Below are 51332 nucleotides of genomic sequence, written 5' to 3'. Positions count from 1 at the left end.
TCACCAACAAATGCTCTGTAGAGAGCATTATATAACACACAGTTGTATTAAGAACTCCTTAAGATCAATGCGGGCAGGGTTGGCGGACTTAGAAAATAAAGATGCAAAAATTCCTGTTAAATTTGAATTTCAGATTAACAACAGATACTTTTTGGTATAAGTATGTTGCATGTAATATTTGGAATATACTTATATTAAATAAAATAGATACCTGAATTTCAAATTTAATTGGGTATCCTGAATTTTATATGAAAAAATTAATCACACACCTATAAAATTCCACAAGGTATTTCATTATGCTTCTACTGACCTGGTAGTCACAGTCTCTTTACTCAGCATGTAGAAAGCACAGACCATACTCTTCCACAGCTCACTATTCCTCAGTGCCATCATATGAACTCTTACGTCTGTTTCTTTCCTGACACTTTCCTCACATTATTCCCTTTCCCTCCCTCAGCTTCTCTGAAAGATTTCTCAACCTCTTTCTTCTGTCTTGTCATTGTTTTGCCATTGAGATCCTTTAAAGGAACCCTTTACATGGGGAAATATAAATGTTGGGAACATGTAACGACACCACACGTATTCACATTCAGGACCCATAGTAAATCTGAGTGCCAACTTGTCTTCCTTTACCTGGTGAGCCTCACCTACTCACTCTCCAGCAATGCTCGCAGCCTCACTAACCACCTCCAACTCCTGTCTCCCACAAATAATCCCCCTCCCATATCCCTGATTACTTTGATTCTACCACTTCTTTAATTTCCTACTTTTCTTCAGCCCCGGAGTCTACACTCACTCTAACATTCATTTTGGATGCTTGTTCAAAAATAATCCTTTAGTTCCAAGCTTTAGCATTTGCTCTCTGACTGACCTCACACCACCGCTCAGGAGGAATGACATGCTCCCAACTGGTCCTGCTCCGCCTGTGCAAGTAGCTAGCTACAGCAGGGGAGAAAATTAGGATTCTGCTCTTTAAATTGATATACAGTTTCACTGCTGTACTTATGCCAGGTTTCCAGCAGCATGGAAGAGCCAGGCCTCATTTCCTAACACTTCTCACTTGCTTACAGGACACCATACTTTACTGATTGTCTCTTAGCTCACTGCTGCTTAAAAAGTACAAGCCCTCATGACCTGTCTCTGTCTAGCCTCCAATTGCTTTGCATCTCATACTTCCCTTCTTTCACTGTTGTTGGTTGTTGCGGTTGTTTTCTAGTCCCAGGACCACACCAGTGCCTTTTCTGCATCTAGGGCTTTGTAGCTAATACTCCATGTTCCTGAAATATGCTTTCTCCAACTATGTGCATGGTTTTAGGTCTCAGTTCAAGAGAGATGTCTCTAATAATCCAATCTAAAGTAAACTCTCCTGTTGTTCTCTTTCACTGAGCCTTACTCTTTGGGTACATAAGGCCAATAACATGCACATATTGATAGTTTATTTACTTATTTAATGTCCCTATATTACCATAAATTCCTTGGGATTAAGACATCTAATTTACTAATAATTTTGTATCTAGCCCATAGAACAGTACATAATTCTTTAGAGGCACTCAAAGAATTAAGAAATAAAAATTGAACTGTATTAATAATAAATTTTATTTTTTAGGAGATGTTGGTACTTCTTTACTTATTTAACTACAATAAAGTCTTAAATTAGGAGCTTATTGTTCTAATCCATCAAATTCTACACAACAAAAGTCAATAAAAGATAAGGTACTTTCCTTATGTTATTGACCAAATTTTTAATTGTTTCCTACAACAAAACTTATTCATTTTTTGTTATCACACCCAAATATGTCATAGACTAAAACTTCAGTGTCTCTACATGCCTTGGTTATTGTATTACTTTCAAATTTCCACTTTATGTTACCAAATTTACTCCATTTTTTCAGTGGAAATCATAAATACAATAATTAATATGCTAGATAAATAATATAACAAAATTATAATTCCCAAATGGTTTAAAATTACCTGAAGTTCTTAGTCCAAGGACAGCCATTTCCAACATTGGGACTTTCACAGTTATAAAATCTCTCTTACACTTTTCAACATCTCCATCATTTAAAATCATGTCCACAATTTCACTTAGCCAAGTGGTACCTGTGGCAGAAAGCAACATGTTTTTATAACCATCACCCAAATCTGAGGGATAAAGTACCTGTTGGAATCCTAACACTTTCTATTAAAAACTTAATTCTGTGGAGTTTTCTATGCCTCAAATTTCCATTTTAATATACTTGAAGTAGATAGCTAGACTAAGTGATAGGAATATTAATTTTACTTAGGATGATAATGATTTTATAGAGAAGTTGATTTTCAGAAAACAAAGGTTGAAGTCAGACCTCTATTTGTCAGGCCACAAAACTCACCTGATTTGGGGTAAGTGGCTATCACAATGTCATCTGGCCTGCTGTGGAACTGCTCAATCCTTTCCCAGTTGTCCACAAAAGCATAGATCATGGGATAGCCATGCACCATCTCCAAATTCTTTCTCAGGATATCTTTGGGGATACTCATTTTTTGTACCAGATTGTGCAAATTCTTAATAAAATATTTTCTGACAATCAAATCCTGGAGAAATGAAAGCATAAAAGTCAGAAGCTGAGTAACTAATGTTAATCTTAAGATACTGCAACATGACGCAAAGTAAAATTGGCCTCTAACACACTGAGCACACAGAGATCTAAATACAAAGGGCATTTTTGAGTGTATAAAGCTCCTGGCTCAGTGACAAGCAGAACAAAGGTCTTCAGTAGAAGCTTTGGAAAGAAATGGAACTGCATATTTTATTTTGAATTTAAAAATTACATTTCACACATCAGTGTTAAAAAGTATATGGGCTTAATGCAAAATAAGTCCATCACTCATAATTACGCTTTAGTTGACCTCATTTTTCCTTATAGAAATCTGTTTTCTTTCTTACCTTTTTTTTTCTGTACTTAATGCATCTGTTTTATCTTCCTGCTTGTAAGATTACTTTTTCTTTATCACTGACTTTGAGTAATGGAATTATGATGTGCTTTGGTGTGGTTATTTTCACGGGTGTGTGTGTGTGCACGCATCGTGCTTCAGGTTTATCAAGCTTCTTAGACATGTGGGTTTACACTCATTATTTCTTTTTTTCCTGTCTTTCCCTCTTCCTTCCGGGACTCCAGGCCACATGAAATTGTTCACAGCTCACTGATGTCCAATTCAGTTTTAAATAATCCTTTTCTTGTGGTTTTAATTTGGTTAACATCTATTGCTTTGCCTTTGTGTTTGCTAACCTTTTCTTCTACAATGTGCAATCTGATGTCAATCCCATCCAATGCATTTTTTTCAGCCATTGTGTTTTTTATCTTTAGAAGGTCATCTTGGGAATGATTATATGTTTCCTGTCTCAACTTTTCAAACATAATGAATACAATTATAGTGACTGTAAGCAGAGTCTGCTTAAAGACACGAAACAAGTTAGTGGCAACCCAGAAATAGACTTCAGTTTTCCCAGCTCTGCTCACTTTGTCATAGTGCAAATGTACCATGGGTGGTCTCTACCCAGAGTCAACAAATGTTCTTGATTTATCTTAGTCAAATAAGAAGTTCACAATCTATAAGGAAATTTTTCTTTGACAAAATAAACTTTCCCCTGACATAAAGCACAAGCTCTCCACACTGCAAAAATGTCAGAGAAGAATGGTATGAGTAACAAGATGAAAATAAGGTAGCTGATTTGAATACACACTGGTCACATCTGGGATGGGGTGTAACCAATTCAGAAACCTGGGAGGATTAGTCCTGAATTAGCATTGCTTCATTGTGACTAGTGGATGAAGATGATTTCAGAATTATATGGGGAGACAGGTCCAGGAAGTAGGACTACAAAACATAAAATGACTAATCTCATTGAACCAGGTACATTGGAAGATGCTCCATGAATGATACTTACTTTCAAATATAAAGTTAGTTCATAAAAAGTCTTTTAAACCCTATCATCAAGTAACAATTTTATGTGGTTCTATAGTATAGCCTACATGACACAGGAAGTCTTCCTATTAAAGTTAAGCCACAGGTTGAAAATGAAAATGTCTAAAATTTGGTTTTTAAAAAGATTAATGAAAAAAAGAAAAGTGAAACACAATACACCTCTTAGGATAAACTAAGTCATCTGACTTCCAAACTGAATGGCTCTTTCACTGAGAAAAGAATATTGCTTCCATTTGTCCCATCCTATACAAAGTCCAGCTTTACTTTGTCCACATCGAGTCCAGGATACTGAAATAAATAAACAACATATTCAACATACTGGAAAGTACGTGTGTGTGCACACACGTGTGTGGGGGTAGAGGGGAAATGGGAGGGGAGAAGTAAGGACTGAGAGGATTCCTTTTTCCCTTCTGAAGCTCCGTGATTCACCAGAAGACAATCCTGGCGTGTTTCGGAAGAGTCCCACCGGACCCAGAAAAATGAAAGTGACCATTGGAGGCCCGAGAAATCCTGCACAGCATAAACAAGAGCTGAGTTTCCTGTGGAAAAAATGAAACGTGGCAAAAACATTCTAATCATAAGCATGTTCAAAACAGAAATCATTCAGAGAGCACAGTTCTCTGTGGCTGAAAGAGAAAAACTTAAAGAAGACAGATTTACAAAGCAAGCTTTACCTCACAGTGTGGTCCCTGTTTTGGTGGTCATTGTCTGCCAGTGCTGCTGCTGAAGGGAACCCTGGGAGCTGGAATAATTCACCAGGGCAGGGCTGGGGGCCAGGAGGGGAAAGATAAGTTTAGGAAATAAGCTGAATGTGGTCGGCGACGTTACAGGCAGTTACCATCCAAAGGTTTGAGCTGCAGAGGCAAAGCACACAGAGCAGGGCCTGCTGCTTCTCCAGCGGGCAAAGCTGGGAGGCGCCGAGAAGGAGCTGGGCCAGAGGGGCCAGGGGGAGTGCAGGGGTGCTCCGGGGCCCGAGAGGGGTGCCCAGCCAGGAACCAGAAGGGTCCTCGGGGACAGGCTTGCTCCTCCACCCCAGGCAAGGATGGCTTCCAGTCAGCCTCGTTATGATAAAAAGTCCTGGGGGGTGTGTGTGTGTGTGTGTTTTCATCTGAAAGAACCGTGAATTGCCAATATCTTGGACAGAGCAAACATTTGCTGAAGAAGTAACAATTTTGGCAGCAGAAACAGCCAGGCTAGAACTAATGGTTTCAGAATGTACTTGCTTTCTGTTGCTCTGATCATTTCTACAAGGTCTTAGCATTTATTTTTTTATTTTTTGTATTTTGAGTGACAGATACACAGAGATGGAGTGAACAAGAAGTTTGTAGAGTTCCATATGTTTATTTTTTCTTTTGTTTCTCTTGCTCTAGGAGATGTATCAGAAAATTCCACTATGTGGGATGTCTGTGACTTCACTGCCTATGTTTTCTCCCAGGATTTTTATGGTTTCGTGACTTACATTTAAGTCTTTTATCCATTTATCCATTTTGAGTTTACTTTTGTGTATGGTGAAAGTTCGTGGTCTAGTTTCATTCTTTTCCATGTATCTGTCCAATTTTCCCAGCACCACTTATTGAAGAGACTGTCTTTACTCCATTGGATACTCTCGCCTCCTTTGTCAAATATTAACTGACCATAATTGCGTGGGTCTATTTCTGGGGTCTCTGTTCTGTTCCATTGATCTATATGCCTGTTGTTGTACCAATATCAAGCAGTTTTGATTACTGTGGCTTTGTAATACAGTTTGAAGTCCGGTAATGTGATCCCTCCCATATGGGACTACATCAAACTAAAAAGCTTCTGCACAGCAAAAGAAAACAGCCTCAAAATACAAAGGAACCCCACGGTCTGAGAAAACATATTTGCCAAGGATGTATCTGATAAGGGGCTAATTTCTAAAGTGTACAAAGAACTCATATTACTCAGCAAGAGGAAGACAAACAATCCAATTAAGAAATGGGCAAAAGACCTGAATAGACACTTCTCCAAAGAGGACATACGGATGGCCAAGAGACACGAGAAAATGCTCGACGTCGCTAATCATCAGAGATGCAAATTAAAACCACAATGAGGTATCACTTCACACCTGTGAGAATGGCTCCATCAACAAATCAACAAACGACACGTGGTAGCGAGGGTGTGGGGAAAGGGGACCCTAGTGCACTGCTGGTGGGGATGCAGACTGGGGCAGCCACTATGGAACACAGTGTGGAGGTTCCTCAAAAAATTAAAAATGGAGCTGCCTTTTGACCCAGTGATTCCACTCCTAGGAATGTATCCTAAGAATCCTGAAACACTAATCAGAAAGAATATATGCACCCCAATGTTCATAGGAGCACAGTTTACAATAGCTAAGATCTGGAAACAGCCCAAGTGCCCATCAGTAGATGAGTGGATAAAAAGCTATGGGACATTTACACCATGGAATACTACGCAGCTGTAAAGAAGAAGGATCTCGTACCCTTTGGGACAGTGTGGATGGACCTGGAGAATATTATGCTGAGTGAAATAAGCCAGGCAGAGAAAGACAAACATCACATGATCTCCCTTATACGTGGAATCTAAAGAACTTAATAAACTGATGAACAGAATAGATTCAATGACATGGAAGCATGGGTGAGACTGACGAATGTCAGAGGGACGGAGGAGGGCGGGTGGGTGGAGGGGGAGAGAGTAACCAAAGAATTTACATGCATATATGCACAACCCAAGGACACGGACAATGATGGGGAGAGGGACGGGGGAGTGGGAGGGGACTTGGTGGAAGGGGTCATTGGGGAGAAAAAGGGACATCTGTAATATTTTAAACAAAAATAAAATTTAAAAATTTAAAATAAATAAATAAATAAATAAATAAATAAATAAATAAGAAAGAAGTTTGTGGAGGGTTAGAAATATGCTCCTGCCCTTCACCTCCGCTACCTCAACCACCCTATAAGATTCTCTCTCTCCCTTTTTTTTTTTTAAATCTATCTTTATTGATTCCAGAGAGAGGAAGGGAGAGGGAGAGGGAAAGATAGAAACATCAATGATGAGAGAGTCATTGATCGGCTGCCTCCTGCACCCCCCCTGACTGGGGGTGGAGCTGGCAACCCAGGCACTGGCCCTGACTAGGAATCGAACCTCGATCTCCTGGACCCTAGGTTGATGCTCAACCGCTGAGCCACGCCCGGCAGGGCCCCGATAAGATTCTCTTATGGTCTAGTTATAACCACCAACTCCTTGCCCTGGCAGTTATACTGATATAGGCTTAGGGTAGTCAAAAAGCACAGAAAGAAACTAGCACATTCTTTTAATATCTTCCATTTACTTACATATTTTTAAAGAAAATTTAAAGACATATTTGAGTTTCTAAAAGACCTTGCTGTTACCAATGGATTTCTAATTTTTTTCAGTGAGTGTTTAATTTTTAATTCATGGGGGGGGGGGTGTAGAAGTATGTGTGAGAGAAAGAACACAAAAAAAAGTATTTATGTGCACCTGGGTTAGTTGTATTTTGTTGCAATTATGGGAACCATAATCCTCAGCCTATCTGCTATAAGAATCTGGAGAGCATTGAGACCCATCACATTAACGCCAATCTCGCTCTCCTTGAGGATCTGGAACATAGGATTTTTCTGAGATATTCTCTAAGCTAGTTTGTTCATTTTTTGTATAATTTTGTGACTCTGTAAACTAGGAAATTTTTTTTTCTTTTGATGGCACATAAAGATATTGGCTCCCACAAATCGCCTCCCCTTCTTGCTAACCATGAAATCAAATGACACGTTCCAAAGACACAGTCAATACAGTTCTATTATCACCAAAAACAAAAGTTGGGGAAATTATATTTTCAATTGGATATACAAATCTGTTACTAAGAATTAATATTTTCATTGTTTGTTGAAAAATCAATTGAAATAGGCAAGATGATAATGGACATCTAGACAACGTGAGATCAGGCAGAGTTTGGAGACCTGTACAATTCTACCTCAGGATCTCTTAAATAAATTTATCAGTAAAATAGACGAGTGCACTATCCCAACCACAATTAGTGAAGCTATTTGAAACAGCAGCAGGAACGCTGAAACAGTGGGAGGAGCCTAATGGGCAAGGGGGCAGACTTCAGAGCCAGACCCTCCAGAGCTTTCAGTCTCAAACTCAAGTTTAACTTCTCTGTGCCTCCACAAGAAAAAAAAAAATTCTAACAAAAAAATGTAAAACTCACTTATCTTAGTTGAAGTCAACTTTAAAATCACAGTGTAATATGAGTTTATGCACCACAGGACAATAAGGGGAAAAATGTGAAGCCCATGCTGTAGATTTAGGGCAGGCTGTCGGGGCAGCAAAGAGAAAGGTGTGTCAACCAGGTCAGTTTGTTGTGTTAAATATATGAAGGGTAAGGAAGCACTAATAAAGAAATTTTCCACACAAGAAATAAACTTTGGTTATTCTTGTTTGCTCGGTTGTGCTCATAAAAATGTTCACAATGACAAATATTTGTGTACACGTGCACTGACCTAATGAAAAGAATGTGTACAGAAAGCAACACTGTGACTGAGAATTTTCATCAAAACATCATGGGTACTGCACCAATATCCATTGCATGGACTGCTTCTAAATGTGACTCTTAGTGTGATTAACAGATTCGTTGAAAAGAAATACATTGTAAAAAAGATTCTAATTTTTTTACAGTAAGAACAGCCTTGAATGGTTGCAATAGGAAGTGGAAGAGAGGAGGGGATATGACAGCTCCCTATTCCTGGGTAAGCTCCACAGACTAGCTAAATCCTGTTTTTTAATGAGAAAAACATTGCATACTACACTGATGTTAATTTGGTAAGATTTCTTTATGTGGGTTGAATTTTGAGGTTTTTTTCTTCATGAAGAAAAATAATGTTCTTACAAAAAACAAATCTCTGAAATAATAAAGCAGCCTTTAGAAAATATGCTTACTGACTTTTTCTTTTATTTATTTATTTATTTATTTATTTATTTATTTATTTATTTATTTTTAAAATATATCTTTATTGATTTCAGAGAGGAAAGGAGAGGGAGAGAGAAAGATAGAAACATCCATGATGAGAGTCACTGATCGAGCCCACAACCCGGGCATGTGCCCTGACCGGGAATCGAACCCCGATCGCCTGGACCCTAGGTGGATGCTCAACCCCTGAGCCATGCCCAGCCTGGCTGACTTTTTATTTTTAAATAAAATCTCAAGCAACTGCTGCAATGCAAACCTAATTTTTTTCATGGAAAAATTTCTGCAAAACAAATTATTGGTTTGAAAGAAAATTAATTATGGAAGCTATGAGAAGTTTAAGATTAAATTTACGGTGCATGTAAAATAAAATAAATGTTATCATCAACAATATCCCTCACTAAAAAAATTCTTACAAAATTTCTAAAGAAACTAAAAATGGACCCAGGGGAAAATTTTGGTAACGTCACTAGTTTGTGCCTGGAAGGCCTCCATGTGGTGCCTATGCACCAACTTTGGCAAAATACTGGACATTTACATATAGGCCTTATCATGATCACCAACAGGGAAAACATTTTAATTTTTATACATATGTTTATATATTTATAAGAGCCAGTATTCTCAAAATACTGTAATGCCAAAACTTGGAAGTTAGATTGGTTGGAAGCTTTAATCTTATGTGTAGTGTTTTCAAGTTCCATTTATCCAAACTTCTGAAATAGACTCAATGCAATGAGTCGCACCCTAGTTCAGTGACATTTCTCCAACTGGTTGAAATGGATCGAAGACACTTTTCTCCTCATATTTGTCATTTCTTTTCATTTTAAAATATATATTATGCAGAATAAAATTTTACATAGATTTTTTTTAGGCAGAATATACTATTTTAAAGAAATTTTATTACAGCAGAGGAAATATAGTCAATAATAATGTAATAAATATCTATGGTACTAGTTGGATACTGGAAATATCAGGGGGAACACTTTGTAAAGCTTATGCTTGTCTAGTCACTATGTTGTAAGCCTGAAACTAATACAAAATGATATTGAATGTAAACTGTTATTGAAAATTTTGTTTTAAATTTTGTTATCAGAAAAGTCCATTTGGGCTCTTAAACGTGCACATTTTTCTCTCCCCATACCTATAAGGTCTCACTTACTTTCGTCTCTTATTAAAGGATCTTCAATATTAACTTTGAGAAGGGTTGATGTGAGCCTAGAGTTGCAAAAGCAAATGCCTATGAACAGGGTGACATAATTTATCATCTAAACCTGCGATTTTCAACCTTTTTATCTCATGACACACATAAACTAATTACTAAAATTCTGTGGCACACCAAAAACTATATTATATTTTTGCCGATCTGACAAAAAAAAGGCATAATTATTTTTCTTAACTTTATTGGGGATAATAGAAACTTGCAGGTTTCAAGTGTACATTTCTATGATATAAGATCTGTACATCGCACTGTGTGCCCACCACCCAAAGCCACATCATCTTCCATCACCATATATCAGGTCCCCTTCACTCCTCACCTACCAACCCCTTCCCTCTTAATGATCAGCACACTGCTGCTCTCACTACCTGAAAGTTATATAAAGAGGATTTTTGCTTTTGAGAAAAAAAGGTGAAAATAAAAAATAGCATTAACGCCTGTCTTGCACCTTTGAGAGGCAGTGAGCACCCTGAGCAGGAAGAGTGGCCCTGCTAAGCTGGGAAGTGCACTCAGCCATGTCAGCATCAGTCGGTCAAAGCTCTGAGCTGTGTCTACGAGCATCTGTGCTGTATCTAAATTTATTTTGTGCATTCGTTAGCAAATTGCTTCCTTGCTTTACACCATTTAAGCTTATGGAAGCTTTCACAGGAGGGCTCTACGTTTGGATAGTGAGGGAAACCTCTATTCCTGACCTCATCTTGTCCCTGCAGAAGGAAATAATAACGAAGTTTGTCCAGTCTCCATTTATACACACCTCACCCACCTCCAACACACACACACACACACACACACACACACACACACACACACACACACACACACACTTTCTAGGAAGAAATAGAGGACAAGAGTTGCTTTCCTGGGAACCAGACCAACACTTGTACTTTGACTCAACAAATACGGGAAGGGTAACCCCACTCTCATTCACATAAAGTTAAAGGGCTGGCTTGAAGACCTTCCCTTCCCTTCCCTTCCCTTCTCTTTTCCAGGGTGAGCCTCGGGAAAAGTGAGTAGCTGCCTTTACCACCCCATACTTTTGCCGGTGGTTTCCATTTCCGGAAACAACCCCACAAGTTTTCTTAAGGAGAGCTTCTTTGGCCTGAGACCTCGTAAGCTGCCTCAGCAAAACCTTAAAATGATATATTCTTTTAACAACTTTAACAAAGTTGCACTTTAACAGCTCAAGTTTTGCCTCATCATTCCTCCCCCCCGACCTGCCCAGCTTTGAAGATGCCCCACCCCATAGCTGGACCTCACCCACCCTCAGCCTGATAAAGTTTATGGCTGGGCAAGAGTCCCTGTTGACTACGTTGCTTGGTTTAAGTTTTAAAAATGGAACATTTAATGGTTTGTATTTCAGATTGAGAGGTAGCTCTTTGTAAATATATCAACAATGGAGTCAAATACTCTATAACCAATTTAAGGAACACAGTGTCCCCCAAAAAGTACACACTCTTTAACAGCACATAGATCAATTTCAAAAAAAAAATGTGTTTTAATAAACACTGCCTTTATAATTATTCAAAGAGTGTGTATACATTTAAGGGGGACAACTGTATATGTTTAGATTTCATAGCTTAATTTGTCCTTAGGAGAATTTTCTGTTGTCTTTAAGCTGTCTACCTTCTAAATTTTTATCCAAATTGCTTTTTGCAGACAATTGTTCCATTTACTGCTTTAGAAGAAATGTTGCTTTTAATACTTTTGAGAATTTTGACTTTCAGAGCTGGATGAGGTGAATGTGTGTCAAGGAGTAGCTAGTCTAAAAGTTTGACCTATGACTATGTGAAATACAAAATTTTTTAAATTTTACTTGCATGAAATAAAGTGGATCTTTTTTCTTTCAAAGGGAATAATAATATTTTCATTTTGGTTTTAGTAAAATTAAGGTGGTATACATTACAGCTGTTAAACTTTCCAGAGCTTATGTTAACTTGAGAACTGTGAGAGCCTTTAAGGTTTTGTATATTTTTAAAGAAATAAAGAGCTGAGTTTAGGGTTTAATTTCATGCCACCTGGCTATACAATATTTTAGTTGACATTGTTGGGTAAATCACAGCTTATAATTATCTCAACGTACTCAAAAACAATAAAGGAACATTTAAAAAGGTATTTGTGAAGCGCTCGGCACAATGCTCCACTGGTAGTCAGCGCAATGCGAGTGTGAACTTTTATCACTGTTATCCCTGCATTCACTTTCTAATTCAATAGCAGAAAAGGCTACAACAATGGGTGTAGCTTATTAGCACTGACTAGGCAGAAATGAGCTGTTCAGTTGAATTCTTTAAAAAAAAAATTTTTTTTTATTGATTTTAGAGAGAGAAAGGGGGAGGAAGAGAGTGAGAGAAACAGCAATGATGAGAATCATCCATCGGCTGCCTCCTGCACACCCCTCAATGGGAATTCAACCCCTAATCCAGACATGTACCCTGATAGGGAACTGAACCATGACCACCTGGTTCATAGGTCACACTCAACCACTGAGCCATGCTGGCCAGGCTAGTTGAATTCTTAATGAGCCAGAAGCAGTTATGCTTACAGAGAGTTCTGTAAGCACAACAGTCGTGGCTTTATCCCCCAGGAATTGCTATTGAGAGCTGGCTTCCCCCCAGCTATGCTAACTCTACTTCTCTTTAGAGGGCATCCCTAGAAATTATATTGAATTATCTCGGAAAGCTCCATGAGGATGCCCACTGCAGCCACTGTGCACCTATCTATAGGTGAATGTGAAACTTCAATGCACGCCTGCATTCCTTCCTCCCCTTCTCCAGTTGCCTTATAACAACACCTCGACCTCCAGAGCTCCCACACCATAAGCATCCACAGGCTCCAATGTTCACTATGCTGTTTACATTTGCTTTCACCAAACTTGTTCTCAGGAATTTTGAAGGCATTATAGTGCCTTGCCAAAGCTCTTACTGCAGACGCAGCTGAAGGAATTGTAACTTCTGTGTTATTGAGAATTATTTGTTTCCCCCCCAAAAGCATACCATGGATTGCTGAGTTAAAATCTAGTTTTGATTTATTAGGCCTCATGTTATAATCTTTAACAGATATCTAGCAAGGGATGTAAGTAGGACACACATATCACTGCAAATCGCTTGACTGTCAGAACCATATAAGCACAGATGTTATTCTTTTCTGAAACTGTCTTAATTGAGGAGTGTTGGTGGTCTGACAGTGAAGCAGAACATATGGCTTCAGAATTATTTTATTAGAGCTTGCTTAATGTAAAACTGTTTCTTTTTTTCTTTTCCTAGTTTTGTTCCAGCTGAACACTAATTGAGTCTGGTTTCATGGGCAACATTTTGGGGAATGTTGCTTGCGGTAGAAACCAGCCACAATTCATCAGAAAGCTCCACGATGTTGAAGGCAGTGCCATTCCGTATTTCATTTCTAAACTTTGTATGGCTTCCGCTTTTTAATTTTTTGGTAAAATATACATAAAATCTTTTAGTTTGTGCCATAATGTAGTAATTTCACTAGCAGTTCCTAGAAGGCAGAAAGAAAAAGTGAAAACACAAAACAAGATTTTTAAGTGTGACAAACAAAATGTTAAGAAATTCTTTTCATGATGAAATAGAATTTATTACAGCACGTATTGCAGAGCTAATAAAGTCAAGGAACCCCTAGAATGAAAGCCAACCCTCCCTGATAAGACTCTGAGTTGACAATATTAATAATAACACTGCATTTGAATTTGTAACCATAAGCCTGCAGCATGTGGGGCTGTGATTAAATGTGTACTCTCTACGTAGGTTTGAAAATAGGAACCCAGATATTGAAGCTGCAACAAAATTATTCCAGGTTGGTAAGGGCACTGATATCTGAGGGATACAAATGCAAATATGTACTAAAGAAACTTCTTTTAAATATGGGACTTTAAAAATTCCAACCTGTAAGGTTTATACAATTATTACATCCCAATAAAAGTACATGACACACAAGGAAAAAGCCCACTATAAAACAGAGGTTGTAGAAAAAAAGATAACGAATATACATCTTCCAGTATGTCAGGTATCGGATGTAGCAGACAATTTAAATTAATTATGCATAAAATATTTTTAACCTACCAAATTGACTGTCTATGTAGCTGTAAGGAAACACTAAAATAAAATTTTAAAAATAAAAGTATTGAAATAAAAAATTCAATAAACAAGCCAACAGCAAAATAGTAAAATTAAACAGCACTAAAAAATTGAAGTTTTGAAAAAAGGACTATAGCCAGAGACATAAATAGAGTCTTTCTTCAAATCCCAGGTTGAAATTTTTTTAAATGTCAAATATATTTCCATTTTTTTTCAGCATAGTAGTCTTAGGTTTTTCACTCTGAAAAATAAAAACACAGACCATGCTAATGAGTAGAATTCAGAAAGTTAATTTTTGTTTTAAACTGTTCAAAGAATCACATATAATTCTATACTTGTTAGAAAGAGTTTGATTTTGATTTCTAGTATTTATTTTATCATCTTAATTCTGATAACAAATAGAAAGCAATGGAAGATATTCATCTTCCCACTTCTCAGGTAGTAGTCTTGCAGGACACTGACCACATACATAAAATGGAATTCTCTCTCTCTCTGCCCCTGTCTTTTCCTCCCTCGTCTCTCTCTTACTAATTCTTTAAAATCCTCTTAAAAATATTTCTTTATTTTTGCTATTTAACATTTAATATAGAAATTTTGACCTATATCTAGCTATTGTTTTGATTCTAACAATTTTCCTTACATCTTCTCAGTCCCTATTTTTTGACTTATAGAGCAATTAAAGCTTAATTGTTTAAAAAATTAATTGATAAAACCCTAAAGAAAAATGTCCACCTCTTTTCTTCTAGAGATAAAGGACGATGTCAACAGGCAATATCTACTCTGTTTCTTCCCCCTGAAATCAATAACAGATCAGAATTCCAGAGGCCTTTAATGTCTGAGGAAGACAATTTAGCACACAAGATGCAGCGCTGCACTTCTCTTTTATTTATTCATTTGTAAGTTCCCCAGAGACAGGCAGAAGCCATATGCTCTGCTTTTTAAAATTTTTTATTTGTTTCTAACTTTGGCTAGTATAGTGATAGAAACATAGACCCACATGTTCATTAACCGGTTGATGGGAACAAGAGAACCAACTATAGAAAAGTATGGTTTAGAAAAACAGTCTCTTTTGATGATTCTTTAAGAATTCTATTTATTTATATGTTTTATAGGCTTTAATTTCCTAAATGTTGCCATTCTAAATAGAATATATATGAATGTAAATCATAGATATTTTTATTTATATTCTTCTTCCCTGTGAAAAACTGTAATTTTTGCCTTTCTTTCTTTGAGTTCTTTATAAGCGATAATATCCCAAGATATTTCACCTAGAGTTGGTTTACTTGTGTGTGTACAAATTATATAATATATATATGTACTTTATTTTTTAAAAAAACCACTATTGTATGGCTACTGAATTTATTAAACATATTGTACACTTTAAAAACTTTTTTAATCAACTAGAAATGGGTCATTTAAAATGATGTATCAGTAGAGCATTGGTTTACTAAATTAATTACTATCGTAAGAAAAGTGACTACACATTAGTTGCTGTAACATAAGACAGTTACTTTGAGCAACCACTTACAGTCTTAATCTTGAATACCTATTCCTTATTTCTCCATTTTAGTTTTAAAAGTGTCATGTGGCTGTATATAGGATGACATCTGAGCAACTGTCTTATAATATGTTTTAGGTGACTGTGAGATACTCAAAGTAAAACTACCACATTTACTAACAAAGACTGAGAACATGCCAAACTCAATTATTCAACTGCTAATTTCAATAAACTGAGATTTCCTAACCTCAAATCAGAGCTTTTGATGGCTATCACAAAAGCACAGGACCTGGTTGTCGAAATCACATGAGATTATAGTATTTATCAATATCTTTCACATCATTTGTATGTCAAGTATTTTACATGAAATGTACATTTTAGATAGGTCCATTTGAACTCTTTCATGGCAACTGTGTGCTATAGATAGACCCAGGTGTTACTTTATGCTGATTAAGCTCCAGGTGTTATTTTTACATGGATTAAGTCAAGAATTACAAGTGCAGTGCCAATGTTTTCTGAATCAAAACACTGATAACATGATCTGAAATTTACATATATATATAAGAAAAGAATAAAACATGTTAATTCACTCATTAATTTGTTGTGAAATTTCCTTGTTGCTGAAAAACATAGAATAGCTTTTTCATTTCAAAATATTGGTGTTCTTTTTTTCTATTCTGGAAGAATTAATTTCTTATTTGCATAATTCATTTGAGTAGCTAAACAGAATTGAACAAATAAAAAACAATAAAAAATTACAATGGAAGTAATTATACTAAGGTAGAAAACTAGGTTAAATTATTTTTGGAATTTTATACTTAAAATATTGCATTCTAAAATTTTAGAATTTGATGCACAAGCAGCACTTTTAAAATAGGTAGAATATTTTATTTCACTTTGGAGAATGCCTTGAGAACCTGAGAAGCATTTATCTAATGTATGGTAAAGGTGTAAGTCATTGAGAAGAACAAATAAACAGTGAACTTACCCCAGGAAAAAAGGAAAAGATTTACTTCCCCTGGATTAAAAGACTCAGCCTCAATTCTACAGCATGGATATATTTCTATTCTTTTTGGAGTAATCTGATTGTAGATTTATTGTTCTTCCTGGAAACTCAATCTCTTTAATCAGCTTGCATTAAGCTGCTTTTTTGTTAAGAGATTAACAGATAAATCATGCAATCACTACTTCACATATAATTGAATAATGTGAGGCCATTATTAGACCACCACCAGAATGCTAATGGGTATTATCTCCTATATTTACTATTTTACAAACAATAATTGAAAACTCGTACTATTGAGTAAAATATTTTCTCCAATCTTCCTTCAGTCAAGGTCACCATAGCAGTTTAAACAAATTTCTGTTTATTTTTTTTTAATATTTGCCTATTATATCACAAGACTATTAATCTTTTAATACAAAGACATATTCACCTCTGTATCCCCAGGGCTCAGAGCTAAATGAGACCTATGAATAGTTAGCCAAGTGCCCAGTAACTAAAGGTGCCTTTCCCTTTGGAGTTTCCCTTTATCGCACCCTTTAATTAACTTTTAGAGCCCTCTTAAACTGCACCATAATTGATTTTCTTTAGCTAGGTTTTATTTCAGGCTGTAATTACGTGTCTTTCTCAAAACTGTTCTTTTCTTAATTATTATATTTAAATTTTAAGATACTTATAGATTCTCATGAAGTTATAAGAAATAATATAAAGACCCTAAGTGCCCTTTACCTAGTTTTCCCCAGGGGCAACATCTTGCAAAACTGTGGTATAATATTAACACCAGAATATTAATAGTTAGGACACAGAATATTTCTATCACCACAAGTTCCTTCGGGTTGTCATTTTATAGCTTCACCTACTTCACTGCAGTCCCTTCCTTAAAATAGAAATTCTAAAGAATGTCCATAATCATTTGTCCTTGTGGTCAGGATGTCTGCTTTTTCCTGTTAGCTTTACAGTTGTTTATAAGATAATGCTGGTTTAGACCAACCCAAAGATTATTTTGCCCCAGTTAAACATTCCAAAGGGTTCAAGGAGTAAGACGTGCAAAGCATTTCCTCTGGACTGGCGCCTCTGACTCCATTTGAAATGGCTCTGTTTATTTATTTTTTTATAATATAAATGAAATAATACAGTCTTTGACTTTGGAGATTAGCTGTTTTTACTCCACATAAATCTCTGGAGATTTTTCCAAACTGTTTGCTGTATCAATAGCTTGTTTGTTTTTGTTGCTCAGTAGTGAATCTTTGGTAAAAGGGTTTTTTGCAAAACTAAGAATGGTCGATGCCAGAGGGAGAAATGCTATAGTGAATACTTTGATGTAGGCCAGAAGCCAGGTAAAGAGAAGAGGACTGACTGAAAGGTGATTTATTGTACATAAAAATCCTGACAGAAGCCACCCAAACGTAACTAAATATTAGGACAAAAGGTTGGTCATTGCTGGGAATATTTTGAACAAATATCACCAGCTACAGCAGCAGAATTTTACAATAGCTTCAATATGTGATAAAAAAATAAAAGTAATTGGGTCATTGTAACCGTCTTTGTTTTAGATAACACAAAATTAGTGCTGTTGACCCATTCTTTTGAAATGTAATGTATCTAAAATAAGGTATTCTGACATCATGACCAATAAAATTGTCTATGTCAAAGTCACGATGCCTAAGATGTAAAATAACTTCAGAGTAAGTCAATGAGTTGATTATAATCTCAGATGGGGACCTATGTGCTGGAGTCAAATTGCACCCTTCAGAAACTTGGGTTCTAAGAGCATGAGATACTAAGTAGAGAGATGGGAAATCCTCAGTCAATGAAAGGTAGTGGAGCTTTTGAAAATAATACATTGGTGGTAAAAAAAAAAAAAAAATGTGGAAACAACTAGTTAACTCTTCTTCTGTGGCAGAGAACAAGGATTATTATCTGTGATTTATAAGATTGGTCTCCAGTAGCATGCATGCACTCCACAGAGCACCAAAGTCAATAAAATGTGACTCAAGAAAAAAAAATTATTCATATTTCTCTGTCTCTCTGGGTGGGTGTCTCTTTCCATTTATATATACATGGGGGCAATTATGTATAATTATATATTAGGACAAAAAAATTGAAGTTTACTCCAGTATAATTTTTAGATTCACACTGGCATCCTTACTTTGTCTTTATGTCAGATCACCATGAGTCAGGTATGATAGCACCACAAATATTCTGAGGAAACAGAGGAATTCTAAGGAAGACAAAGGAGTTGACAGTGGCACTCTCAATTGTTTTTATTGTTTTAATTGAAACATAATTGACATATAACATTATATTAGCTTCAGGTGTACAAAAAATGATTCAATGTTGTATATATTGTGAAATGATCACAATAAGTTCCTAGTCAGCATCCATCACCACACGCAGTTATCATTCTAAGCATACAAAAAAGAGAAATTAAGGCCTTTTAAGGGGATATTTTGGTTCTAACTAATCTATCTTGAAAACTGCCCTAAATATCTTCTTTGCAAGTTCAAAGACCCAGAAGTTGAATTTAAAAAAATAAATCAGATAAATTTATGAATTTTAAACTTTATTTTATTGTTTAGGCTTTAAGAGTAGTGAAATCATTGTGGAAGACAGTTAAAAGTCATAGAGATAGTGCTGATTTTTCATATGTAGACTGAAATTCTTTTAATATTCTATTACAAACCACTGATATTAGTAAATAAAGAAATATCACATACAGGGTTTTCTTTTACTAAATGTTTAAAGAGACTTTTTTCTATTAAGTGCCAGCTAAAGGAGTTGGACAAATGGCAGGTATTTCTTAGACTTCTGAACGAAACTTCAGTGTAGACCCTCTCATTTTCTTTTCATAATCTTCTTCAAATTTCTCATATTGGGCTACAGTAAACTTATTCTTCCAGTCTCCTGAAATACCTGAGAAGAAAGATAAATGTTAAGATCGAGATTACTGTCAAATTTCCTTCTAATATGAGTTCTGATTTGAATTATCACACTTATATTTTTAAGTCTTTAACTTTAGGATGTCATATGTACTCCATACCTCCTGCTACAATTCCCAGACTCTTAGACCTTCTTAGTTTTCTAAAAATTCTATGCATTTTCCCTGTATCTTATATAAAGAAAAAAATCTTTTAAGTAGCTTCAAGAAATGTCTTAGGGAGAATATCCAATATATCAAAATATTTACTCTTTGGCTTCAAGAGATTTGTTAACAAAAGATACAGAGAATGTTTCAGTCCTTTTAAACCCCTATTTTCCAATATCAAATGATAATTTATTTTAAAAGTTCTATGATCAAGTAAGACTGGGAAATCACTGGGTTAAATGTAATTAAACATATATCTTTATTATATGTTGTTCAATCTTCAAAATACTAAGCAATTTAAAACCTCAAAGGAAGGATACAGGACACAGCATTTGCAATAAATACACGATAAAAAACAATGCCATTTTCATAGAATGTCTCTCAGTGTAATCCAGAAGACACATCTGGAAGCCGAGTTTTAGAGAGAAAAAAAAAGGAAGAAAATATGCCAAAGTAACTTTGTCAGTCTGGCCCAGGATTTCTGAACTTTGTCACTTTATTTACATCTCCATCTTTGACATTTGAAGACAAACAGTTCTTTGCTGGGGAGGATGTGGGTTGCCCTGTACATTGCAGAGCATTTGTCAGCATCCTTGGCCTCTACATATTAGACGTCAGTTGCATACCCTTATCATGACCATAAGAAATACCTCCATTAAGTTTCCAAATGTCTCCTGGGAGGCAAAAGCATGTGTGTTTGAGATTCAGATATCCCCAACAAGACTTATCCATGGCATACTTCCTAGATTTTTAAAAGAAAAATCTCTAGAATACATGAAGATATATTATAATTAAAATTACCCTTACCAAGTCCCCTTATAGGCTCTCACCAAAATGTCTGTTTCTCCAAGACTGTCTCAGTTTGTACTATTCACTCCCTCCTTCACTGTAAGGAGGTTTTATATCTCTAACAATTGTCATGTGTTGTGTGACTCCTACTTGCCTCACTAACTTTGGGCTTGAATTTTGGATATGCTTTGGCCAATGAAATTTGAATATGCGCAATATATACCACATCTGAACAGAAGCTTTTAAAAGGCATTGCAAGGTTCCACTACTTCTCTTGCTCTTCATCTAAACCATGATATTGGCCATGCCCCACAGATGGCAGCTCTTTCAGCCTGTGTTTCAGAAAGAGAAGACACAGGAGGCTAAGCCCATGACAGACCATAAACAATGATCAGACTGAAAAAGAGCTGAGCAGAACTGCAGCTGCCACAGCTGAACAACATCCACCAACATTAATGAAAATTAAATCTTATGGTTTTAAGTCACTGAGATTCTCTGAGTTGTCTGTTTTATAACAAAGCTGACTAATACATATACAACTAACAAAATTAGTCTCTCTCACTCTCACACACACATGTAATTCAATTTAATTCATATTTATTATTTATTAAGGAACTATTCTGTGCAAGATGCTAGCTATATACTGAGTTCAATGCTGAGGATTCAATAACTTACCATAATCATAACAACACTTCAAGGATTTGATAGTTTCCTTCATAACTTAGTATGCCTAACATGTAAACTTGTTACCTACCACAGCAAAATTTCTAAAGAATGAAGGATAGATATTTAGATAATTCAGAAAAATCAAGGACATTCTTCTGACGTAGCAATGGATGCCGAGCCTCATGCTTATCGATACATAGGCTCTTGAGTAAACATTTCTCATTAAAGACTTGTCTTACATGTTAGTTTTACAGCAATAACAGAGTTTCTTCATCACAAATTATTTTCTCTAAAGTTTTTAGTTTTTCTAAATTTTTCTCTCAATCTCTTTCCATTTCTTATAAATTTCTTTTATTAATCCACCTATATTCCCTTTAATGTGACTAACAAGCTCTATAGAAACTAGTATATGATGTTCTCACCTTTTCTCATGAAGGGAGATACAGAATGATCCATATCAAATGATGGTACAGTAGTATAATTTGCACAAGGATTCTGCTTCATCACATCAAAAGAAGTATGATAGATGATTTTATTCACAGTTTCTTCTGGCAGGTTTTTATCTAGAAATTTTAACAACTTCTGAATTTCACGCTTTGGATTCTAAAAAAATATAAAGACAAGAAATTATTTCAGGTAGATTTAGTCATGAAGGAGGCAAATATATTCAATTAGGTTCTACATGTTAATGTGGTGGAGGAAATTATTTTATATTTTATCCACACTTTTAATTTTGCTTTCCCAAGTGCATAACCTACTCTTGGTTGTAACAGGCAATCATCTACTAGAAGAAATTTGATTCCAAAAGTTACAAAGAAAAAGACTGAATTAATATTTGACCTTTCATGTTCAAAAACAGAATTAACCTATAGAATAAGAGATGGTGATAAAGGAAGTTACTATTATCATAAGATATAATTTTTAAAATTCCCTAGTCTGTTTTTTCATAGCTAACATCAAGAATAGATTACCTACCAAAAATTTTAGTAAGAATTAATACAAATCCTTCTCAAATTCTTAAAAAATATATAGAAGAGGAGGAAACACTCCTAAACTTATTTTATGAGGCTAGCATTACCTTGATACCAGAGCAGACAAGAACAGTACAAGAAAAGAAAATTAGAGGCTAACATCCCTGATGAACATAGATGCAAAATATTAGCCAAAAAAATAAATAAATTCAATAGCACTTTTAAAGGAACATACACCAGGATCAAGTGGGACTTATTCCAGTGGTGTAAGGATGGTTCAACATCTGTAAATCAATCACAGTGGTACACCACATTAATAAGTGAAGGGTAAAAATCATATTATCATCTCAATAGATGTAAAAAAAAGCATTTGACAAAATTCCACACCTATTTTTTTTAAAGATTTATCTTAATTGTTGAAAATATTACAGAAGTCCCCTTTTTTTTCCCTTGACCCCTCTACGCTGCATCTGCCCCCCTGTCCCAGGCCTTCATCACACTATTGTCTGTGTCCATGGGTTATGCATATATGCACATAAGTTCTTTAAAAACTCTCAACAAAATGGGTATAGAGGGGACATATCTCAGCCCAATAAAGGCCATATATGACCAGCCCATACCTAACATACTCAGTGGTGAAAAGCTGAAAGAGTTTCCTCTAAGATCAGGAAAAATTGTTAACTACAGTTAATAATACTGTATTGTATATTTGAAAGTTGCTAAGATAGTAGATCTTAAAAGTTCTGATCACAAAAAAATTTGTAATTATGTGTGGTGATGGATGAAAACTAGACTTAACATGATAATTTCACAATATATACATATATTGAATCATTATGTTGTACACCTAAAACTAATATTATGTTATATGTCAATTATATCTCAATAAAAAAAGAACAGATTACTTATCTGAGAGAGTTCCCTTATAGTGGAAAAAAGATACTCTTTATACCTTTCACATCCACATAGATTTTTTTGATAGTATAAATACATTAGGAGAAAGTAAAATAAAATTCTGTCCATTTTCCAGCCTAAGGAATGATTGGGAAGGGAAAGAGAGAACAATGAAGAAGGGAGACCCATTTGATGTATTTCTTATGATTTCTCTTTTTGTGCTTCAGACAGTACAGAGGACAGCATGTTAGATAAAATGAAAGAATGGTGCTGAAACCCAAGAGTTTTACCCTGCTACCCATTGGTGAGATGTTCTTGATGGTACAAACCAAAGAGAGGCAGAGAGGCATAATTTTAGTGACCTGGCGAGATCAGGCAGAAGGGCAATCCGAGGTTTAGCTTTCCTGAGCTACCCATCTCAATTCATGGAAACAGAACCAGAGAGTTTCTGTAGTGGCTCTAAAAGAATCTATTTCTTACAGCTACAGAACTAAATTTGCTGGAAATTAGACACACATCTTAATTATTCTACTAGAGGAATTACAATGAAAGTTTAAGTCCCAGTTGTGCCAAGTCCATCATGTGAAAGTTAAATAGAAGAGTGATAGGGAAAGGGTGAACTGATCAAGATGTAATGAGAATTTGAGGTGGATCTGATGACATAAAGACCCTGGAACCCTTGAGTAATTTTGAGCCTTTTTTGCCAGCAGATATAGTTTCCTCCCATATTTGAAGAGATTTTACTTCTTTTACTGGAAAACCTTATTAAGGCCTCATTTGGGAAGTTTTCTTCCAAGATAATACCTATCCTTTTCAAGATGCACCCCAACCACTGCTTATTGCTTCTAGACCCACAACTAGGGTAATATATCACCATAAATCAGAGTCACAGATACAAAAGGGCTTAAACAAGATGCAGAAACGACTGAGAATTTAACTAAGGAATCTACCGGGGGGGGGTCACCTTAGCTGGGTAAGGGGGTTTCCCAAGAGACTGTAGAAGAGAATTCCCAAATAAGATGAATGGTAGTCATAATCATTTAAAAGAATTCAGAGACATCTAAGGGACTAAGATGATGCTGAGTCAAGGTATGGACTCCTCTGAGCAATTGAGGCAGATAAACCAGATACTCTTTGGGGAGGGAGAGATCAGTAGATGTTGTTTCCAGGGATCCCATCTCATCCTCATACTTATGATGTCTTAAGTAATTTACCCTTTGCCCTACACACATAGACACCAAGTTAAAGAGAAAAAAGAGATGAGAAGTGTAGACAAGCTATCTGAGAAACATTCAATTTAAGAGGTGTGCAACACTTCTTAAATGGATTGTTTAAATAATCAGATCAGAATAAGTTTTTGATCAAATTAGGGAGTGAATTATTTTCCATTCTAGAAATCAGATAGAAGATGAGAAAAAAATTGATTAACAAGGAAATTATATTGTTTTCCCACTGTGCTTCCCACTTAGGGAAACAACCATGGACAAAATAATTTTAGTTTCTACATTCAAGGAGCTTACATTATAATAGAGGAGACCAACAAAACATAAGTAAAGAAACACATACTTAAAATAATTAGAGGCAGTGTTAGAGACCATGAAAAGAACAATAGCAGCAAAACAGACTTAAATAGATAATAAAGAGGCAGATTATTTGACACTGTGGACATAAAAGATCTTTGTGGAGATGTAACATTTAACTGAAGACATGAAATATGAGAACTTAATCTGAAAATAGGGAGAAAAAATATTTCAGGTAGGCTCACTTACAGAGAAAAGAAATGATGGCACCAGAAGAGGTTGGAGAGGTAAACAGGAACTAAACAATGCTGAACTTCATAAATCATCTTAATGACTTTATATTTCACATAGGGATAGAAGCCATTGAGAGATTTGAAACCTCTTTCAAAGTTGACATATTTTGATTTAGGTTTCAAGATCATTCACTGAGTGGATAACACAGCAAAATGAGATAGTCCAAACAAATCAGGACAGTTGCCTGAACTAGAGTAGGAAGCAGTAGTGGTAGAAAGAAGTGGATTGCATGAAACATGAATTTTCAAGGCAGAGTTAATAAGATAGCGGATTAGTCATATTTATAGATCAAGAGGAAAAGAAAGTGTGATATGAAGAAGATGAAGCTTAGATTTCCTTAAAAAATAAAGAAGAAATCATGGTTGTCTCTTACCTCTTTCATGTCTTCATAGAATAGATAGAGGATACGATAATCTTTCCTTTTCTCCCACCAGCCCTTCACATGCTCATACCAAGAACCAAAAGCCACTACATTGAAAGATAAAATGTTTGTAAAATTAAAACTATTAACATGAAGTCAAGAATTGTTAAATTGTAAAGTGTTATTCTAAGTCATCATTATTAATACATTCATACTTTTTACTTATTAGTTCAAGAATAAGAGATGATAGAAAAAGAAAAATATATCAAATCATCCCTGATCTCACTGAATTTACAGACTTCTTAGAAAATAAAATACTTCTGTTATGGGATGAATTGTGCCCCCCTCACCCCAATTCTTAGATTGAAGTCCTAAACCCCAGCCAGTACTTCAGAATATGACTGAATTTAGACACGGGACCTTTAAAGAGGTAATTAAGTTAAAATTATGTCATTAGGGTGGACTCTAATCCAGATGACTATTCTCAAGCATTAAAATCTAATGCAATTTGTCTTGCTAGGTTTCAGGCATTTTCTTTCTGATTTCTCTTTTTTTTTCATGTGGGAATGTCTATCTTAATGGCTGTCTCACCATTGTATTTTGGAAGCAGATTATCTGGTTTCACAAATTGACAGCTAAAGAGGAATTTTTGTCTTAGAATGAATCATACCCTAACTCTTTCCTCTACATAATTTATATGACATTTGGATGAGATTTTAGATTCAGCATTGATGCTGGAATAGTTTAAGATTTTGGGGATTTGGGAAATGGAGTGAATGCATTTTGCATCTGAGGACATGAATTTTGGGAGCCCATAAGGCAGGGTATTATGGTTGAATTGTGTCTACCCCAAAATTCATGTGTAGAGGTCCCCGGCCCAGTACCTCAGAATGTGACTATTTTTGAAGATAGTGTCTTTACAGAGGTAATTAAGTTAAAATGAAGTCATTAAGATGAATCTGTGGGGGTTCAGAATCAGTCTCCCCAAGATGTGCCACTCTGGCATGCAGATTATTTCAAGCTAAAAATAATCAAGGCTCAGAGGCACAAGAAGAAACTTTGGCCTTCCCCTTTACCGACTAAAAGAATTTAAGATAGTTGGGCATGCTCCAGGAAGGGAGATATCATCATAGAATACTCTAGTTTAATTTGAACTAGGTATCATAGACAGGGAGGAATTTATCAAAGCCCATTTGATCAAAGTCCTTCATGTGTTGCATTGTTTCAAGATGATCCATAAACATTTTCTTATTAAAAATCTCCTTGTACATTTGCCTTATTTCCCAGTTTCTCCTACTTGGTCCAGAATGACATAAATATATCATTTTGCCTTTCAGTTCTTTAATTTTCATGCTTATGTGAATTCACCATGTGCATGCATTAAAGTTTGTTAATCTGCCTTATGTTCATTCTACCAGCCAGAAAAACTAAGAGAGAAAGGAGAAAGTTTCCACATCTCTGATAGGTCTTAATCCAATATGACTAGGTGTTATAAGAAGAGGTCATTACAACTCAGACATAAAGAGAAAAGACCATGTGAAGACACAGAGAGAAAATGGCCATCTAAAAGACAAGGGAAAAGGCCTCAGGAGAAATCGATCATGAGGATACTTTGATCTTGGATGTTCAGCTTCCAAAACTGTGGGAAAATAAAATTTTGTTGTTTAAGCCGCTCAGTCTGTGGTATTTGGTTGTAGCCGCCTTCACAAATGAATACAACCTTTGTTAAATAAAACTAAAACTAGAAGAGCAAGATGGGAGATAATAATACAGACAATAAGTGGTACAGATGTTCATATGAGAGGAAAAGAGGGAGAGAAAAGCATAAGGAGGGAGAGGTGAAGAAAGGGCTGTGCAGGAAGTAGAGTGTACCTGGTCCTAAGAAGGGTTGGACATTGATAATAATAAGAATGAGTAGATATTCTATGGATAGAGAACAGTCCAAACAATGGCAGGAGTAAAAAGTTTGCAAGATACCATTGGAATGTATTTCCCTTGAAAACAGACTTTTTATTGGAAAATGTTTAAATGAGAATTAAAGTAGAGTAACTACCTGGGTATGAGTATGTTTCCTGAAAGAGAGGATACACCAATAGAAAAACAAAATCTTGAGGATGAAATCTTCACTCAGCAATTTTTAGGCTATAGAATTAAAATGAAGAAATGCTTAAGAGTACCCAAGAAATATGTATAAAATCAAAACAATGCTATAATACAATGACATATAGCAAGAGAAAAAGCACCTGGCAGTAGTCTCCAGGTACTAATGAAACAGTGAGACTAAGGGCTGAAATATCTGTGTGTAACATATTCCCCAAGGCCTTAAAGGGAAGAGATGACAATGTATTCTTCTACTGTTTTCCTAACACATTAGTAGAGTGCTGGGTATATATTAGAAGTTTATAATAAATACAAAATTTATATCTGAACTTTATATATCCTTGCAAAAAAGTCTTTTCATTACAGAATGCCATGATTCAAGTAAGAGTTGGACTCACCATTCCCAGTCATGAATTTTCCCAGAAACTCCTCCCAGGTACCAGGCTCTGGGTGCAGTTTTGCCATTTGGTAGAAATAATAGTAAGACACAGCCACATCTTTAGCATTCCTTGCCACATAGATCATCTGTGGGGATATATTAGAAATCATAATTTTGTTTCTAATCTTTAATAGTTTGTAAACTCTTGCTTACAGAATGCCTATTTTGGCCCTATTTCTTGATCTGGGTGTGTGTATCTATATCCTCACACGGCATATTCACAACTACTTAATTGTTTTAACACAAAGACATCTTATCTCTGACACCCCTGTACTCTCTTTAGCCTTTGAAAAGACATCTTTTGAAATGTGGAAAACCAAGTATAATAAGAATTACAGTAAATATTAACTTAACAAAAATTAATATTGTTCTAAAATTTAGACTATTTTTCTGTGTCATCACTTATTAAAACTAAAAAAACCAGCAAGTTTTAGACTTAAAAAATACCCTATTTTTCATTAAAATTAAATTATTAATTGGGTAAATTTAATCAATAATTATTAAGCATTCTTCGTTCTGTCCGTGTTTACAATGATTAGTATGAGATTAAAATTTATTTTATGTTGAAAGCCTCCATTTTACTTAAAGGTAGAAATTTTGAACATATTTCCCAATAGAAATAACATTGTTATGCCTCATTGCAATGAGGTTTAGGTCAAGTCTGCTGAATTCTATTGTCTAATTCTCCCTTGAAACACAGTTAATAGTACTGAGGCTCCAGCCACCCAAGAAGTATATATATTTCTTAGGGAAAATGCATTGAGAAAGAAATCTCCTTTTATTTAAGTATATCCAGAGCTTCCGTCTTTTCTTCCAACTGATAGGAAAAAGAAATGAGAACTTTTATATTCCCAAGTCACTAGTAGTAGTTCTCACATTCTGGGACAAGAATGAGAGAATGAAAGGAATGCCTACAAAGGTATTTTTCAAAACAAACTAGAAGTGCTGGTGAGGGTGTGGAGAAATGAGAACCCTAGTACACTGTTGGTGGGAATGCAGACTGGTGCAGTCACTGTGGAAAGCAGTATGGAGTTTCCTCAAAAGATTAAATATTGACCTGTTATTTGACCAAGTGATCCCACTTCTAGGAATATATCCTAAGAAACCCCAAACACCAATCACAAAGGACTTATGCACCCCTATGTTAATAGTAGCACAATTTACAATAGCTAAGATTTGGAAACAGCCCAAGTGCCCACCAATGGATGAGCGGATAAAAAAAGCTGTGGCACATTTACACTGGAGTACTATGCAGCTGTAAAGAGGAAAGACCTTTTAGCCTTTGGCACAGCATGGAGGGAACTAGAGAGTATTATGCTAAGTGAAATAAGCCAGTCAGAAAAAGACAAATACCACATGATCTCACTTATATGTGGAATATAATAAAATAAACTGATGAACAAAGTGGATCCAAAGACATAGAAGCTTGGAACAAATTGAGGGATCTCAGAGGGAAGGTGGGGAGGGAGGTGTGAGTGGGGAGAGATTAATCAGGGAACTTGTGTGTTTATGGGCATGGCTCATAGATGAGAACATTGGTGTGGGGAGGGCCTGGGGGTGGGGTGAATGTGGGGTGGAGGGGATCAGTGGGGCTAAAAGGGGGACATCTGTAATGGTCTCAAAGATAAAGATAAAAAAACATTTAAAAAAAGATTGAGTACAGACATTTAAGAATTGAGACTCTGCTGCAGTTGTAATTCTTGAGAAAACACTAAACCTTGTAAACACTACCAATCATTTCCTATTTCAATACCAAGAGATTATTGTAATAAATAAACTGTTTTCTTTTCTTATCATCATAATTCTTAAAATCCTTAGTAAAGTCTGTTTCCACTTGCCTCAGTGTGGACAGAAGGCTATCTAGAAGATATCCCCCAGTTCTCTTCATGGCAAGGCCATGTGATTCTGGGGACTTCTATGGATTTTTATTTCTGGAATAAAAATAACAAACTTTATTTCTATTTTCTTGTCTTTTTTCTTTTTAAAACGACTTTGAGTGAGAAAGGAAGTCACACATAAGCACATGTACAAAGACATTTGTATAACAAAATTGAAAGTATAATCAAATTTTCAAAAGGAAAACAACTGTTTTAGTCATTCTGTTACTTTCTCAGATCTAAGATTGACTGCCTACCTTCCCAGGTTCATTTTTTAACCACACTGAACCACTTGTAAAATTTGACACATGCCTTGCTGTTTCACATCTGTTAGCCTATGTACATGGAGTTTTCCGTAAAATGACTTTGTGCACCTGAAAAAAAACATTCCTACTCTTTTTTTAAGGATTCTGCTCTAATTTTTCTTCATCTGTAAGATGTTGTTCCATAGTGTCTCTTTTACTTCATATATTAGCACTTACCTTACTAATATGTAATTATTTTTCATATATATGTATTTTTCTCACTACTTGAGGTATTCTTCAGGACTGGAAATACAGCTAAAATATAGAACAATCAATCTGGAAAACCAACAGAAGACTAACTGAGCAGAAGTCTTATAACAAAGGATTTACAGAAGAAGCCACAGAAAGACTGGTAGGAAAGGCAGAAATGCAGAAAGGGCTGGCCTACAACCAAGATTACTTTACCCAGCAAAGGTGTCATAAAATTGATAGAAAAATAAACAGCTTCCCAGACAAGAAAAAGCTAAAGGAGTTCATATACTACTACCAAGCCAGTATTACAAGAAATGTTAAAGGGTCTTCTTAAAGAAAAAGAAGAGGAAGTAGAAGACAGAGAAGAGAAGAATCTAATGAACAAAATAAACAAACAAAATAGAAACAAAGTCATAAATTCAGAGAACAGACTGAGAGCTGTCAGAGGGGAGGGGGCTGGGGGCTGGGGGCTGGAAGTGAAAAGTGAAGTGATTAAGAAAAAATAACCTCATAGACACAGACAGTAGTGTGGTGATTAAAAGAGGGATAAATGGTGTTGGAAGGAGATTTCACTTTGGATGGTGAACATACAATACAATATACATGTATTATATATATATTGATGTATTATAAAATTGTACACTTGAAACCTATGTAATTTTATTAACCAATGTCACCCCAGTAAATTCATTAAAAATTTTTAAATAAAAGATAAGAAATTTAATTATCTAATCAAAGGACTTGTATTCAGAGCATATGGGAATTTTCTACCTTAATAATAAAAGAAAGAAGCCTCTATAGGAAAAAAAAGGAAAAACCTTGATAGACACTTCAGAAAAAAAAAAAAATCTATCAGTAGATAAAACATTTGTGGTACATTTACACAATGGAATATTGAATACTACTCAGCCATAAAAAAAAAAAAGAAAAAGAAAAGAAAAGAAAATTTTAGCCTTTGCAATAGCAGAGATGAGCCTGGAGAACATTATGCTAAGTGAAAGAAGCCAGTCTGAGAAAGACAAGTACCGCATGATTTAACTCATATATAAAATCTAATGAACAAACTGAACTGAAAATCAAAATAGAGATAGATTCATGGATAGAAAGCAGGCTGACAGCTGTCAGGTGCAGGGGGCTGCTGGGGGAGGGACTTGGAGGGATTTAACAAAAAGAGAAAAAAAGGGAGAAAGGACTCAATGTGTTGATTGCTGGGGGGAGGAGGGGTTGGGGACGAAGGAGGAGGGTATGGGGGAGATAAATTAAATGGTGATGGATGGAGACTCAACTTGGGGTGGTGAACACACAGTACAATGTACAGATGATGTGTTGTAGAATTGTGTGCCTGAAACCTGTATAATTTTGTTAACCAGTGTCACCTCAATAAATTTAATAAAAAGGAAAAATATCAAAGTTCAAATTGGTGCATATGATTTGAAAAGATGTTTCAAAATATCTACTAAAGGTGAACCAATGCATACCCTAAGATCCAGAAATTTCACCCCAAGATATCTAACCAAGAAATATGTGTACATATCAATGAAAGGCTTGTATAAAAATGTGCATTGCTGCACTACTTTAATTATTGACAACTAACAGCAACCCAACTGTCCACTAATAGTACCATGGATAAGTAAGCTGTGAAATAGTCACATACACATAATGAAATGCCTTACATTAGTGGTTCTCAAACATTAGCATAAATCAAATTCACCCAAAAGTATTATTAAAACTCAGATGGCTGCACCCACCCCCATTGTTTCTGATTTGGTAAGTCTGAATTGGGCCTGAGAATTTTTGTCTCTAAAAAGCTACTTTTGTTCAGGGCACCATATTTTGTGATCCAGAAGGCTACATTAAACAAAACAAGCATAATAAGAATTGATCGCACAAACATTATGTTAAATGAAATAAGCTAAATATTCAAGATTTTATATTTTATGATTACAGACAAAACAAGCAAATTAGTTCATGGTGAAAATCTTCTGGATAGTGTTTATTTATGGAGACAGGGGTTATTGCCTGGAAATGTATAAGAACAGAACTTTTGGGGTGTTGGTTGTGTTTAATTTCTTGATCTGAGTGCTGGTTTCATGGGTACACTCACTTTGTGAAAATTCTTCAAGCTATAGATTATGATATATACACTCTTCTCCCTAATTGTTATGCTTGAATTAAAATGATTATAAAAAAGAAGTCTAAAATGAATCCATAAATATATAATTTATAGGTTATAAATTAGATATAATTGTATATTTATAAATTGCAATTACACTGAATTCATGAATAAGAAGTTCTGGGCTTATTTAAATATATAATGTTTATAAGTAGACAGTGAAGGTACTTTAACAGAAAGGCATTTTGTTTATTTATTTATTTAAAAATATATCTTTATTAATTTCAGAGAGAGGAAGGGAGAGGGAGAGAGAGAAATAGAAACATCATTGATGAGAGTCGTCATTGATTGGCTGCCTTTTGCACTCCCCGGGACGAAGATGGAACCTGCAACCCAGGCATGTGCGCTGAGTGGGAATCAAACCGTGATCCCCTGGATCCTAGGTCAGTGCTCAGCTGCTGAGCCATGCCCGGTGGGGCAAGACAGGTATTTTAGAGAATTGAAAACCTGAGAGAATCTCAGGGCCTGGGCATTGAGTATCAGTAATCCCTTAGCTACAGTGTTAACATCCATTGGTATTATTTTGATCTTTAGAATATATGAATCACATTATTATTTTTAAAATGATGTAGCCAGGAGCTGAAATCTGTCATCTTGATTTCTGCATAATTAGTAAAAGAAATTACAACACAAATAAGAATTTTTTCTTTAAAATTTGCTACCTTGCAGTTATTCTTCCAAAATGAAGAAGGAAGAAGTTGAACTGGTAAGTGTGTTTTCACTAATCGAGGAGGCTGCATTTTTTTCAAATCCTCAATGCCTGCAAGCATAAAAGTTAAATTACATTATAAATATGGAATCATAAAGGTCAATTGCAATATAATCTAAGACTCTGTAAACTTTAACCCCACTATATGGCTTGAAATGATTATATGGCTAACTGGCCTCATATGTTTCTAAAACTTACAATGAGATTTTAAAATATGGTAAGTTCTGGTTAGTTAGGCTGTTTTATTGCATATGAATAGTAGAGTTTATTGTCTTTGTAGGTGCCCATACAATCTTCAGATATAGCAACAAAATGAAGCAGAAACAGCAGTAGGTGAAGTGTCAAGACTTCCAAATTTTCCCTTCATTTATCATCCTCTTGGTCTTATTTTCAATGTGGGGAAATTGAACTAGAAGATTTCAAAATCCCTTTCTAGCTTTCTTTTTTGACACTTTAAAATATATTTTTAAAATTTACTTTTAATTACAGTTGACATATAATATATATTTTTTTAGGTGTACAACACAGTGATTAGACATTATAATGTCTTATGAAGTGATCACCCTGATTTAAGTCCAGTACCCTTTACATCCTCATGACTATTTTTATAACTGGCAATTTGTACTTCTTAATCCCTTTCCAGCTTTCTTAAATTAAAATTTTGAGATCAAACTAGGCTGTGAGGTTCATGACTAATGAAATTTTAAAAAAAATTTAACAACATAAGTATGCCCATAATTCTTTTTCCTGAGTCTGTGAACATTAGCTAACTAGGGGTAGATATGATTCTATATTGTTTTATGTATGATAACCCAATATTCAAATGTTAAACACTTCCACCTACCCTATTAATAAAAAATATACTCCTCAAAATTTCTTCTTATGCAGATATTATGTTTGGGTGGAAGTGGAGTATAAAATGGCGATTGCAATAAGCAAATACTCTTCTATTATAGACACTTAGGATTCAACTGTTGAAGCTCTGTATGTATCATTTTTCATCATGACTCCTCTAGACACCACAAGGAGATAGGGGAATTTACTTCTATGGTGAAAAGGAACATTAAGAGAAAATACCATTTTCTAGTCCAGGAATTATAAGCTCCATGAATGGCACTCGGTTGTATATTGCAGCCCTTTTACATTTCTCCACATCCCCATCGTTATAGATCATATCCACTATTTCACTGACCCAGGTTGTTCCTGAAAAAAAAGAAGAAATAGAAGGAACTCTAAACTTTTTTTTCAAAAAGAATATGAGAAGGTCACAAGAAGCTCTGTAACATCAAAAACAAAAATGTGCTCTCTGAATTCATTCCTCTTCTCTATTCTCCCTTTTCCTAGTAGACACCCTTATCTATCTTGAACATTTGAACGTATACATATGTACTGTACCTGTGTGTAAAATCCAATAAAAAACTCAAAAAAGTAAAATCTGGAAAGGAAGTAAAAATGTCAGGTACAAAAGACACATTGTGGGCCCTGGCTGGGTAGCTCAGTTGGTTAGAGCATCCTCCAGATATGCCAAAGTTGCCAGTTACAGTTGGTTGAACCTGGGAATATGGACGGCCAACTATATATTTTTAAAAAATCTGTAAATAAGCAGACCTGTGCAGTTCAAACCCATGTTGTTCAAGGGTCAACTATACAAGTACATGAAAAAATCTTACCAGATTTGGGATAGGTGGCGATCAAAAGGTCATCTGGTTGACTCTCAAATGACTCCACCTGAGACCACTCCTCAGCAATGCTCCAGAAGAGAGGGACACCCTGCACATCCACTAACTCCCTTCTGTAGAAGTCTAGCTTGTCCTCCATGTTCAAGGCACTAGATTTTATACAAAGAGGCCCATGTTAAAAGAGTCTTTGTTTTAAAAGCATCAATAAAATAAAAAAATAAATTTTATTAAATAAAGTAATATTTTATTCCTTTGGATCTAGCAGCATCAGATCACAGTACTGTGCATTATGAATCAGCAGAAGGGGAAAAAGTATTGTAAAAACCAATGAGTTCTTGCACAATTTATTTTATATGTGCTGTTTATATGATAATATAATCAATGCTTTTCATGGGTATACTGAATTATGTACAGCTTTTCCTCAGGCAAAATTTTCTGGGATATGTAATAAAGTTACTGGACTTTAGAGTTAGAAGAAAGTGTCTTTCTTAACCACAGAGCTGCCAATTCATTGCAGTGGGAATCTGAATAAGCCCCATGACTGCACTGAACTGTCTTAACTATAAAATCAGGAGTGGTCTAACTTAGGACATCCCTCCCTTAAATTACTGGCTGAACCAGTAAAGGTAAATTATTCTATGTTATCTACAACAGACCACAAGAATAAAAGGGGTGGGGGTGATTGAGAAGAAAAAAACCTGAGGTAAGTGTAGAAGTGGGAATACATAGTTTTGATAAACTTTTAGCACTAGTGACATCACATGTCATTTTATATTCTGGGCTAAGCTCTACTGAAGGTACTTATTCCTCCTTAGCTGTCAAATGTCAAAAGTGGAAAAGCTTGAAATATATCCTAAATATACTCCAAAACATGTTGTTTCTCAATTTAACATTAGCTGAGTGGTTATTTTTTTTCTCTAAATTTCTAGAAAAATGAGACAATCTAACAATTTCAGATTTAAAAGTTTTCCTGAGGCCCTCTAGCAGCTGCTGAATCTTTTTTCAATAATTAAAATCAGAAGTCTCTGAAGTCAATAGACATTTCTTAACTTGTATCTCTTCCAAAGTCCCATTTCTTATCTTCTTTTTTTTTTCAAGTCCTTCCCACTTCACTCTTATTCTACCTACCTCATCCAAATACCTTTTACTTTAAAAAGGTTATAAGGTTATGAAATTGCAAGATACCAAAGAAATATGCAAAATCTGTTTCATATCTATAAACTAATGAAAAACTATCACAAAGATAAATTAATAAAATAATCCCATTTGCAATTGCATCAAAAATAAAATACCTAGGAATAAATTTAACCAAAGAGGTAAAAGACCTATACACTGAAAACTATAGGACATTAAGAAACTGAAGAAAACACAAATAAATGAAAATACATTCAGGGGTTGGAAGAATTAACATTGTTAAAATGTCCATACCACCCAAGGAAATCTACAGATTCAATGCAATCCTTGTCAAAATTTCAAAGACGTCTTTCACAGAAACAGAACAAACAACCCTAAAATTTATATGGAACCACAAAAGACCCAAAATATCCAAAACAATCTTGAGAAAGAAATTCAAAGCTAGAGAAGCATCACACTCTATGATTTCAAACTATATTACAAAGCTATTGTAATCAAAACAGTATGGTAGTAGCAAAAAGAAAAACAGGTATGTAGATTATTAGAATAAAGAGCAAGAGTTAATTAGGAGATGAGTAGAACTTTCCAGCCAGGAAAAAGCATGTGTAAGGACCCTATGCTGGGAGAGGAAATAAGATCTATGCGCCTAGAGTGCAAAAAGTAAAGAGGAATGATGACTACATTGACAAATTATGTGGTAAGAAACTAAAGAGTTCAGGGCTAGGTAATTGTGTCTGGGATATTCTGGATTTCTGACTAGTCTCTACTAGAATGGGAGGGTCCACTGCCCTGTCATTATGCATACTTTCAACAGTCCTAATATGAGAGAATGGTGATATAAACCTGAATCTGGGATGTTCCTGAGTGTCACTGGGGGAGGATTATATAATTAGATATTATTTGCATTTGTTTTTTGCTTTTACCAAAAATCTTGGGATTAATAAACACCATAAAGTTTCAATTCCAGTAGGTAATAATAAGTTGATTCTAGTGTTTGTTATACCTCAAGAGTAAATCTAAGACATCATTGGGCTATAATTTGTGTTAGCACTGTACTATTTCCTATTAATATATTAATTTCATGGATATCTGCCTGTGAAAAAGAAAGCGTAAGAATTCAAAAAGTTCACAGATGTTGTTTTTTTCCCTTCCTCTTTCTAAATAACAAATTCTGACATATTTATTTAATAGTATTTGCTGGGAACTACTGGGTACCAAACAGTATACGGGGCACTGGTGTTAGAGCAGGACCTGGGGAAGAGAAAATGTTGTGCATTTACAACGCATTTACAACATCTTTACCTCTTTCTGGGCACAAAGACTGTATTTTTGACTCTGTTGTAATTAATGGGAGCATGTGACTGAATTCTGGCTGGTGGGCTATGGGTGATGCAAAACCTTTTCCCCACCCTTCAGTCCTCTCTCCAATGCCATGGAGCTTTGGAGTTTATGTGTTCAGTTGACTAGTCACAAGATAGAGGTGATCCCTCACCCTTCTTCAGAATGTGAGAGTGAGAAATAATTCATTATTTTGTTATTCCATTGATATGTTGGTGGGGTTTTTTTTGTTCGTTCGTTTGTTTGTTTTTTACTGCAGTATAGCCAAACATATTATAAATAGCACTGGAAGATTCTCAGACAAAATATCTACTCTTATAAAGCTTATGGTCAATGTGGAGTTAGATAAACAAAGGATAGATATTATATTACACAGAGATAAATACCATGAAGAAAAATAAAACATGGTAAAATGTAAAAGATGAAAAATTAAGTGGTAAGGAAAAAATGATAACTAAAATGCATATATAAAGGACAAATTAATGAGTGTCCAAAAAATGATGACTCATATATAGCTTCAGAATTCTTATGTATTCTGATTTTCTTCATTGATTTCACCCAATTCAAAGTTTTAAACACCCTCCAATGTGCTGATCTACACATCTAAGTGTCAATATCACTAGCCTGACAAACACTATACATCAGCTACCTTCCGGACATTTTCATCAATGTCTCAACTCTTTTGCAAATTGAAAATGTTTAAATCTGAGGTCATCCTTTTGCAACCAAATCTGTTTTTCCCACTCTATTATCTAGGCCCTAACTTAACTGTAAATCTCGAAACACACTAGCAACAACATAAAACTATTCCTGCTGAATTTTAACATATCCTCTGCTAATTTATAGTAAATTAAATGATGAGAAATGAAAAGTAATTTTCTGAAATGAGATCTGCTCTTCTGAATGGTAGACACAGCTTCTGTCTCAATTATATCAAATAGATATATTTTGTTACATACTTGATATCTCCACTGGATAGATCATCTCAAAGGTATGGTAGAAGAGGAGCCTTTTTGGCCTGTAGAGTTGAAACTGTCTTCACTTCAACTCCCTCCCATATGGACAAAATTTTCTTATATGATGCTAAGTATTTCAGTTCACCTCTATGACCTCTCATTTTTCATCTATACAATGAGAAGATTGAAATATATTACATCTGAGAGCCCTTCCAAATTTATCCTTCTATGAATTTGCATTTTTGGACACTGAGTTATGGATTGGCTAGCATGGGAATCCTAGTCTGGCTACATTATAACACTGAAAAACCTAAACCCAACAGATGGAATATACTCAAATGTATCAGATGATTTTTCGCAGTACATTTACACTGAAGTGATATATTACAATGTGCATATATATATATATATATATGTATATATGTGAGACAAGCTGGTGAATACACTTACTTTATTACAAGTTTTAAAATATATTTTATATGCATTATAGTCAATAGTTCTTGAGGTACCTATTATGTGGAATGCACTAATATATACACAGATATTACTTATTTTTGTAAATTCTCATATTAATAAATTCTTTTTAAAAAAATCATTATACATATTTCAACACATTATTAAAGTTATTGGGGTGACAATGGTTAATATGAACATATAGGTTTCAGGTATGTGTTCCTATGTTACTAGATCTGTATATTGCTCTGTGTGCCTACCGCCCATAGTCATAATTTCTCCTGTCACCATATATAAGACCCTCTTCACCTCCCACCCTCCCCACCCTCTTCCCTCTGGCAACCACCACACTGCTGTCTGTGTTCACAAGTTTCAGTTTTATATCCCACATATGAGTGACATCATATGGTTCTTAGCTTTTTCTGATTGACTTATTTCACTCAGCATAATGTTCTCAAGATCCATCCATGTTGTTATGAATGGCAGTAATTCATCCTTTCTTATGGCTGAGTAGTTTTCCACTGTGTACATGTACCACATTTTCTTTATCCAGTTGTCTATTGCAGGACACTGGTTGTCTCCATGTCTTGACCACTGTGAATAATGCTGCAATGAACATAGGGGTGAATATATCTTTGCGAATACATGTTTTGGGGTCTTTTGGGTATATACTCGGGAGAAGAATTGCTGGGTCATATGGTAGCTCTAATAAACTCTTGAAGATAAAAATGTTTATATACCAAAGCTGAATTAACATAAGTATCCTAAAATAGAATCTTTGATCAAGATTCAAAGAAGGAAGACATCCAATTGAGGGTTTTAGCCAAAACCTGTAGAATTATAATAGCATTTGAGATCAGGTGTAAGAGCTTGATAGCAGTTTAACAACAATAGACATCATGATTATTCATGAGTGTGTGCAATGCATAAACATAAGTAAAGGAGAAGAAATGTATGAGAGATTTAAGAGAGGGTGAGTGGATTGCACTGACTGAAAGTTTCTTGATTTTCAAGAGAATATCTCATTCATTCATTAATTCCTTCAACAACATCAGTTGTGTCAACTATGTGCCAACATTGGCCAGACAAAAGACAGAAAAGCCTTTTGCCTACATATAACTTGCTGTCTAGTGGGTAATAAAAGACATGGCTGGAAAATTGTTCCTATTGTGTACAGTTGCGAATGTTGCTCTCCAAAGTTTGTATTTAATTAATGAGGAAATAGAGGGTCACTTGAGATTTTGAAGAGAGGAATGACGATTGAACTAGTATGGAAATGAGAGAAAGGATTAAGAAGGGATGAGTGTAAATAAAGCAATGTATATAATTCCCATAACTTCTCAATGTTCTCTCAATGTTAAAATATGATGAAAATATTAAATCCACATTTTATTTCACTTATATATGGTATTCAATATTTTTTAAAGAGAGGAAGAGAGAGGGAGAGAAACACTGATGTGAGGAAGGAACATCATTTGGCTCCCTCTTGTACCCCTACTTACAGGAGATAGAGCTTGCAAGCCAGGCATGTGCCCTGACTGGGAATAGAACCAGCAACCTTTCAGTGCATGGGATGACACCCAACCAACTAACCCACATCGGCCAGGGCTGGTATTTGATATTTTTGACCATATATTCTTCTGAAACTCTCCTCTCTTTATTTTTATGTTACCACATTCTGATTAACTTTTTATGTTTTTTTTTTTTTAATATTTGTATTTATTTCAGAGAGAGAGGAAGGGCGAGAGAGATAGAAACATCAGTGATGAGAGAGAGTCATTCATCGACTGGTTCCCCCTGTTGGGGATTGAGCCTGAAACCTGGGCATGTGCCTTGACTGGGAATCAAACCGGGATCTCCTGGATCATAGGTTTGATATCCTGGATGCTCAACTGCTGAGCAACACCAGCCAGGCAATCTTTTATCTCTTTAATTCTTGATTTCCCAAAGGAATATTTATGACATCATTGTTGTTGTTTTCATGGAGTCCCATATTTCATAGTTAGCTCTTTTATTTTATACATTTTTCCTTGATTTTAACAACCACCTGTAAGCTGATCCTCCAGAAGGCAGATTTATCCTTTGCTTGTTCTGTGCTCCAGACCTATAAATCCAACTGCTATTGCCCATCTTTTCACAGATGTTCCTTAGACATCTTATACTTAATAATCACAAATTTAACTTGTGAGCCTTGCTCTTCAGCGAATAGTTCTTGTCCTGGAGTCTCTATGTGCCGTACAATTTGGTGAAACCACATTCACCTCACCACTCAGATCAGGAACCTCTCGGAGACACTGCCTTCTCTTTGACTTTTCCAAATCCAGTTGACTCTCAAATCTGATTATTTCTTTTTTCCTTTCAGTGTCCCTGGGAAAATCAGCTTCTTTTAATGAGCTAGCTTAGTAGTTAAGGCCGTAAGGTCTTTAGATTCATAATTAATATGTGGGATCTGTCATCCACTACCAATGTGACTCCGGACAATCAAAATTCTAAGTTCAATTTTCTAATCTTAAAATGGAGGTAATGATTTACTAACTTTACACACCTATTGTGGTGGAGAAATAAGACGATGGGTGTAACATGTATGTTAATAAAACACGGTGAATATTTAGTAAAGGGTAGTCATTATTAATATTATCGTTATTATTATTACCCAGAAAAGTGCAAGTAAGCCTTAATTTATGTCCTTATCATAAACCCTGTACTATGACAATGGCCTTAAAATTAGTCCCCTTATCTCTAAGCGCAGTTCCTCCCTTCACCCTGCCAACGCTCAGTAAGATATCTCTAAAACTAGCACACAACCACATAACTGAAAAGGTAAAGTTTAAAGAGCTTCACCTTGGTGTTTTACGTATAAACTTCTCTGACCCTCCTTCTGTTTACCTCCACTGCACTTAGACTTTAGCCTCTAACAACAGCCAATTAAAAAGCATCCGCCCCCTCGCATCTAGCTGTTGCAATTGCATGTTTGTGTCTTCGAGCTGTTACTCTTTTCTTGTTTACCTGGAAAACTGTTCATTTCTCAAAATCTTGTACAAATTACACATCCTCTGAAAAGCCTTCCTCATGATTTAAAAACAAAAGTAGCTACTCTCTCTTCTCCATTTCCATATCTTGAATATACTGATATTGTTTTATTCATTTTTAGTATGTTATTATCAGTTTACAGTGTCTGTTTCTTTGATTAGAACTTAGGTTCCTTTTCTCAGGAGGCCTTGACTTTACTGAGGTTAATGAATGTGTACCAAAACGAAATGAATCTTCCCAGTACTCTATGTGGAATAGTCAGGGATTGAATTATTTTATGTTACTACTATAATTTTGATTAGCAACCTAACACTTTGGGATATACTGGGAAGTATCAGTAGGTCATAGAACCAATCAATAAGGAGTTTACATTCTAAATCATTATTCAAAATACACACATACACTCTCACACACATACCTCCATGCACACACACACACAAAACCCTGTTTCCAGGGCATATATTATTATTTAATTCTCATAAAAAGTCTTCTAATTTAAATCCTATTATCCTCATTTTACCAAGGGGGAAATTAACATAGAGGTAGCTTAAGTAACTTGCCCAGGTAAACTGTCAGTAAGTGGCAGGACTTGGTTTGAATCCAGATGGTTTGAGAACAGAATCAGCAATATCAATTACTTTTCTATACTCCTTTCTAAATATAAACACTGAAGAGATAAACTTCAATACAGACAACAATAAGAAAGGTGCCAAATTATGATAAGATGGTCATCAGATCCGTATAGTGCAGGTGCTGTGATTTAATTTTAACCATGATTTTTGGTTAATTGGAGATACAAAAGAATATTATAGGTGGAAAAGATAAAGAAACAGTATTCCTTTTTGGTCATTATTGCACACATTAAGGTGCTTTGTAAATATATGGAGATTTAATCTACTATAGTGCATATGAAATGACTTTTAGAAAACCTAATTCACACTAATGATTTGTTTTAATAATATTTTTCCTTCAATATTCAGATATTTTAAGTGATAATATAATATTTTATTTGGAATTATTTCTAAAGGGACAAATTGTACAGTTTTAACCCTGTTTTATGTGTGAAACTTGTATAATAAAATATTTTAATTTATGTACAATTTTTTGTAACTTTTTGGAATATCTGCGTTTTTGCCAATATCTGGTTATTTTGGGTCATCCATTGAAGAGGAACTAATCACATCAGTGTATTCAAATTTTGCATGGGTTCTATATTTTAAATTAGCATTATGATTCCTAAAACACCCAAAAGTATTTGTGGAAGAAATGCAATCAAATTTGACTTACCTTTAAACTCCTGAGAGCTTTAAATGAATATCTTCAAGTTAAGAATCAGAGCCAAAAAAGTCATTAAAAGGATAATACCCTTGAGTGGCATATAACACTATGTGAGAGAAACTGAGTTGGTAAAAACTCAGGAAATGTTGCAGAAGCTGGTTGTGTCCCTTAACTATCTTTTGTTTACTTCTCTGAAGATGTCCCTTGAAATATAACTTCCTCTAGAGGATAACTGTAAGACCTTGGACACAATTTAATATCCTTCATACTGTTAAAGTCAATGTCAGTCCATGTTTACCTGAATGAAACTATTGACCCTTAAGCCCATCGGTGAGTTAAAATAATGAAATGTTGTACCTAACGTTATGATATGCCTTAATCATTAAGAAAAATTCAATATTAAACTGATACTACATTATTCTCCTAGAAAGTGATATTTTAATATTTATAGATTCTTGACCTAAACAGAGCAGATCTCATTAGCTTACTTTTAATTATGTAAAGGCTCAAATATTTTAATGATAAGAATGCAGTATTTCTGGGGTTCTTCTAAGCACAGCATTGGGAACTGAAGAGAGGTATTTGTGTCCAGCTCTTCCACAGACCAGCACTACGACCTATTTCTGAGTCATATTTTACCTGTCTTCAAAACATTGGAAATGTACAAAATGGTCACCCCAGTTTGTTTCATCTCTAACATTATACAATATTAAGTGAAATTAATATTCTTTGATTAGCAAACTATATCCTTCAAGTTACAACAGAAAAAAAAAAAAACAAGAAAAGAATAAGCAGTTGAACAGAACACCCCTTTATAGCTAAAAAACCCCATTACAATACTACTTCACTTTTATAAAAACTTAAAGTGGACAGTTACAAAGCTTCTCACTTATAAAAATTCAAAAGTTATAAAACGCCAGTCTGTATTTTTCACATTACCTGTGGCAGTTTATCTCTAAAATAATTGATTCAATTACTTGGCTTTTGATTGTTGCATTTTGTTTGTTCTCCGCACACCTAGAAATGAGGCCATGTTCTTTTCCCACATACTGTATCTTACAAACAATTGTAACTTATATTTCATAATTAAATTTAGTTGGCTAAAACAACTTGAAGTAATATTAAGGCTTACGCTATGAAGAAGATTAATACTTATTGAACATTTATGGGCGTTATAATTTCCATATTATATATTTCCACTTCTACCTATAATGATAGACTCTAGATTCGTATTATCATTAGAGATTTTCAGAGTTTATGCACCTTGTCCAACTACAAAAAAACTTATAAATGGTAAAACCAGGTTTCGAATCCTAGGACATAACACATCTAATGGTGAAAGTATTTAGCTTTGTTGCTGGAAAAGTCCACTGCTAGAAAATCTAGAACTTACCAACTATGTAGTTTTGGGGCAAGTGAACTTTTTTTTTAAGCACAGAATTCTTCATTTTAGCAGATAGTATTCAATTCACAGAATCACTGTCGCTGTGTCACTGTCATTGTTATAATCTCATAAATGAAATAATTTAATGTGTATAAAAATGCAGCATGCTGCCTGGCATGTAAAATTTGCTCAATATACTTAAGTATTACTAAAAGTATATTATCTACATTTATACCTTCTTAATATAAAAGTTCATGCTCTTTTTAAAATTTCAACCCTGCCTCAAATCAGAAGAAAAATGCATTCTCTTTCACCTAGAGAATTATTCACTATCCTTCACTCAGTCCCACACAAAAAGAGATTAATGGGTCTAAGTTTTTATATTTAATCCCTGCCTTATAATTAGTCTTGAGCAAGTCATTAATCATACAAGTGCTTGGGAACTTGAGCCTTTATGAGGAGATAATTGCACTTACCTGTTTCCTCCATCTCACACAGAAATTCTAATGTTAAATACACCCTGTTTGATATCTTCAGACACTTAAATGTACATAGTCAGGAAATACTGGATGCCATTTACTATTAGGCAATATTTTATTGTTAGGGCCTTTTAACATAAGTACTTATTGGTAAAGAATTAATTTGAAATCCCAAGAGCCTAATACAGCTTTCCAGTACCATAGCAATGGAAGACATTGGTGAGATCATCATCTCAGTTCCTACAAGCATAAACAACTCTGCTTTAAAATGGGCCTTGCTTGTTTGTCAGCCTAAATGAAATATATGTGAGAAATAAGGTAATAAACATGTACCAACATTAAAAACACAACTGTGTATGTGTGTGTTTGTATAGGTGTGTTTTTGAACTTTATTTTGTCTTTGGTGTTTTTTTAATGGTTTGGTTTCCTATCACCATAGTGCTGTTTGATTTTACCTGAATATTTTAAGTAGGAGACTGAGAAATAGACAATATCCTTCAGAGTTGGTTGCAAGACAGGTTGAGTCAAAGTATCTTGTTTTACTAAGTCAAAAGTAGGCAAGGGTAGATAGGTGGAGAAATTAACATTTATGGAACATCGACTGTGGATTGGGCTACATTTTCAAAAGAACCTTTCAAGTGTGATTTCAAATAATGTACGTAAATTTTCTTTACCACAATGCCCTCATGTATAAAATGGGAATTATGTTATGTCCCATTATATTGGATAGTTGTGAGAATTAAATGAGTGTAATACTGTACTTGGAACAATGCTTGACACAAAGTAAAGATCAATGAAATACTAACAACAAAAATAACTATAATAATAATTTAGCCTTATAGCAATTTTTGCGATAGATACTATTAATCTTTATCCTACAGGGAAAGAAACTGAAGCTTGGAGAAGTTATGAGCATTTCCAAAAGTAAAAAATTATACATAATAAAGTAAAAAATCATAACCAGTTTTATGGACCCTGAGACCATCTTGTCCCCTTTTTTTTCTTCAATTAAATAATTAATTCATTTTCTTTCTTTTAAACTTAATATGCAAGTATTTAAGGTTTTGAATTTGCCACTGATCACAGCTTTGGCCAAATCCCAGAGATTTTAATATTTCTAGTTTTTATTATTTACTACATAATTTATGTTTAATTATGTAATGATTGCTGATCCAATATATTTTAAAGAAAATATACTGGGTTTTATTTTAGTTTTCTAATCAATTGCATTTTACAACAATTTTTAATTAGACTCTCAATGTTAATTGGTTGGTCTAGAGAAGGCAAACATTATAAATTCTACATTTTATTTAATTAATTAATTAATTTTTAATAGTTTTTTTCCATAACCATTTATCCCCCATATACCTTCCTCCACTTTACCCACCCCCTCTTACCCCACAATCACCACATTGTTGTCTGTGTCCATGATAAATCCTACATTTTCGATTTGATGGTGATTTTTTGGTAACAATATATGATCATTTTTTTGCAAGTTGTATTATCTATTAGTAGTATAAGCATAAATCTAGTATTTATACATACACATACAAATGCATTTAATTTAATATCAATATATTTTTATATTTTTTATTGAATTTATTGGAGGTGACACTGGTTAATAAAGTTATATGGGTTTCAGGTTACAATTCTACAATACATCATCTGTACATTCTATTGTGTGTTCACCACCCAAAGTCAAATCTCCTGTCACCATTTTCTCCCTTTTACCTTCTCCTACCTCCCCCTAACCCCCTTTCCCTCTACTATTGTCTGTGTCTAAGATTTTTTTCTTTTTTGCTTAATACTTTCAGCTTTTTCACCCAGTCTCCCTTCTCCACTCCTCTCTAATAGCTGTCAGCCTGTTCTCTGTATCAATGAGTCTGCTTCTATTTTGTTTGTTAGTTTATTTTGTTTACTAGATTCCACATATACATGAAATAACATAGTATTTCTATTTCTCTGACTAATATTCTCCAGGTTGATCCATGCTGTCACAAAGGGTAAGATTTCCTTCCTTTTTATGACTGAGTAGTATTCCATTGTGTAAATGTACCACAACTTTTTTATTCACTCATCTACTGATGGGCAGTTGGGCTGCTTCCAAATCTTGGCTCTTGTAAATAGGGCTACAATGAATATAGGGGTGCAGATATTCTTTCAAATTACTGTTTTGGGTATCTTTAAATATATTCCTAGAAGTGGAATTGCTGGGTCATAAGGTAGTTAATTCCATTTTTAATTTTTTGAGAAAACTCCATACTGTTTTCCACAGTGGCTACACCAACCTGCATTCCTGCCAAGAGTCCACCAGAGTTCTCTTTTCTCCAAATTCTTGCCAACACTTGTTTGTTGATTTATTGATGATAACCATACTGACAGGTTTGAGGTGCTATCTCATTGCTGTTTTAAGTTGCATTTGTCTGATGATTAGTGACATTGAGCATCTTTTTACATGTCTATTGTTCATCTGTATGTCCTCTTTAGAGAAGTGTCTATTCAGGCCCTTTGCTCATTTTTAATTGGATTATTTGTATTCTTGGTGTTGAGTTGTATAAGTTCTTTATAAATTTTGAATATTAACCCTTTATCAGATGTATCATTGGGGAATATGTTCTCCCATTCAGTGGGCTGTGTTTTTTTTTTTTCTCTCATTTTGTTGATGGTTTCTTTTGCTGTGCAAAAACTTTTTAGTTTGATGTAATCCCACTTATTTATTTTTTTTGTTTCCCTTGCCTGAGGAGATATATCAGAAAAAATATAGCTACAAGAAATGTTTGAGATTTTACTGCCTATGTTTTCTTCTGGAGTTTTTATGGTTTCAAGTCTTACATTAAAGTATTTAATCCATATTGGGTTTATTCTTGTGCGTGGTATAAGAATGTTGTCTATTTTTTTTTTTTTTGGTATGTATCTGTGCAATTTTTTCAACACTACTTATAGGATAAACTGTCTTTACTCCACTGTCAGTTCTTGCCCCTTTCCTGGATTAATAATTGACCATAAATGTGTGGGCTTATTTCTGGGTACTCTATTCTGTTCCATTGTTTTATGACAGTACCGTGATGTTTTGATTACTATGGCCTTGTAATATAGTTTGATAGCAGGTAGTGTGATTCTTCCAACTTTGTTCTTCTTTCTCAAGATTGTTGTGGTTTGTCAGGGGTTTTTGTGGTTCCATATAAATTTTTGGAATATTTGTTCTAGTTCTGTGAAATATGACATTGGTAATTTGATAGAAATTACATTGAATTTATAGATTGCTTTGGGTAGTATGGGCATTTTAATGATGTTAATTCTTCCTGCCCATGAACACTGTATGTGCTTCCACTTATTTAGATCTTCTTTAATTTCTTTCTTTCAGCATTGTACAATTTTCCAAGTACAGGTCTTTTACATCCGTGTGTAAATTTATCCAAAGTATTTTCTGATGCAATTGTAAATGGAATTGTTTTCTTAGTTTCCCTTTCTGATAGTTCATTATTGGTATACAAAAATACAACTGATTTCTGGATATTTATTTTGAATCCTGTTACTTTACTGAATTCATTTATCAGTTCTAGTAGTGTTTTGTTTGTTTGTTTGTTTTTTAATCTTTAGAGTTCTCTATATACAGTATCATGTCATCTGAAAATAATGATGGTTTTACTTCTTCCTTTCCAAATTGGATGTTTTTATTTTTTCTTCTTGCCTGATTGCTGTGGCTAGGACTTCCAGTACTATGTTGAATAAGAGTAAAAGAAGCAGATATCCTTGTCTTGTTCCTGATCTTAAAGGAAACACTTTTAGTTTTTGCCCATTGAGTATGATGTTTGGCTGTGGGTTTGTAAACATCAATATATTTTTAAATCTTTAAGATCTTTTTAAATTTAATCTGTTGAATAGATTATCATTGTGTAAGATCTTCTTCTGCACGTTTCTGCTAATTTCTCCCCAAACTTTTAACATACAGTATATGATTTGGTTCTTTTTACTTTGAAAGTATACTATTCAAAGCATAAAATTTTAACTGTTTTGTATTTATTATGTAATATAATATTTATTACCACAGATTCACTTTTTTACCACTTAACTCTTTTTATTTTGATTCATCTTATAAGACAATAGCATTGTTACTTTTTTTCTGCCTATATCTGTTATCTGTTTCTCAACTCAAACACATATATATACATATGTATGTATATTTATCCAGAGGTGTTTCATTATTCTTTCAAAATATGTTTCATTCTCCCTTGCCTATCTTTAATTTCTATGAATACAGTAACTTTTATAGTAGAAGTTTCTTTTAAGGATAGGAGACAAAATGCAGTTTTCTTGGAGAAATAATGGTATTTATGTAAGCTAAAGCATTGCTAATTTCTGCCAACTTGAGAAGGCTGGAGTTAAAGTTAATCTTAATTGCACATTTGCAACTATAAATTGACCCATGCTGAACTGAATCAGACCTAAAGAAAACCAGCTGGATAATGTCAGACCCCTTATCACCAAACCTTTTTCCTAGCAATGAATTTCTCTTCTCTATGAAAGATCAATGTTATCTCCACTCTTCTTCCTCTTTAAAATCTATTTTCAGCATGTGGTGAGATGAGATGGGGTGAGAAATGTACATTGTGAAGCTTGATAAAGCAACCCTTCAATTCTTCCTAGAAGTAGATAACTACTTGCTTCAACCAACTAGTGTATCTTAAACTGGAACATTTTAGAATCTGCCTGGTCATACGTCCTTTGCCACCTGGCCACAGGTCCATGCAAATACTCTGCCTATTTATAAAGTCTTTTGAAACCTAGCTCCTATCAACTTTTGAAATCATTATCAAAGATGTTTATAGTTATTTGTATCAAGTTTCAGAACACAAAAGGACATTGCCCCTAGATACAATGAATAAAGATAAAAATTTGCTAACATTACAAGAACAAAGGATGGAATTCATGTTGAAAACAGCCTCTAAATCCTTTGAGCCATCATGAAATACTAAATGAGTCTGGTGACGCAAAATTAACTTTTTAAAAATCGCATAAAAACTTATTTTACTTTATCTGGAAATTTAGGTATCACATAATAATATAAGGCTTTGACTATATATTTCCTGGATTTTAAATTGAGGATGTAATTATGTTAAAGTCCAGTACAGCTTTGTACAAACCTACATACCATTAAAAATAAAAATATAACTTTGAAACATTTTCAGAACATTGGCTTATAAACTTCAAATATTTAAATTTTTATGTATCTAAGGAAAATATTTAGATTTTAAAAAAATAGTAATAATGAACCATTTATCCATTGGGAAAAAAAAATGTATTAACTGGTCACAGGCATTAGCCTAAATACTAACTTACTGACTTAGTAGAATTTTAATTTAAAATATTTGGATTTAAAATATTGAATCTTTTTAGTTTGTTGTTAAAATGTTAAGTGTTTTCATTACTACAACAAAATAATTAATTATATTGTATGACTTCATTTATCAGGGCTCTCTGTACTGATGTAGGGTTCTTGGAATATTGCTTTGATAATAAACCCAAGGGAAAAGACAATAGGTTGTAAACAAGACCATACTGAAGCAATTATTCATAAAAGTGACAATGGGAGAGTACATTTGAAAAAATAAAACAGCTTTAATCTTGTTTTAGAAACCTTGAGGAAGTGATCAGTTTTCAGAAATGTGAAGAACACATCACTGTAGTGGTTCTCTGATTTAATGATTTAAAAAATTGAATACATATTGTGGTGAAAAATATTCCATATAGTCAAAATATTTTTGAAATCAGAAATAAAGCAGTTATTAGTGGAAAATGCATTTACCTAGCAGCTGTACAATACATTGTCTTTGAGGTTTATAAACTTAAAATTAGTAAAGCAGACTACCTCAACACAATTTAAAATATAAAAAACAATCCTGTCCATTTATGATAGGAAATCTGTGCCTAATAATTCCCAAACAATTCCCTTTTGAAGACAAAACATCCATAGCAGAATTTTTCATTTCTCATTCTCTAATTTTTCAATTGTTGAACATAGTTTTACACAAAATATGGGCACTTTAAAGATTGAATTAATAAATCACTTACCAGGTACTTGTCTCAAGGAGCTGGAAGTACAGATTTTGTTTCTATAATAACTGGTTAATGGAAGTTTCACTCTGTATGTTGTTTCCGTCAACCAAGATAATCTGTTTATACATTAAAAAAGCAAAAGATAAGTTTTTAGAGCGGTGGCAAATTAATGATTAAGCTGTGAACAAAGTCTGTTGTTTTAAACATTAAAGGATTAAGGGAAGGCTTTTTGCTGTCTCTTGTGGGAGGGACTGGAATGAAACAAAGAGCCCATGGAAAGCATCTAGCATTAACTGCTATCAAGTAATTATGTATAGTAAATGAAGGCTTTTTACCTTAACTTTTACTTTTGCTTCTGATTTCAACTATAAAAGGGAGGCGTTGTTTTAAGGCTCCACTGCTGCTTTTAGAAACCATAACTGAAAGGTGGTTTATCTG

The 51332-nt window shown here is 34.6% G+C and overlaps 2 protein-coding genes across 3 annotated transcripts in view; both read right to left on the bottom strand.

Moving 5' to 3' along the window:
• Positions 1-2517, bottom strand: part of LOC107541935 (sulfotransferase 1B1) — a 13414-nt gene extending 10897 nt beyond the window's left edge. The window contains exons 1-2 of the mRNA XM_016219122.2: positions 2370-2517; positions 1972-2100 (exon numbers count right to left, since the gene is read on the bottom strand). Coding sequence (XP_016074608.2) covers positions 1972-2100; positions 2370-2517 — 277 coding nt within the window. The remainder of the gene's footprint in view (positions 1-1971; positions 2101-2369) is intronic.
• Positions 2518-18977: 16460 nt separating this feature from the next.
• LOC107541933 (sulfotransferase 1 family member D1-like) lies at positions 18978-51119 on the bottom strand. Of its 2 annotated transcripts, none has more exons than XM_016219117.2 (8): positions 50910-51119; positions 34777-34934; positions 34184-34309; positions 33060-33157; positions 27810-27936; positions 25324-25418; positions 21694-21874; positions 18978-19644 (listed from the first exon to the last, which is right to left on the bottom strand). In XM_016219117.2, exons 2-8 carry the CDS (start codon positions 34922-34924, stop codon positions 19532-19534), a joined length of 888 nt encoding a protein of 295 aa, XP_016074603.2. In that variant the 5' UTR covers positions 34925-34934; positions 50910-51119; the 3' UTR covers positions 18978-19531. The 2 variants fall into 2 exon arrangements, with proteins under 2 accessions (XP_016074603.2, XP_016074604.2); XM_016219118.2 differs by lacking the exon at positions 50910-51119 and adding an exon at positions 38217-38300.
• Positions 51120-51332: the final 213 nt, after the last annotated feature.

Source organism: Miniopterus natalensis, chromosome 1, assembly GCF_054644295.1.
Source record: "Miniopterus natalensis isolate mMinNat1 chromosome 1, mMinNat1.hap1, whole genome shotgun sequence".
NCBI lineage: Eukaryota > Metazoa > Chordata > Mammalia > Chiroptera > Miniopteridae > Miniopterus > Miniopterus natalensis.
Note: the sequence above shows the minus strand (reverse complement) of the source record. Positions and strands in the feature narration are given on the sequence as shown.

Bases quoted from the DNA above. Each gene is read 5' to 3' on its own strand.
- LOC107541933 (XM_016219117.2), bottom strand. From the start codon at position 34,924: ATGGAGGACAAGCTAGACTTCTACAGAAGGGAGTTAGTGGATGTGCAG. The intron at 34,310-34,776 runs GTAAGATTTTTT...CTTTTTTTTCAG, and splicing joins CGCCACCTATCCCAAATCTG to GAACAACCTGGGTCAGTGAA. The intron at 19,645-21,693 runs GTGAGAACATCA...CTTTCTTCTCAG, and splicing joins ATCTCCCTTCATGAGAAAAG to GTATTTCAGGAGACTGGAAG.